The 72,089-nt window shown below is 46.1% G+C and overlaps 3 protein-coding genes and 1 pseudogene across 3 annotated transcripts; 1 reads left to right on the top strand and 3 right to left on the bottom strand.

Moving 5' to 3' along the window:
- Positions 1-8,920: 8,920 nt before the first annotated feature.
- LOC125547656 (expansin-A24-like) lies at positions 8,921-10,710 on the bottom strand. The gene is made up of 3 exons (XM_048711466.1): positions 10,493-10,710; positions 9,641-9,965; positions 8,921-9,542 (listed from the first exon to the last, which is right to left on the bottom strand). The coding sequence occupies exons 1-3, from the start codon at positions 10,650-10,652 to the stop codon at positions 9,233-9,235; spliced, it is 795 nt and encodes a 264-aa protein (XP_048567423.1). The 5' UTR covers positions 10,653-10,710; the 3' UTR covers positions 8,921-9,232.
- Positions 10,711-28,723: 18,013 nt separating this feature from the next.
- On the top strand, positions 28,724-30,008 carry LOC125547657 (expansin-A24-like). The gene is made up of 3 exons (XM_048711467.1): positions 28,724-28,968; positions 29,087-29,411; positions 29,485-30,008. The coding sequence occupies exons 1-3, from the start codon at positions 28,809-28,811 to the stop codon at positions 29,792-29,794; spliced, it is 795 nt and encodes a 264-aa protein (XP_048567424.1). The 5' UTR covers positions 28,724-28,808; the 3' UTR covers positions 29,795-30,008.
- Positions 30,009-43,639: 13,631 nt separating this feature from the next.
- Positions 43,640-44,674, bottom strand: LOC125546500 (annotated as a pseudogene).
- A 2,079-nt stretch (positions 44,675-46,753) lies between these two features.
- LOC125547658 (expansin-A24-like) lies at positions 46,754-48,042 on the bottom strand. Its single transcript, XM_048711468.1, has 3 exons — positions 47,776-48,042; positions 47,348-47,672; positions 46,754-47,252 (listed from the first exon to the last, which is right to left on the bottom strand). The coding sequence occupies exons 1-3, from the start codon at positions 47,933-47,935 to the stop codon at positions 46,943-46,945; spliced, it is 795 nt and encodes a 264-aa protein (XP_048567425.1). The 5' UTR covers positions 47,936-48,042; the 3' UTR covers positions 46,754-46,942.
- Between the last annotated feature and the right edge of the window lie 24,047 nt (positions 48,043-72,089).

Genomic DNA, 72,089 nt, shown 5'->3' on the forward strand with positions numbered 1-72,089 from the left:
GTGTCCATCGCCCGCGCCGCAGGAACCGCGAGTGTCCTAGATTCTTCTGTAGTATTTGATCTTTATTAGCTACCTAGCCAGTGATGTATTCGATATATAATATTCGAGACGATGTATTCGAGATTATATATTATTCGAGACGATGTATTCGAGATTATATCTATTATTCGAGACGATGTATTCGAGATTATATCTATTATTCGAGACGATGTAATTTGAATACTAAATTGTTTTATATTTCTTTTGGATTAGTTAAATAAAAGCTATGGCGGACAATACCGGCAGAGAGGGAGAACAGGCCCTGTTCGATATGATACGCCATCCTCGCGGGCCAGATGATGATCAGAATGAAGAAGATTATGACGGCTCCAAATTTCTAAACAACATCGGGGAGGGTGGTATGATATTCGATCGCGACGACCGAATTGATGAAGTCATGAACTATGATTATGATGATGATGAAGAAAATGTTGATCTTGAAACAACAAAGACCGGCGAGGTATATATATTTATATAAGGAGGCATCTGGTGATCATCACATGTTTTAAATGACTTGAAGATATATTAACGAATCGATCTTTCTTCTTTCAGCCATCCGGATCGAGCAAATCTTCGGACAACAGGACGAAACGAGGCCCGAACAAAAAGTTGAAGGAGGGCGTAAAGTACAATATCAAGGCAATCAGACCTAATGGCGAACCATTAGCACCTAAGAAGATTGCGGACAAGTTCGTTCGTCAGTGCGGAGTTCTTGTGAAGGACCAACTCCCGATCTCCCTTCAAGAATGGAGAGAGCCAGCAAAGCCACGTCCAGATCTTACTTCTGTCGACGACAGACAAAAAGGTCTGCTTTGGGATACTCTCATGGAACATTTCATCCTACCAGATCATTTCACATAAGCAGATGTGCAGAAAGTCAAGGACGCTGCTCTTAGGAAGATGGCGGTTGCATTCAAGAACCACAAGAATCGTGAATGGGACAAGTACGTCAAGGGAGGAAGGAATACTCCAGTATTCAAGGGAACACTAGAGAAGCAAAGTGCTCATTGGGACGATTTCATGAAATTCAAGGATTCGGAATTAGCTAAGGAATGGTCGAGAATAAACAAGAAGAATGCCGAAAAAAAGGATAAGTTCCATAAGCTGGGGCCAGGTGGCTACGCGGTGGCAATGCCTAAGTGGGATAAGTTTGAGAAAGAGATGGAGGATGCAGGTGTCACTCTGGTTACTAGGAGCTGGCCCCCCAGGTGCAGGACTTGGTTCTATGCGCATGGGGGGGAGTTGGACCCGAAGACAGGCAAAGTTTCGACGAAGGCATGTCTGAACGGAGCCGATGATGCGATACTTGTTGCAATAGAAGAGGCTCGATCGGGGGTGTTCCAGCCCAACAGAGAAAACGACGAGCTTACGAGTGCCCTGGGAAATCCTGAACACCCGGGAAGAACATGAGGCAAGGGCGCTATTCCGTGGTATGAGGGGTTTTCGGACTGGAATGCCAACTACAGAACCCGTGCGAGAAGGAAGATTGTGGAGGAGAAGAAGAGGAAGATGGAGGAGGAGCAGAGGAAGCTGGACTATGAACGCCTTCAAGGCCTAGAATCAAAGCATGCGGACTTGGCAGTCAAATTCCAGCGGCAGCAGGAGCAGATCGACTCACTTAGCCATTAAAGGGGGTCTCAGCAGCTGCAGCTGATACCGGATGATCCAGCATTGGATAGCACCGCCCCATCCATGCCGAGAAGCAGCGTGGGTTCCGCCCCGGGTGACGCAATGCTGAATAGATACCCCGTGGATTACATCATGGAGAACACTAACTGCGAGCTACACTTCAAAATGAAGAACATATTCATGAAGGTGGCGGACGCCGTTGCTTTTACAAATCCCCCCGAGGCAACCTTCTATTGCAACCCGATTCCAGCAGGCTATGCTCGTGTTTTGGTTGATGAGGTGGTGGACCAATATTCGGGGCTAGAGCTTGACATTCCTGGAGGTAACAAGGAGCACACACTCGGCAAGGCCAAACATCGTACCATCCTATGGAGAAAGGATTGCATCATCTTTCGAAGGCCACCGACACCGCGTCAGCCGACTCCTCGTCGAAGTCCGCCACCGAGTCAGCAGACTCCCGCTCCTGCAAGTCCACCAACGCGCCAGGCCACTCCTCCTCCTCCAAGTCCGGCAAAACGTCAGGCCACTCCTACTCCAAGTCCGACACAGCGTCAGACGTCCACTCCTCCTCCAAGTCCGGCACAACTTCAGGCCACTCCTCCTCCAAGTCCGGCACAGCTTCAGGCCACTCCTCCTTGTCCAACTCAGCCCCGTCAGCCGTCTCCGCCGCCTCAGCAATCGCAGAAGAGACACCCCGCAGCTATGGTGTGTAGCGGTACGAGTCGAGGTAGTACAGGAAGTACAGGCGGAGGCAAGCGATATAAATATGGTCCAAGCAGCCTCGCGCCTCTTCCTCAGAGGGCTTACGACAGGACCGAGGAGCAAACCAATGCCATAGTGCGGGCAGAAGTGGACGCCCATTTTGGACCGAAACCGGCAACGCCGCCGAGGGAGAAAGTGCCTGAGGAAAAGATTGACCACTTCATTCGTATGGCTGCACCACTAGCTCCCAAGCCTGTTGACACAGACTATGAGCGCCACATCAGGAAGTTAAATCGAGCACGTCTACAGAGAGAGGCGAGCTCGAACTCGAGCAAACAACAAGCAGCTGTCAAAAAATGCGGGAAAACCGTTCCCCAGCTGGGAGAACAGGTGGCGCAATCGATCCCCTCGCTTGTTGTGCCAACAACACGTGAGAGTACGCGCGTCCAATATTACTGTGGGCAAACAGTTTACGTTCCGGAGGTGGGCAATGTGGTAATAACCGAGGAGCATATAACGCAGGCTGAAATTCTCAACATCACTGTTGGACAACTCCTCGAGATCGAGCCCATGCCTGTGCTTAGAGAGGAGGAAATAAAACGGAAATATGTTCGGGGCGAACCTTTGGTCAAGCCAGACGAGGTCAAGAAGCTCCCAACGAGAATGTATGAATTGCATCAATGGTACATGGACATTATCAAGATTTCCAATCGAGAGTCCCTCATGGTGGAAGTTAAGAAGGATCATTACTACCATCAGAAAGCTGTGGCCGTTGAGTATAATGAACTGTTACAGTTATACAATCAAGACGCACTCGACAAATCTATCGTCAGTTGCTATTGTCTGTAAGTGATTTCTTTCTGTAATTTAAGTCTCAAGCTAGCTGTAGTGATCCTTTTGATCAATCATTACCTGTAATTATCCTCACTATATTCTTTTCTGTGGTATTATGCAGGATGAAGATGTATGAAATGAAAAAAGGTGGACGCTATGGCATTGGGTTCATTGACCCAAACACCGTTAATGAATACACATGGAAAATAGATGCATATCATGAAAAGCATGTAGAGGACGGCATGCTATAGTTCTTGAAGCGCCTCAAATACAATGAAGATATACTACTTCCTTACAACTTCCAGTGAGTCACACTGTCTTGTACTACAAATTCTTTGTTTTTGCCTACTAGCTAGCTACATGTTTTTCCTTACATATGCCCGCTTAATTAAGACATGCAAACGTGTGTGCATGCAGATTTCACTGGATCTTGTGTATCATTAAAGTTGACGCCGGAACAATTGAACTACTGGACTCACTACTTAAAAAACAAAGTGACTACACCATCTTGTTTGGGATAGTCAACAGGTAATTTCAATCATTATTAACTATATATCTCGGCCTATTTAGTAATTTGTCATTTCCTGATATGAACTATTTAATAACTCATTTATTCATTTTCTTTGTCGGCGGGCAGGGCTTGGGCAAGGTTCATCAGCGTCACTCCAGGCGAATGGAAAGAAAGACTGAAATGGTTTCGACCCAAGGTAAATAATTAAGTAGTACTAGCTAGCTAGCTAGCTGCCTTCTCTTTAACTATCATGCTTGATTAATTATTATCTGATCAAATTCCATTCTCGTAAAGGCCCTGAAGCAGGCGCCGGGGACTGATCTGTGTGCATACTGCGTTTGCAAGAACATTTGCATGATGGCGTCTGAAAGGAGCAGATCTCAAAGACAGGAATGGGTACGTTTGTCAGAACACTATTCATAATTTTTACACCATTATCGATATGTAGTCACACAACTAATACACATGCATATTGATCTCCTTCTTAACAGTTCACAGAGGTGCGGGAGAAGCTCCTACCAACGGAGCAAGTACAAGCACTTCAAGAGGAAATAGCGGGATTTTTGCTCGACCAGGTCATAGATCCGAAGGGAGAATACCATTACCCGCTACCGCCTCCATGAACCACTTCCAATTGTCATCGTGCTTCGAAGGCACCAATTAGGCTAATGCCACTGGCTCCGAAGGCAACATTGTAGGAGAAATTGTATATATATAGTATGTATGTGTGAATTAATATGGTGGTTTGTGAGACATTTGATGATATATATATATATATGATCGGTTCTATACTAGAAATTCTATTTATATATATGCATAACGTGTACAATGTGTAGTATCGTAAAATACCAGCAAACAAAAAAGAATAAAATGGAAAACACAAAATTAAATGAAAAAGAAATCATAAACCCAAACCCCCCCAACCTTTTAATACCGGTTCGTTTCACCAACCGGTACTAAAGGGCTCCCTGCCCCCGGAGCTGGCTCATGCCACGTGGTCTCCCTTTAGCACCGGTTCGTGCTGAACCGATACTAAAGGGGGGGCCTTTAGTGCCCACACTTTAGTGCCGGTGCTATTGCCCGGTTCTGCACTAGTGTGAACACCCTGGTTAATGTATAAAATTCAGTAAAGTTTTCCCTCACAAGAAAGTAGACTTGTTAGACATGCTTCCTTCCCTAACTATCCTTAGGGAGAGAGGGGCATAGTTAAAATCAGGGGGAGGGAGATTAGTGGGGCAGAGGACATGTCAATCTCTTGCAAAACAACCCTTACAAAACAACCCGTAAGAGCACGTCTAACTGATCCCCTATAATTTAGAGGAGGAAACGGATCTAAGAGCATCTCCAGCCGTTCGCCCCTCTAGGGGCTAGAAAAAAGTGCCGCTTGGGGGCGAACCGGCAATATTTTCGGCGTGGGGGCGATCAGATTTCCAGCCGCCGCCCCCAGGTCGCCCCCAGACGCACTTTTTGTAAATATTTTAAAAAGACATTCGGCCAAAATTGGCAAACACGACATAGATTTGGCGATGTTTAGGCGTTCCATAGTTTTTTACATATGAAAAACATAAAATCTACTAAAAACAAAAACAAAGGCCTGTCGCGCCTACAAGTCGAAGAACTTCGCCCACGCCTCATAGTCGTCGTCGTCGTCGTCGCCATCGTCGTCCTGCTTCTTCACACGGCTGTCGCTGTTGGACCCCTACCCGGGGTCTCCCTGGCGGACTGGTTTGGCCGGCGGCGGCGCCTCGTCGTCGCTGTCCTCGAAGACGACGACGCCTGCCTCATCGTGGCAATGACGCCATGCGACGATCTCCTCCAGGGCGCGGCGCTGCCGCGCCCAATCCTCCTGCGGCCACTTCATGGCGGCCTCGTCAGCATGCTCGCTCTTCACGGGGGCGAGCCCCGGCTCCGTCTTCGTCTTGACGAGGCGGGACGTAGGAGCCGAGAAGGCGCGGCCGCCCTCGTTAATGACGAGGGCGGCGTCGCGGGTGCACTATCCGAGCGGCGTTTCCATGGGCTTGGCCTTGACGCGGCCAGCGCCGGCGACCCGGAGGAGTGGGAGGAGGATCAGGAGGAGGAGGAGGACCCGCCCAACATTCTCCTCGGCAGCCACGGGCCGCCACTCCGGCGGGGGGCCAGGGCCGCCGGGTACTCGAGCGGAGGATCGTTGCCGCCCTCGAGGTACTTGAGGATGGCGTGGAGCGAGCGGCCGGGGCGCCCCACCACAGGAGGCAGCCTTCGCTGTTGTTACGCCCCTTTACCACTAACGCGTTGTTGATGGAGGCGAGCCGCTCCGCCTGCCAGCGTTCGAAATACGCCGCCCACGCCTCATGGTTGCCGACGTCGTACTTCGGGAGGGCCCGCTCCTCCTCGGGCAGAGAGGCCTGCACACGCTCGATCTCGGCGTGGAAGTAGCCAGGGTGTTCGACGTCGGGCAGCGGGGGGACTGGGACGCCCCCGGCGCTGAGCCTCCACCGCCCCGACGCACGCATGTCGGGGGGCACCAGGTAGTTCGCCCGGTGGAGGAGGTGGCCTTCCCACTCGTGCAGAGAGCGGTGGCCGAAGCCGTTGGCCGCCAACACGTCGCCGGGGAACCATTCACCCATCGTGCACGCGGTGGCTAGACGGGGACGGAGGGAAAGAGGGCGTCGGCGGCGAGAGAGGGGGATTGGGGGCGGGGGCAGGTGCGTTCATCGACGAGGGAGGGGGCGCCTTTTATAGCGGCGGGGGGGGGGGGCAACGTGTGTACGCGTGGCGGGAGGGGGCGCGTCCCTGCACGCGCCACCCGTGAGGAATCAATGGAAGGCTGACCGGCGGCAGCCTTGGCATTGATTCCCCGCGAGAAACCGAGGCGATGAGGACGACGAGGCGCGGGGGTCGCTGACTCAGCGGGCCCGCCATTCTTTCGCGCCAAAAGCGATTGCCCCGGCGCCCACGGACGCCACCCAGAGCGCCGGCTTCGGCCTGGGTCCGCCGGTGCTAGTTTCGGGCCTAACCGGCAAAAATTGGGCTCACGGGGGCACGACTGGGCTGTTTTTTCGGCGTCAGCGTGAAAAAAGTGGCCCTGGGGCCTATTGTGGGCGCGGCTGGAGATGCTCTAAAAAGATGTCGCTTTAACCGAAGTCCTAGACTGAACTCCTTATATAATTGGACACAAATTCGGTTCAAATTAGATTCAATCAACTACATCGAACTCAATTCAACTGGTTGCATAAACTATTTTTATAATTTAAAAGAAATTTAAATTAGTTTGAATGAAAACTTAAAAAACTACTCATTAGAGCTCTCATTCATCAACCTCTCCTAGTTCGATTAGGTCATGGCATTCTCGCGCGCTCCGTCGGCACCGCCCTGATCCCTCTGCCGGCCCGGCCCTGACCCCTCCGTCGGCACTGCCCTGACCCACTACGTTGCCACCAACACCGCCATCACCATCTACATCACTGTCGCTAGAGCAAAGTTCTATGACCGCTGCTGCCTAGGACTTGTATAGCTCGTATAACTAGCGCTCTTGCCTGATGCGCTACTGGTATAGGTGGCGGACCTCCGCCATGGACGCCTTCCCAACTTGCTACGCCTCAAGGTGCTGCCAGGCCTCTTGGTCATCCCACATCTTCCGTGCGGTGGCCACCCGAGGGTCGACAGGCTTCAACTGTAGCTGGCCATTGGGGCGGTTGCGTTGGGCGTTGGCGCCGTGGAGGCGCATCAATCTTATGTCGTGTTCCTGTGCTACCTGCACCGCCGATTGTAACTCTGAGGGTGGGCGGCCAGGTATATTTAAGATTCGCGGTCACGCGTAGTGTTATAAGGGTTCAGTCAGGTGCACGTTACAAGACAAAACATGAATTTATCCTCGTCAAACTTATTATATGGAATCGGTTAGAGATCCTCTAAGTCTAGTATAACGTCTACGTTGTTCTCACCTCTTGAAACATTTTCCACCCGTCTTCCAGAGTAAGGGGAGAACTTGCTGAGAGCTACTCACGAACCACATTTGATGTGTCTAGTGCCACTGATCCTCGTGTAGGTTGAGGTCGAGGTCCAGCGTTGAATTCCCGGGAAGGATCCATGCATGCACAAACAACTAATGATCTCAAATATCTCCTATCAACGTCTCTGCATATAGAGGCTCTTGTTTTTTTACATGATGTTTGTTATTCTTGACGACTCGGCTGGCTCATCCTGTTATTATAGTAGCATGCATGTTGCTTCTAGCTCGATCGGTTGGTAATAAAGGGAAATCCTGGTAATAAGGGCTGGGCCCATCAGGTTAGTATAGTACTCTTTGAAGACGGTCTTCAGAAGCAAGTAGTAGACATTCAGTGGGCCGGCCGACCCAGACTAGATGGCTGAGGCCGGGCTAGGAGTAGAACGATGTTCTTCTATTTTTAACGGTGTATACCATATAAACATACCAACACATTGACAATTTTTTTCTACTAAATGCATCATATAATTCATATTTTAATAATACTCAAAAGGTTGAATGAATTTGATCTTACATACACCATACGAATTACACAATGAGTATCAAGAAATTCTCACATAAAATAGGACCAGTGCTACAAGCACTGTCCCACTAAGCATCACAATTTCCATTTTACGCAATGCATAGTTATCAGGAAACTGTCCCTAGCCCCGGTAGATTAATTGGTCCACACACATTGTTCATTTGAAATAAGAGTTTCTAGGAAATGTTTGCCCAAAGTGCCACCCCGGCACAACACTGTTGTAGATAAAGCGTTTGACCATCAATGTTGGTTAGTCTAAAGGAAAGCATCATGCAAGTGAAGTTCGGGAACGAGTGCCAGCCGGCGCCCAGGAATCAGAGCTCTTGACACCCGTTCACTTCTTTGGGCGTTGAGTCGGCTGGTCTATCAGGTTAGTATAGTAGCAGCCACCTTGTAGACCTATCGGTCGGTAATAAGAACTGATAATTACCTTTGAATTGAGGTGGAGGGGTGAGCTAGAATTACAAAAAGAAATACTTATTGTTACAAGGTCTTCTATAAAGCTTCAACTTATAAAATAGGTCCAGAAAGGACTTGAAGGATAAAGTTTTGCATCAACAATTTGCATTATTCAAACCATACTAATTAACAGTCAAAGACAAGCGATTATTTTATTTTTTCCTCAGCTCTTGTTTGCATGTCTGGACAAAATAACTGTATATGTCATGTAGCAGTACATAATTTCTGGTTTATACATGGATTATTTTATGTTCTCCTATGCAAATGGCGTACCACTATGTAGACAGCAAGACAATGACATAATGTGTTTACAGAATGCATCACATGATTGATTTTGAAGAATATGAAATCAATAAATTTAATTGGATCTATATACAGCTTACCAATTACACAAATGAGTATGAACAAATTGAATGGTAACATTAGACCAGTGCTATAAGTAGCATACACATTAACCACCATAACTTGCATTTCATCGCAATGCAGTGTAATGATCACAAATCGGTCACTTGCCCTGGTAAGTTAATTGGTCGGCAGACATTGCTCACTAGAATTGCAACTTGCTAGCAAATGATTGCCCAAAGTTCCATCCCTTCGGCACAACGTTGTTGAACACAAGCGTGTGTCCATCAGTGTTGGTTAGTCTAAAGGAGAGCATCTTGCCGGTGAGGTTTGCCAGCGAGTGCCAGTTAGCGCCCCAATTGCGTGCCATGGGCATCCAGTCGTTGGAATCAGAGCTCTTGATATCCATGGACTTGATCGAGCCTGCTGCACCAACGTTGCTCACAAGCACAAGATTGAAGTAATCATGACCATTGATTCTGAACCTGACGCCACCCCGCTTAACACATGGAACTCTGCATGTGTATGGCAGTGGCATGGAGAAAAGTTAAAGTTATATGTTGCTACGATGACTTTGGACTAAATTTTAAACTTATAAGAGGCGCATGTATACCTCTGGTACATGACGGGGATGATGCCACCTCTATAAACACCGATCTTCTCCCATGCCGGCTGGGCCATGTCGAAGTGTGGCCGTGGCGGGTTGCACCAGCCTCCGTTGTCATTGGGGAGGGCGTCGTTGGGTGGGCAAAAGTTCGTGGCAGTGACAGTCACCGTCACGCCGGGCTTGCAAAACAACGGGTCCGCTCGCTTCCGGTCGCATGCGATCTTGTAGCACTGCCCGCACGCGGCGCCGTCATTGAACAACACAGTGCTCAGAGCCGCCGTGCGCGTCCCGTAGCCTTCAGAGAAGAGGTTGCCGTACCCGCACGCGCCCCCTGCAATACATAGAACACATCGCAAGTGTTAGTGCAGAGAAGAACAAGATGAACCGGGCATGCACGCACTAGATTGATGTAGAGGCGTGAGTGCTGGAATTTTGTCTATTTTGGGCCTAGCCCAATAGTAGTTTCAGAAATTGCTAATAAATTCTAGAGGTTCACACAACCCATTTGTGCAAGGCAAGAGGTGAAACAAAAATTTAGTCCCACATTGCTAGTTGAGTGGGAGTTGGACCTCCTTATAAGGGAGGTTCTCTCCCCACTTGTACGAGCATGAGAACAAGAGGGATATCCACGCGCGCTCTTGTTAAAGGTTCTGCCACAGTTCCTTGTTCTAATCCTTGTCCTACACATGTTAGGTTCTACTTCATATATGCAGAGGCTATTTACCTTCTCTCTGTCAGAGCGCATGACTTGTTTTATCTCTTCTATATTAGTCATGCTTTATCTAGTATTTCTGTTAATAAAATCATTTGGTAAATTGCTCATATATCCAACAGTGAGTTGAATGATTAGTTGATTACCCATTGTATCGGAGGCGTCAGCACCGCCGTAGAACGTCGCATGCGCCTTCTGCCAGACGAAGGGTTGCGGGGATGTCGTGCTCGGATTGTCCGCGGCCACAGAGAGCACACAGCCGATCGCCGCCAGCAGCACCCCTGCAGCAACTCGAGCTAGAGCCATATCTGCCGCTAGCTGCGTCTGGCTTGAAGTATCTATGGATGCGTTTGCTCGTGTGTGATTTATTGCTGACGGTTGTGAGTGATCTGACGATCGTTTGTGTATATATAGTCCTCCCATGCGGTCGATTTGTGCGTACGTCGCTAGAGGATTCAGCAAGGCCACCCTGATTGGATGAATGAAGCATGTAGCGTGCAAAGGTGCCTGGCCGTGCAGCGGAGCCAATGCTTGCATGCCAATCAAGAGATATATGTATAGTATGCACGTAGGCGCAGACCCGTCCCTTGAATCGTACGACGAGTGTTCATGTCCTGCATCTGGTCCTCAACGTCGGCGGCGCACATAGGGTGTGATGATTAGGTCGTGAAGAAATCTTGAGTTGTCAGTAAGGCACATCGATAGATGCTTTCAATCCGTCCATTTTCATGCATGGTCATGAAGTAATGTTCGTCGGCTTGATCATGCGATCATTCTTTGGCCGTTAAACCAGGCTAATCCTCAAGTTGCCCAAACGTGTACGTGGGCAACGTTTTCCGTTAGCAATTTATCGGTTTCACCATATCTTTTCGTGTTTGTTTGTTTCTCACTTTCCACTTTTTCTTCTGGTTTCCTTCTTGGAGTTTTGTTTCTATTCCTAGGGAGCAACAAACCAACGCTTATGCTTTGGGGCTCCCGCAAGGATCTTTTTTTTTTGTCCTCAGAGCACGTGAAGTGGTGCGTCCAGTCGCAGTAATTTATCGCGTGTTGGGCACTCTTTCCGAGTTTTTTTTACCTGTGTCTCCCAGGGGCGGATCCAGAACAAAATGTCCCGGTGTCCACATGTATACAAGGATAGATACCAAACAATAGTATGCACTCCATTCCTTTATATATGAGTTTTTAGAAAAATATATCAATATCCACATTACGAAATTCATATCATTTGATCCTTCAAGAAGATAGTTTCGTATTTTATCTATTAGGTTTTGTAGATGTTGTTATTTTATTTTATAATTTTGGTCAATCATTTAAATGGTTGGCTTGCACGGAAATCAATACACCTTATATTCAGGAACGAAGAATAACACACCCAACAACACAAATTATATGGCAGTGAGATTTCTTACAAAAATGAACTGGTTCATGTGATGGGCAAGCTATATCATCTTGTGCTGAGGACATTATTTTTTTAAGAAACATTTCCATAAATTCTCATGTTAATAATTATTATTGTGTTAACAAAAATGTATGAGTTACATTATTTGTGTTTGCATATGCAAGAATAGAAACAATAAACAAAACATATTTTTTTGGTCAGAAATAAACAGAACATATTGATTGAACAATACGATTAGGGAGTTAAACTTACTCAACATTGTGATTTGCCGTTCTTGCTGAAATAATCCTCCCATGGTTAGATGTGAATCGCAGCGAGTTGTTCTCAATTATAATACCTTTAAATTTTAAAACCCTAGCCATACAATTAAAAAAGAGAAATTTGAGAAATTAAAATTCCTACACACAGTTGAGATTTCAGATTTGAGAGAGATCGGCAATTACCAAGTGCAGAGTTGAGAGGTACCTGGAATTTCCAACAATCTCTCGGTGGGCGATGTAGAGGCAGCCGGCTAGCGATGCTTGAACGTTTCAATGGACAACCAAGACGAACCAGCGACTGGCCGCGCGACTGGCAGCGCGGCGGCGGAGAAGGGCCGAGGACGGAGAAGCCGAACGGATGAGCAACAGAATAGGCGCACGCATAGACGTATTGGGGATTAATTAATTAGATTGATAGCTTTTTCTCAACAGGCGCACGTACAGGGATCGATTAATCAATCGATCTGGAGTGGGCATTTACCTAGATGGGCTGCTATGCCTGGTTTGCGTTCGTGTATCGGTGGGCTGGCCGGTGTCCAGGTCAAAAAGTTACCGGTGTCCAGCCCAAAAATCTGTACCATGCATAAGGTGAATACGAGTTTTACCCGGTGCCAATGACACCGGAAGAGACAACGTGCCTCCGCCCCTGGTGTCTCCGCAAGAAACACATATTTGCTTTCACGGGAAGCACAACTAATGCTTCCATCAAAAGCAAGCACAACTGTGCTTCTTGAAAGGGAAAAGCACAACCTATGCTTGTACGAGAAATATAGTGCTTCCGTGAGAACCACAGCATGTGGTTCCCTGGGAAAAGAGAAAATCACATGTGCTTCTAGAAAAAAAGTGAAAACCACAACCGTGCTTTTGGGCTCCCTTTTTTCTTTTAGTTTTCTTGGCATTCTTTTTTTCGGTTGCCAGTTTTTTCTGGTTTTTGTGTTTGGATTTTTTTGGTATTCGTTTCTTCCTATTTCCAAATTTTTTTCTTCTAGTTTCTTGGGTTTTCGTGAAAAAAAATTCATTGAAATCTATTAACATGCGATTTAGTTTCAACCATCTCCGTGTAATATGCAATGCTGGAAATGATTTGGTATAAATGCATGATTAAAAAGATAAAACATTTTGAATAAATGAATCAACAAAAAAGAAGAACTCTCAGGTTGTGACAAGTGGCACATGCAATGCATCCACTTGCCAGCACCTAAAGAGGTGGGGAATGACCTTTGAAAAGGGTAACCCTTAACTAGTGATTTCGTTTTTTCTAACGATATTAAAAATATACATTTTCAAAGATATTATAAGTAAAAAATTAATGTTATTTGGCCAGATTGGGACGGCCCATATAGGGGAAGGTGTGTGTGTGGAGGTTTGCCCAACAGCACTTATTTGAAGCACAAATGGTCGAGCAAACGCATAGAGCGCTCGCTCCCTGGGCTGGCCCAATTCAGTGCATCCTGAAGCACTTCGTCCTGAGTGATTGTCTTTCCTCAGTTTAATATTTTATGGCTTTATAATTGGTTTTTCATACATTTTTTTATTTATCTTAAGATTTAATTGCTAAACTAGTTTTATCAATATTTAAAATATTTTTCAAAGATTATATTATTGTGCCACTTTGGGGCGGCCCATATAAGGAGCTGTAAACATTTGTTCACCTATATGTCCAACTATTAAGGGTTGTGCGCGCAGGCGAACAAGCCAGCGCGCCACTTTGGACTGGCCCATTTGCAGAGCTCGACGCGCCCTGTTTTTTTCTTTATTTTTCTTTTTTATTTTAATCTTATTTCAAATACTTATGGATTAAGAAAACGTTCAAAAATTCCAAAAATGTGAATTTTGAAAAACATGTTAAAGAAATCATAAAATGTTCACGTATAAAAAAATGTGCTTTTCCAAAAAAATGTTCATATACTTCTAGTAAACTTTATGAGTTTCAAAAAAACTGGGAATTAGAAAAATGTTCACCAAGTTTTTAAAAATGCTCGCGCTTTCATAAAAGATCACAATCTGATAAAAATATTCACGAAAACAGAAAAACAATTGTGTGTTCAGAACATGTTCACAATTTTTCAAAACTTGTTCAAAAATGTTTCCTGATCAAATTTATTTTTCCAATTTTAAAAATTGTTTGAAAATCTCAAAAAATATTAACTGATTAAATTTTTTTGCTGTAAAACATATTCATGGGTTTCAATAAGATGTTAAATTTTTTAAAAAAATGCTGCGAATTTAATAAAAATATTCATGATTTCAAAAAAAATCCATGGATTTAAAATATGTTTATGATATCCAAAAAATTTCACTATTTATGGAAATGTTCAAAAAAATTAAGTTTTTTCGCAAAATATAAAAAATGGGAAATTAAAAAATTAAAGAAAAAGAAACGAATAAAGAAAATGAAAAAGGAAAGAAAAAGGAAAAAAGAAAAAAGGAAAATGAAAAAGGAGAAAAAACCGAATGAAAAGGCAAGAAAATAACCCGGTTTGGGACGGTTCTAGAACTTTCCCAAACTGGAAACGAGCTATGTTGGGTTGGCCCAAATGTAGGTAGCGTGGGGTGCGCGCGCGGTCGCTAACCAGTGACTAGCGCGCCAAATACGATCCCCGCGGGAGCACCTATCTGGTGCTGATATGGTCGAGCAAATGTATAGATGGGTCGCTCCCTGGCAAGCCTAATTCGGTGCATCTTGGAGCGCTTCATCCTGAGTAATTTTCATTCACCAGATTACTATTGTAACTTCTTCCAGTTGGTTTTTAACCGATTATGGGATTTATTTTGATTGATTTAAAAATATAATAATCTAAGATTCAAAACGAATAGGTTTACATATTTTTTTTTAAAATGTTTAGGAATATTAAAAAAATCATATATTACAAGAGATGTTCACGAATTATAGCATATTAACATATTTTCAAATTTAAAATTTTATTAATTTATAAAAATGGTTGTGATTGGTACATGACTTAAGACCCCCGCCCATTTCTTCCCATCTTGTTTGAATGGGCGAAAAATTCATCGCAAATGTTTGTGCAAGAGAGACCCAAATCTTCGTTACCGTTCGAGCAGCCATGGCCCATGTCCTTCTCTACTCAATCGCTGGCCAATCTCACTCCGAGATTAAGAATCCATTGCCTCCCTTCCAATCTTTGAACCTAGTGTTTACGTATTTTTATGAATTAGCAATTGTATGCAATGGGTCGTTGAAGTAGTTTTGGGGCAAAGGATAGGGGGAGACTCGTCGAAGGGGTTTAGGGATAAGGGATAGGGGCAGAAGACTCGTTGAAGGAGTTTAGGGGCAAGTGATAGGGGGAGAAGACTCGTCGAAGGGGTTTAATTTAGGGTTAGGGTGAAATGGTGTAGAGTTGTCGAAGACGAGCCTTCTTTGTTAGGGGTTTAGGGGCCATAGGTCTACATCACTATTCGATATGTGTGTTCCTTTTGTAAGAGATGTTCTAGGAGGAAGGATCATGCCTGTTGTCATTGGAAGTTATCCTTGTTCTTGTCCTCCTCTGAGACCTTGGTAAAGCAGGGAGGAAGTGGAAGCACAACCATCACCCACGGTGGCTAATAACAATGAGTGATCAATGTCCATCATATATACAACAACTAGAGAGATGGGAGATATTCTAAGATGAAGGATGCCGACTGTTGTCATAGGGGGAGTCACTGCTCCTCGTCTCATTGTTTGAGACTTTGGTAATGCAAGAAGGGGGGAGTAACGACCATCATCGATAGTCGAAATGCTAAAGAGGGAGCGCCCACCATATATAACACCGCTTGAGAGATGAGAGTTATTCAAGGGAGCCTCGGCGGACTGAAATTAAACCCACATGCTGAACAAGCGAGCCTTCTAGGTTAGGAGTTTAGGGCAAGGATGAGCGACCTTTTTTTTATGACAATCAAACAGAAGAAAATTATGCTTTATTGTTCGATACCTATGTTATATTTCCTTCGGACACAATTTTTGTAAATGACTTCTTAGGTGTTAGCATAGACCACGAGGACATGGCATTGCTTGATGCTTCCCTTCACTTTAGAGTTGATTCCCTGGCCGAGGAGGCGGATCACATGGCGCATGTCATGGACCAACATATGTCAGTGAGGACTACTTGGCCATGCTAGTTCAAGCAAACCCACAACTCCTTGTTGAGCACCATGCAGTCTACGAGTTCCTCAAGGACGAGCGGAAGACCGAGGGAATTTGCCAGATTCTGGTTTGCCTCTATGCCGAGCAGCAAAAGTTTTTCGACAAGCTCGACAAGAAAGAAGCGCCTTCTAAGGTTAGCAATGATCCGATCCCGTCAAGTTCGCCGATTATCCACTGGGGAGATGCCCACCTAGTCTGACTCCAGGATCATCGGCTTAACTGACTGCCAGTGTGAGTGGATCTCCATTCTTGGAGTAGCCTGGCTAGACAGTTTGATGTGGATGTAGTGAATGTAGCTACTATGTTGAATTAGAGTTGAACTTGAGTAGACCTTGTGATGCTTATGGGTATATGAATCATTGATGCGTACGTTGCTTATGTTCCATGTGTTCTTCTACCCTTTGTGTTGCTTCTCCTGCTTATCAAATCTTGTCCTTCCGTCCTGGTGAAGTGATGTATAGTGTACATTGGGAGGTGCACAAGACTGTATGATTCGTGACAGACATGTTAAGAACAGGTGTCCGAACATCTCATTTCAAGGGTTTAAGACTAGGCAGGAGGGAGATGATGCTTACTCCAAGACCATGCTCAGAGCAAAGAGTAATGTTGGAGTAGGCAAGGGTGCTGGTCAGATCGGGTTTGGTGGGTTAAAAACTTGATAATCTTCATCCAATTTGTCGTCATTGTGGTGTTGATGTTATCATTTCCACGGTTAGTACATCTGGGCGAATATTACTTCTTCTCTATAAGACATGACCAACAACATGATCTGATGAAATTCTTTGTTGTGATTCTTTGTAGATGCTCCGGCAAATATGAACAATATGAGGAGGTATATCTAGAGCTCATGTCCACGGAGACCATTTTCTACTCCAAGAGTGTGTGGTGCTTGTTGTTTATGAACTTCGTCTCTTACTTATTCTTATTTCTGAACTTGGAACTCATGCTTGCTTGTGAACATTTGCTAGTATATGGACCTGTATGGTTGTTTATCATGAAATTGGAACTCGTGGTTGGTTGTGACTCATGCGTTTAGTTGTGAACTTGTTATATATTGCTAAGTCCTAAGCGGTGCTATATGTACATGTTGCTTATATTGCTTGCTGGACATTTACTATTGGATATGTATATGTGATGTATGAATTGCAGGGTTGTCCCAATAGAAAAACAATTATGGGATATAAGGCAGTATCGAACTCGGTTTACACATTTAAACCAAGCATACCTCTCGGCTTACTAGACACGTGTTAGTTCCTGACTAAACAGAATTGCCAGTGCATGTAGAAGACGAGAGGGCACCTCGGCTTACATGTAACCTACTCCCTCCGTCCGCCAAAGAGTGTGCATCTGGCACTTTGGAGACAAATTAAGCATTTTTGCATAAAACCCCTTACTCTCCTCATTTAAGTAGCTGGCAGCGGCTGTGTTGCTTTGATTATAGTGTGCAGTTAATGTAAACAAGCAAAAAGGAATCCAAATACTAGAAATGGCTTCCTGCCAGCAAGTGTACTCCAACTTTCACTGTTCCCTCCAACGGCTATAGTACTAGTAAAACAACAAAGGTACTTGGCGCCACAAAAATTAGAAGGGAGACCAATGGTCTAATCCCAGCTACAAAGCCAGCTTACATGGACCAAATAGTAGACCACACACACACTAGCCATGGCCATCGACTTGAACTTAGCAGCACCAGATGAGCGAGAGGAAGAAGATGGCAGGTTGCGTGATCTCAATTGGCAACCTGTACAGGAAGAAGATGAAGCTGCCTTGGATGAGCAAGCTGTACAAGAAGAAGATGGACTTTGGGTTAAAATTATTTATCCAACTGTTTATTTAGTATGCACAAAATTGATCTTTTCATATCCAACATCTAGCATCTGTAACTTCAAAGACCGGGACTTATTGTTCGTTCGTCAACATCATACAAATTATGCAACCGAAAATTGTAACGACACTGTCATCTACCAACCATAGTACGAATCGAAGATTGCATCAGCCAACCTACTTGATAAGATTGCAATGATATGCAGCCACACTTAGATTGCATCCAGCCAACTACTTTTCATACTTGACAAGATTAAACTGATTTGCATCTGGCCAGACTAAAGCTGGACTAATTGACAAGATAACCGTTGTATTGCAACGGATCATGCAAGCCTCAACGTTAGAGACCAAGACTTGATTATTCATTCACGGAGTACAGCTTGCATCGCAAACTTACAGAGCTACTGGTACTCACGGATTAGTAGAATTGCTTGTCTTCTCCACGACGTCCTGGTCAGCCCCAAGACCAGCTTGCCCGGCATCTGCCGGTGCGCCGTTTTGCCCAGCACTTGCCGCCGGGCCGTCCTGCCTAGCCGCATGAGCCGCTCCACCGCAGGGTACAGTGCCTACGTGCCCGACACCGGCTTCACCGCCAACCCCTGCTCCATCTACCAGCTCTAGGTACCTGAAAATTTTTGCTCCGACGCCGCTCCGCCGAACCCGATTGGTCTTCGAGGGCGGACGGGGACGGAACCTGGCTGCCAGAGCACGGCGAGGGCCTCCAGATCCAGATCCGCCGCGGTCGCGTGTTCCGCCGCCAGCCGTCGCGACGGCCTTGACTTGCTGGCCATCGCCGGCTTCTTCTCCTCCGCCGCCTTCCATGGATGCGGTTTGATGCACACCCTACCGGCAGCTTATATGGACCGGCTGCCATTAATCTCTGCATCACCAGCAATGGCGTTGGATTGGATGATTGACTCTCTGTGATTGTATAAGGGTTAGATATAAGCCGTGCTCGTGTACTAACACACTCATCTTATAGATGGGCACGCGGTTGCTTCGGGTGGGAAATAAAGCCGAGCAGGGCACGACCTACTTTTAAGCCATGCATGGACGCAGGTTCTCAGCTTATCCTGAAATACCGGTATGATGTAAGCCGAACATATTAAGTCGTGTGCCACACTTAGCTTAGTAGCCCAGGTTAAAACTGCCTTCACTGAACTCGGCTTATTAGTATTTTCTCTCTAGAGATTGGACTAGAGGAGACCTGGGTAATTTTGCAACTTGAACACCGGAATTGCTTCACACACGATACAGCATGAACGATCTGCAAAGATGCGTTCTCTATGCATCAGCTAAAAAAAAACCAATCGCCTCCTGCGTGCACGGACTCGGTGGAGCTGCCACATGGGATAATCCATGAGTCGGCTGCTGGGTTGTCGTGTGTGTAGCAACGCTGTAATTAAAAACTGGACACTATATAATAGATATGTGTGCATGGTCAGTGTGATTCCTACACCAGTTTTTTAGCACAATTTTGCACACTGGCTATCTTTTCATAGTATCACAGCCATTCTGCCAGTATATAGAATAGGCTCGAAAATAGATATACATGAGATAGAATTCGCAGAATAAGCTGCATGAATCTTCCACTCAGCAAAGTTATCACCTCATAACCAGATACCACTTAGACTTTCCAAGTTCAACAACTCAAAAGACGAAGAAGCAAAGAGCAACCACTAAGCAATTAACTACTACTACTTGAATTACACATTATCAAACATTTCAGGGTGGGAATTACTTCTTTTCTTCGCATGTTTGGCTAAGGTAATTCGCATCTAATATAACGATCTCTGATACTTTTATTGCTACCCTGCTGATATCCGCAACCTCGGAAGCAAAAAGGCCTTCTCATGACCAAACTGCAGTTGCATGCTGCTACCCATGCAAACAAAATTTATTACAAGAATGTTCACCACTCAGAAATGAACTAGCAAAATACCATCCAGCAGCACTAACCCAGCATTTTCCTATTACATCAGCAACAGCTAGAGGCACTGTGGCAGGAACTCAAACACCAAAACAGAAGGAACTTCACTGAAACAACTATCTTACCAGAAAGTCTGATATCTTGAGACTCGACATGTATATCCTGGAACCAAAACAGTGAAACCAGCCAAAAATCGACAAGGCGACAGTATCCAGAACAGGGTCTTTCCTCCTCACCATCCTCGTCCCCGTCCTTGCCATGGCCCTCGTCCTCGTCCTACTTCTCCTCTTCCTCCTCTTCCTCCTCGTCGAGACGTATCAGCAGCAGCAACGTTAGCAGGGGCAACAGGAGCAGCAGTAGCTGGGGCAACAGAAGCAGCAGGAGAGGTGGCAACAGCAGCAGCAGCAATAGCGGGGGCAACAGAAGCAGCAATAGTGGTGGTAACAGCAGCAGCAGTAGAGGTGGCAACAGCAGCAGCAATAGAATTTTTAGTACAAGGTGTTCCTTGAAGATCAGCAGTCATGAGGCCCTTCCCTTGAAGACAGGATCTGCTGAGAATGGTGGCTCTGAGCATGATACCGTTTCCATCATCAGAAATCTTTCCCTTGGGAATTATTAAATCGTACACTGCGGGCAGTCCATCAGAGAGAGAAGAGCTTCTTATGAGGCAATTTGTACTTTCACAAGAGCTGGTGGTTAAGCAGTCGTATTCCATATTACATTTGAACTTGGGTTCCATAACTATTGGAGGTTGGACGCAGAGGACTGAGATGGCATGTCCAAAAGGCTCTGATGCCATGCTGAGCAAGAAAAAGTAGCCGGTGCATCGCAGAACATGTAAGCCTGGTTGTAGGCGAAGAGACACCGTGCGGGAGTCTGGGAGAGTTGTTGACGAACACTTGTGTTGGGTAATGAAATGGTCCAGGAGCACCTTTGTTGATCCAGCGAAGCCACAACCAGACTGTGGGCAGAAGCATGGGACATACCGGCACGCCTTCTTGTGTTCTTCTTTCTTGTAGTAGGTGACCACCTCCGCACATCCATACTTGTCATTGGAGCAAGCAACTTTGGCTTCTTGGACGACATGTTCCATCCCAAAGCAGCGCTTGAAGGAAGTTTTGATAGAGCACACCGGACATTTCTTGTCCAGCTTCACACAGCAAGGCGAGCATATAAAATGCCCCACCGGAGCACTGTGGAAAAGAAAGGATCCTCGTCAGAACAAATCTTGCCAGGAAGAAAGAACTGAAACACTACACGACAACATGATAGGTTAGTACCACACATTTCTATGTCAGTTACCATAGCTATCATGTAACATAACAAACACATTTTGTCAAGTAGCACCCATCCAATGATTGATTTATCAAAGCTCTTCTTTTATCTTGAGCAGTATCGTAAGTGAAATAGAAGTTCAAGTTTAAAGACAAGTCAACATGTACATTCATAGCTATGGTGAATTTACCTGGAATATCGGAGGCCTGAGGGGCTCATAGCAGATGGGGCAGTCAAGGGTCTCCACCCCCATGGTGACCTTCAGCTTCTTTGTGCTGCTCTCTCCCTCTCGCTTCGCTTCAACTTTTCTATTGCTAGCATTAGTATTACTACCATCCATCGCCAACAACATTCCAAGGTACCCTCACTAGCTTGCGAACTCAACCAAGATACGAAACGTTTGCCTGTTCACAAGATACATAGATAAAAGTCATGCAACTGACAAAGTGATAGGCGTTAAGCTAGAAAGGCAAATTATTTTGGGCAGAATAGCAAAGGAAAAGCAGCAGAACAAGTAAACATTTACAAACAGACTAATAAACCAAAGGGTTCAGGACTACAATTTAACACATTTGTTGGTTTTTCCTGTTTTCAGAGAAAATAGTACTTGAGCTGATTTTCCCTAACAGGTCAACAATGCATATGCAAGTAATCTGACAGAGAAGCAGTAAAAGAAGAAATTTATTCCGGTTAAAAGTTTCCGTTGGCATAGCATAGCAGTGTGACTCTGGCGATGGAGGCATGTCCCTCATCGAGAGGGATACAGCCGTACCTGAACTACCTGGTTGCCTCGGGGCCTATCAACTACAAGACCTAGTCACCATGGCCAGCCTCGAGGTAGTCGTTTCACAACTTCAAACATCAGAATTCAAATTCAAATGTATTTTTTCGAACATAGAAATGGCATATCCGCTGTTCACATTGTTGCTTAAGTTAAGCAACACCGGGCATCGCCTTCCCCTATGAACTGAATTAGTACAATAAGAAGAAGGAATGCAATGCATAGTTTCATCAGTGCATCTTTTGTAATTATGAAACTACATAATTTCTATGTTTCGTAAACATTTATTTGGGCAGAACAGCAAAGGAAACAAGCTAGAAAGGCAGTTATTTTGGGCAGAATAACAAAGGGAGCAAGCTAGAAAGGCAATTATTTTGGGCAGAGTAGCAAAGGAAAAGTAGCAGAACAAGTAAACATTTACAAACAGCCAAATAAACCAATGGGTTCAGGACTACAATTTAACACATTTGTTGGTTTTTCTTGTTTTCAGAGAAAATAGTACTTGAGCAGATTATCCTTAACAGGTCAACAATGCATATGCAGGTAATCCGACAGAGAAGCAGTAAAAGAAGAAATTTATTCCGGTTAAAAGTTTGCATTGGCATGGCGTAGCAGTGTGACTCCGGCGATGGAGGCATGTCCCGCATCGAGAGGGATACAGCCGTACCTGAGGTACCTGGTCTCTTCGGGGCCTATCCACTACAAGCAGGGGCGTACCCACGTTAGGCCAAGGGGTGTCACAGGACACCGGGTAGAAAAATGTTTAACCTTTACATACATAGCCCATATACGGCTGGGACACCCCGTAGTTTCATTACCTGGACACCGGTACAACAAGCCGGCCCATTCAACAACTACGGGCGGCGCGATGCAGCAGCCAGGGCGGCAGCTAAATCGATCAACCACCTCTAAAAAAAGAGCTAAATCGATCGACCAGGCTCTCATCTAATTATTTCTCAGAAAAAGGCTCTCATGTACTAATTCTTAAAAAAAGGCTCTCATCTAAAACAAACAATTTATCAACAAAAAAAAATGTAAACCAACAAAAAATGTCAAACGCCTCTCCATGTCACTCTAAATAAAATCAATCCATCGTTGGCTCGGCACTCAGGTCGCCTTACTCACTTTGAAGCTGCCGTCCCCAGATCGTGTCGATTGGCCGAAGCAGCGGATGAAATATAAGGTCAAATCATAAGAAGTATGGACCCCAATGCGCCGTGTTTCTTCTAGATTGTAATTCTTATTCGTAAAAATGCAAGAGCGGTCAATATATGATGAAAATGTTCATCGATTTTAAATATAATGTTCTAGAATCATATGCATTAATATACACTTTTATTTAATATGGTATGCCTGTTCTATTGTACATGGGACACCGGGTAATTTTTGCCCTGCATCCGCCCCTGACTACAAGACCTAGTCACCACTCACCATGGCCGTCTCGAGGTCATCGTCTCACAATTTCAAACACCAGAATTCAAATTCACATATATTTTTCAAACATATAAATGGCATGTCCGCTGTTCACATTGTTGCTTAAGTTAAGCAACACTGGGCATGGCCTTCGCCTATGAACTGAATTAGTGCAATACAAGAAGAAGGGGATGCAATGCACATTTTCTTCAGTGCATCTTTTGTGTACTGTTATAAAACTATAGAAATTAAATGCAGCAGAGTATGGTGGCAGATATTTTGATTGTTTTGCAGGGTGTCGGTGCTGCCCAAAGCAGATGAGATCTAACTGCCAAGGCCATGCTGGATGAACAATACTCTGCTGGAGTAGTAGTAGTGCTGTAACAGACAAGAAATAGGCGACTGGGCGCCGAAGGCCTCTGGTGGTAGGCGAATGGGATCCGGTGGCCAGAGTGCTAGGTCAGGGGGAGGCGATCTGCAACGGGCGGCGGGGGAGCTCTGGCTTCCGTGCGCGGGGGTGGCAGGTGCTGGCGGAGACGGCAGGCTCCCGTGCGCGGTGGAAAGCAGAGGCAGGCGGAGGTGCTTCAGCGTCCGGTGAAGCAGGGGATAGCGGCGGGAGGAGGGCGGAGGCGGCCGGCGCCGCGCCGAGGGAGGGGGTGTTGAGGGGCGGGAGCGGCGAAATTTCCCATGTGTGGAGGACCCGTGGAAAGGGGTGATTTTTAGGGCAACCTTAACTGATCCTTTAAAAAAGTTTAATTCCTTAGAAATGTTTATTTTGAGAAGTTAATCACCTCTAGCCGATCTCGTAGTCGAGTTTTTTTTAACACATTACAGACGCAAGCGCTCATATAAACGTGCATACACTCATCCCTATGAACGCACACATGCACACCCTACCCCTATGAGCACTTCCGAGAGACTGGGCCGACATATCATCTTAAGATTTTACGAAGTCACCGTAGACGCCTCGTAGTCGACGGGGGCATCTTCTCCCGCTGAAAGCGTATTGTCGAAATCCTGAAATAAATTCACTATCCACCTAATCATTCCAACCAAGTATTTTAACTACTTAAAATTCTGAGGAGTTAAACTTAAAAAATTTGGGCCACTTTCTCATTTTTAACAAGACGCCACAAGTTTTCATGAAGAAAAATCATTTCCTCTGCCCGTATGACGCCTCCTCTTCGCGTCTGCCGTTGTTAGACCCATGCCACAGGCCACCCTCGTCCTGGTGACCGAGAAAATAGAAACTCCCCCTCCCAACCACCCCGCACCTTCGGCCACCCTCATTGGCACTGGAATCCTGGTGATGGCGACGAATTTTGTGACCTTCTCGGAGCGGCACAGGCGACAATGGAGATTGGCGAGCTCACGCTCGAGGGTTTCAATGTGTTGCCCCATGGCCTCCATGGATGTGCAGATGTGTGTGTACTGGCGCAACATTGCATCTTGTTGGAGGATGTCGATGAGCGTCATGCTAGGGGGCATGCCCTGCAGTCAAGGGGATGTTCAGGTCAGGGCCTAAGCTGTCCACCATCGCAGGTCAGACCGGGGAGGTAGTTGAGGCCTCTGGGACGCGATGTGAGGCCAACTCCAACGGGCCAATCCAAACGGACGGATTTTTTTTTGCATTTTGTCTGTTTGGTTAGCGAAACGGAGGCATCCGACCACATAGCTGCCCTCCCGGGGTCGCAGCACCCAACAGGACGGCCCATTTGGCCTGCCCCATCTATTTTTTCTTCTTCCAATAATCAATATTTGACATCTTATCATCAAACATAGCATATATATTTAGCAAAATATAGCACCTTTTGCATAGTATTATATGCCATGCCTGCATACAACATTGCGCCAAAAGAATCCCATGAGTCTCACGCGTGCCCATAGTTCATGAAAAACAAACAATATAATCAAGCATCTCGCTCCGTCATGAGCTTTTGCTTCCCCTCAAACCAAGCTCTTTCTGGGGTCATCTTGTTCAAGCCAACCCCCATGATCTCCACTTCCTTGGTGTCCGTGGCGGTCAACGTTGTTGACATGTGCGGCGATTCCAGTAGCCTGGGCAAGCAGGCCACCGACGAACCCGTGCGGGTTGCAATAGCAGCGGTGGCGAGAAGGACCGGTTCATGGTACCCTGGCATGAGTAGGGGTGGGTGTTTGGTTTATATGGTTAATTCATTTGGCTTAGTAGGGTTTCTAGAGATTTGGTTTATGTAAAATAACAACCGAAATAATCACACTAAAAATTGCCACCGAACCTTATTAAACGAAATTTATTGGTTCAGTTTGTTTGGTTAACCGCAAAACCGAAATATGTGTGCACCATCAAAAGCAGCGTATCATCTAACGTTTTGTTAAACTCTGTACAGGCATAGCCACCAATCCATCTAAAAAAATGTAGTTGCCAATTAGTATTTGCATGCAATCGAGATCCTATAAATCGTGCTTGTGCTTGCTTGAATCTATGTACAATTGCACACTAGCTAGCTAGAGACTTAGACTAATCAGCTAGCCTGTTGTGCTTGCGCAGGAGAGAAATGAGAGTACCAGACTCACAATTCGGTTACTTCAGTACGGTTTTTGTCAACTGAAAATCAACTTTGAAAAGAACAACAAATTGTGTCTATTTTTTAAACCGAACTGAATAACCAAAAACCGATTAAGCCTATATTTCGGTTAACGGTTCAATTCGGTTTTGGTTTGAAAGTGCTCACTCCTAAGCATGAGGAGTGTGCACTAGTAGAAAAAGAGTCATTTGTCCCGGTTCATAAGGCCCATCTGTCCCGGTTAGGGAACTGGGACTAAAGGGTCGTTACTAATGGCTAGGCCTTTAGTCTCGGTTCTTACACGAACCGGGACAGATGGGCCTCCACGTGGCCGGTAATGCGAGCCCAGGCAGGTGGCCCTTTAGTTCTGGTTGGTGGCACCAACCGGGACCAATAGGCATCCACGCGTCAGCTGTTAAGGGGTTAGGATTTTTGTTCTTTTTTCTGAAAGGGGGGTAGATTTGGGGTTTTTGTATGGTTAATTAAGGTGTTTCATATATTGTGTTAGGTAGCTAATTAATTAATAAAGAGAAGTGTCCTCTCTTATCTCCGTGCTTGGTGGACGCTACATACTGTATGTATAGAGAGGTCCTTGACACGCTAGCTAGTAAGAAAATGAAGGAAACCATTAAGTACAGAAGTTCGTCATGCATACCGAGAGAAGTGATCGACCCCTCCTTCTCCGAGAAATTGGTCGAACAACAAGTTCTCGTATTATCTATCGGACGCTACTGGCTACATACATGTACAATATATAAGATCTCTTACAATCACCTAGCATCTGAAATCAAGTTCCACATGGTATTCTCCGGCTTTATGGATGACGTGGTCAAGAAAGAATCTCACTAATTCCTCTTGAATGCTTTCGTGCAATCTTCTGGTAGGAATTCGCCCTATAGTGAGTCGTATTACAATTCACTGGCCGTCGTTTTACAACGTCGTGACTGGGAAAACCCTGGCGTTACCCAACTTAATCGCCTTGCAGCACATCCCCCTTTCGCCAGCTGGCGTAGCTTATCTTTGCAAGTCGCGTTGTAGATGAACTCGCACACGTAGTGTCCATAGTAATCATTCCCTTGTTCATGTCACAAGCACTTTACGAGAAATAGATGTCAATCAAACTGATAATGAAGCATTATAAATGGCTTTGCTTTCACCGGATCTACCTTCTCCTCCGGAGGTGGATGTCTCTTTGCTTTCATCCCTTCAAAGAAGTCCTTCAATTCTTTTTCCACGATCTTCTTGTTTTCTTCCACGGTCCTCGCGGAAGCACTATGTTTCTCGTACACGCATAGGTTGTGTTTTTCCCTTTAAGAAGCACAATTGTGATTCTCGTGGAAGCACAAACTGTGCTTCTGACGGAAGCATTGGTTGTGCTTGTCGTGGAAGTAAACATGTGCTTCTTCCGGAGACACTGGCTGTGCTTCTTGCAGAAGCAAATTTGTGCTTCCACGAGAAACATAATGGTACCTACCTTTTGTTACTACGACACCCTGTAGATGGATGTCAATAAAGTTGTTCTTCCAAAAGATGGATCGACACGTGCCCCAACAGCCTCTACCTAACCGCCTACGCGCCTGCCACCTGTTGGTAGACTCCTGAGAAGCAGGTGCGGCGAAGCAGTGGAGGGATCTTGGGCTTGCCGGCCTTGAGCTTGCTAGCGACGTGGAGAAACACAATGCCAGGAAAGGTAGCTTCCTGGCAGCCTGGGTCTTGATCTTGAGATGATCTTCTCTGCCCGGAGATCTTCTTTACAGTATTATTTACCATGACTTGTGCATCTTGGGATAGATCTACCTTCTGCCATGTCCTTCCCGGCACAGAAGCTGCATCTTGCCGGTGCGTAGTCAGGGGTATGAACACGCATTGTTCAGTACACCGATAAGGAGCTCTTTTTTTAAAGAAGCATGGCTATGTTTTGTCAAAAATGAAACAAATTTTTCTCCAAAACCAAGGAGAACCAGGCAAAAACTGAAATGCCAAAAACCCCCATCTAAAATCCAAAAACGCATGCAAAAAACTCAGAGGGGGCACCCAGCACATGATACGTGATGGCGTCCGGATGCATTATTTGACGCGCTCTAAGGCCAAAAAAAATTGATTCTTAGGGGAGCCCCAAAGGATGACCTTTGGTTAGTTGCTCCTTAGAAACAGAAACCAAACTCGAATGGGGAAACCATAACAAAAATTGAAAAGGGAGAAACAACAAACATGAAAAGGTATGGTGAAACAGATAATTGCTAACCGGAAACGTGCCCCCTACACGTTTGGGCAACTTGCATAATATAGGATTAGCCTGGTTTAATGTCCACAGAATGATCCACCCAGCAACTTGCAAAATATAGGATTAGCCTGGTTTAACGTCCACAGAATGATCCACCGGCACCAAAGCAACGTCAAGTTACTTCGCAAGACCAAACCGACGAAGATTTCTTCACGACCGTGCATAAGAATGGACGGATACGGATTGAAAGCATCTGTCGATGTGCCTTACTGACAACTCAAGGTTTCTTCACGACCTAATTATCACACGCCGACGTTGAGGACCAGATGCAGGACATGAACACTTGTCGTACGATTCAAGGGACGGGTCTGCGCCTACATGCATACTATACATATATCTCTTGATTGCCACACAAGCCATGGCTTGGCTGCACGGCCAGGCACTTTTGCACGCTAGGTGCTTCATTGAACCAATCAGGGTGGCCTTGCTTAATCCTCTAGCGACGTACGTACGAATTGACCGCAGTGAAGACTATATAAACAAACGATCGTCAGATCACCACAGCAGCTCACAACCGTCAGCAACAGATCAATATAGACACACTGAACAAACGCTTCCATTAATTTAGGCCACAAGTTCATCAAACTTCAAGAGCTAGCGGCCGATATGGCTCCAGCTCGATTTGTTGCAGGCATGCTGCTGGCGGCGATCGGCTGTGTGCTCTCTGTGGCCGCGGACAACCCGACCACGCCATCCCCGCAACCCTTCGTCTGGCAGAAGGCGCATGCAACGTTCTACGGCGGCGCTGACGCCTCTGACACAATGGGTAATCAACTAATCATTCAACTCACGCCTGTACATCTATCTACTGCGTGCATGCCCGGTCGATCTTGTTCTTCTGTGTATTAACACTTGCGATGGGTTCTATATATTGCATATTGCAGGTGGCGCATGCGGGTATGGTAACCTCTTCTCTGAAGGGTACGGGACACGCACGGCGGCTCTGAGCACCGTGTTGTTCAATGACGGCGCCGCATGCGGGCAGTGCTACAAGATCGCATGCGACCGAAAGCGCGCGGATCCCTTGTTTTGCAAGCCTGGTGTGACGGTCACCGTCACGGCCACAAACTTCTGCCCGCCCAACGATGCCCTCCCCAATGACAACGGCGGCTGGTGCAACCCACCGCGGCCGCATTTCGACATGGCCCAGCCGGCCTGGGAGAAGATTGGTGTTTATAAAGGTGGCATCATCCCCATCATGTACCAGAGGTATATATGCTTCTTACAAGTTCAAAAGTTAGTTCAGAGTCATCATAGCCACATAACTGCCATACACATGCAGAGTTCCGTGCATGAAGCGGGGTGGCGTGAGGTTCGTAATCAATGGTCACGAGTACTTCAATCTTGTGCTTGTGAGCAATGTTGCTGCAGCTGGCTCGATCAAGTCCATGGATGTCAAGACCTCTGATTCCGACGAGTGGATGCCTATGGCACGCAATTGGGGTGCTAACTGGCACTCGCTTGCGAACCTCACCGGCAAGATGCTCTCCTTCAGACTAACCAACAGTGATGGACACACACTTGTGTTCAATGATGTTGTGCCAAAGGGATGGAACTTTGGGCAATCATTTGCTAGCAAATTGCAATTCTAGTGAGAAATGTCTGCCAAGTGATGGATTTGTGGTAATTATGCTGCGTAAAATGCAAGTTGTGTAATTTTGTGTTGCTTGTATCACTGATTTAATTTTACAATTCAATTTGTTCATACTCACTGTGTAATTCGTCTGGTGTATCTAAGATCATGTTCATTCCATCAATTGTGTATTCTTCAAATTAACTTCTATGATGCATTCTGTGAATAGATTATGTCATTCTAGTGCTATGCATAGTAACTCACGCTTATAAGAAAGAAACACTATTCGAATCGAAACTCAAGTTTGTGTTGTTGAATGGTCGCAAGTTGGGCAAAACTGCACAACTGAAAATTCTAAGAAATGAGTTGTTGATTCTAGTGCCAACAATGTGTTCTAAGGGCGTCTGGTTATGAATAACATGACTATGAACACGATTAATACGGTAGACATCAGTACGGCATGGCTCATCCAAAAACTTGAGAGGCATAGATGCATGGGATAGAAGGGAGAGGCCAACCTCCATGAGTCCATGGCGTCAGCGAGGCAATGCTCGATGGACTCTTGCACACATGCGGTAGCCGACTCGGCGTGTTTCCCCTTCTCTCGCGCGCTAGTGTGCACCTCAAGTAACTAGCTTCCACTCCGCTTCCTTTTTCAAAATCCTTTCTAGCTGCCGCCCGGGAAGCGTTACGCTTGGGCCTGACACTCTGGCCACTCGTCGTACACTACTGGAACCCTCCCTATGTACAGGGCATAGCACTTCTTCGCCATCGATGGTCTATGTCTCTCTCAGAGATGCATCATCATCAGGCGAATTCAAAGAGAATATGCAACATAATATACTTGAGCAACACCAAGAGAAAGTGTTAGTAAATAGAAGCAACAAATAGTAAACACAATTAACAATATTCATTGCACCCAAACTAATTAATTAGAGCGCTACGCCGGTTGAGGAGGACCGTTTAAACTTGAAAGTTTTGTCATATAGAAATTCAAAGTTTTGTCGATTACATAAAGTACATGTTCAACCGACACATCATCATTGTCATCGTCAATCACTAGAATTTCCATCCTACCATATCTGGGAGTATACACCATAGCGTCATGAAAGGTGTCATGTCCAGACGTTGTAGGCCTGTGCGACTTCAGACGTCGGCCCGCAATACAAGGCCATTGTGGAACATCCCATTTTCTTCGACGACGCCTTTCATGATGATTGTTGCAATGTCCTGCTGGATGCAAAATCTTCTAACTTGGTGATAACAAGTGTACATATTTCAACCTTGAATGCCTTCAGATTAGTTATGCTCTTTCACAACAGCAAGAAGATTGCACATAAAGCAACTACCTGGACGCAAGGGAAGAAAGCAAGGAGAGGAGGAGAGCAATACCTCGGTTGCCGTCAGCAGCCGGGTCCTCGGTGGCAACCGATCAAAATTTCCTCCGGTCCCCATCCTATACCACCAAACCTCTGTCGGCTCCGGATTCGGCGACAGACCATGAACCAAAACCTGCATAGATGTGAGAGCCATGGGACTAAACCCACCATGAAGGAGGATCAAGAAGCATCCATCGTAGATCTCGAGGCGCCGAATCTAACGACCCGGGGTAGTCAGCGACGGCCGGCGGCGTTCAAGCACAAGACCCAGAATAGGATCCGATTTGAACCCGACAGCACCCGCGACCACTGATCTTCCCCACCACGCCGCGAGCAGGCAGCCACAGCCGCACCGCGCACGACGTCGCCAAAAAACCCGCCCGCCGCGCCGCCCGACCCCATGCTAGCTAGGCGCCCCGCCTGATAGGGCTTCCCCGCGCCAACCGTGACGAACAAGGGGGAGAGACGCCCCGCCGCCGCCCAGCCGCCCAAGCTTTTCCCGGCAGCGCTACGGACGACGGTGAGGAGAGGTGGAGGTGGAGGAGGGCCGAAATGACGTCGGCTAGGGTTCCCCCTGGTCGCCACGGGGGAGACACAAGGGGGACGAGGGGCCCGAAACATGGGGAGATGCGACGGGAGTAGAGCACTTGCGTGGAGCTGGGCTGAAATCACTAGCTTCTCGATTACACTTATATTAGGTAAACGAAGGTACACATCAACTCGCCAGCTTCTCTACACGCATCGACACTGGCGGGAGGCAGCAGGACGGATCGTCAATAAGGTTATTGAGTTTGGTTGGAAGTATAAACATACATGTGGATGCGCTCTTGGGGGGGGGGGGGGGGGGGGGGGGGGGGGGCAGTTGGCGTTGGTCAGCGTTAGCGTCAGCCACTTGGCATTCGGGAATCACCTTCTTCTTCTGCTCCAGGCTGCCACACAAACACGGGAGAGTATCCTGTGATACCAGGACAACGGTGTTCCTATGATACGGGCTTCCGGGCCGTTGGATCCAAGATCCAACGGTATTTAAGGACCTGTCGTAGCTGATGTACTTGTGCGCATTTTTTGGACTTCCTGAGGACATTTTGCAAAAATGTTCATTATCTCATGGGAGCCCTTGGATCTGAGATTCAACGAGCGGGCTCGTACGGGAGCACCTGAGCTTAGGTGCTCCCGGAGCACCAGATATTTTCCCGCACACACACTCAATGAAGTTACATCACCAGCAAAAGCGCCAAAGCGAAAAGAAATTTAAACATCAAGACAAGATGAAATCTAAGTGGTCACAAAGTTCAAGAAAAATATATAACCTGCCATCATCCTGCAAACCATCAGTCTCACCATAAATTGCAATCTTTCCCTCCAATTTAACAAGCGATGTAGTCAGTCAGGTATAAGACATTGTCTAGACTCTGGACAGTGTGAAATTCCAATCTTTCACTACACATATACTTGCTTGGTGTTCGTCAGCGTCAGGTATAAAAAACAATTCCAGTGCACAAGACATTGGACTAAGGTAAAACAAATCAAGCAAGACCTCCCGACGTGCCGAGACCCCAATAGGAGCCGCGCGTATCTCGTTATCAGACTACGGTTGGATAAGTCAGCCTATGAGTAAAATCAGTCTTCGAGTTGCCCCGCGGTGAACCCGTAGTTTGCCCGTTTTAAACCAACACCATCAGCATTGGCCCACCTGCTTATGTGAAATTAAGAATCCGCACGGACGTGACATCCTATGCTAATTATTTATTTATTAGTATTATTATGTTGGCAAATTGTAGAACCAAAGAAGTAGCATTGTTATTATGATTAAAGAAGAAGAAAATGAAATAAGTACCAATTCAAATTAATGAACTTTTCTAAAAAAATAAATTAGTTGTTTTGGTATTACCCTTTAAGAAAAAAAGAAAAGTGAAAAAAGGTAAAACAAGATCAAAATAAGAAGGTTTTCTACGGAAGAATGATCAGTGGCATTGGTATTACTCTTTAAGAAGAAATAAAATGAAAAACAAATTCTAAAATAAGCAATGATAAAATTTCCACACAATATACACAAAAATATGCTCTTTAAAAAATATGCAAGAATAAGCATATAACAATGGTTTTTTTGCAAAAAAAATGTTACTAAGGATGAATGAATTATTGGCATTGGCATTAGCTTTCAAGAAGAAAGGAAATAAAATAATAACTAGATAAAATATCAAAACAATGAAGTTTTATAAGGAACAATGAATTAGTGGCATGTTATTTTACTTTAAAAAAAATAAGTAATAATAAAAGCACATGACTTTTTCACTGAAATTATATTTTATATAGTATGCAAAGATTAATCACATAGCAGTGCAATTTTCACATATATTTTGTATTATTTGCGAATATACATTTACACTCACCCAACATCCCCAAAATACCCACACAAGCGGACTAATAAAGGAAAAGAATGAACAAAAGCAAAAACACACAAAAACATTAAAAATAATCGGATAGAGGGGAGGGCTGAGTCACAGTGGTAATGGGCTTTAGCCCATTAATGAATTGACTGACCCAAATATATACCCAGTAAAAAGAACGAGCCCCAAAACAGGAAGGAAAAAGGAAGTACGAATCTGAAAGCAGAAATGAACGGACAAAAAATGACTGACAAAAAAAAAATCTCTTTTCAAGCACCTGGCATATAGCTAAATTGTTTCGACTATTATCCGAAAATAACTTCTTTGTTTTCGATTGACACAACAACGTTGCATTCCCACAGTTTGCTTTTCACTCAAACTTTTAAATAACTAGCAAGATGCCCGTGCGTTGCACAGAACATCGTATACGAGTAGTTTATCTTGTGAGAGAAAAGGATGAACAGATTAATGCCACTACATGCCGTATAGACAGATATGAGTATCTTTTTGCCAAATTGACATAGTTTTCTTCCTATCCGTCAGATATAAATCGGACGGCCTATATTGCAGGATGGCAAGCATACCATCATCACCAACTCTGTTTTTTTATAAAAGTAGAGATGTACAGATTGGTGCCACTACATGCTGTATAGACAAAAGTTTGCAGGGCCGGCCCTAAGCCATGGCGAGGAGTGCAGCCGCCTAGGGCCCAGCATGTCCAGGGGCCCACCATACTCTCTGTGCACATGTATTGATACATTTGAAGGGAAAAAATAAACTAAGGTAGCACTCGCAGCCCATTAAGGACGGTGGAGCCAGCCATGAGAATTAATCCTAATTGTTTCGTTTTGTGTGAGACAGCGCCGCCGGTTTGTTCTTCTTCCCGTCCAATCTTCTCCCTCTCCCAATTAATTGCACCAAGTTCCCAGGAGTTGGGCCCCAAGCGACGCTCATGAATAGATTTTCAGTTATATCATCTCCTTAATTTATTTTCCAGTGAGTTTTATACTAGTAGTAGATCGAATAGTAGATAGGTTCTTCTGTAAGTACCCACGGCGACAAGGCCCTCGTGGTGACCTCCTTGGCACCGGCGACGAGCTGAAGATGCACCACATTCGGCTTGCCGCTAAGGCGTTGACACCAGCACCGGTCCACAGGTAAATTGTTCATCCTATGGATTGTCCTTCTTTTCTTGTTTATTGCGAATTATGTGATGATTCTCTTGCATGAAATTCTCACACAAGTAATTGTTTCATGTTAAAGATGATCGACCATCACCACATTACCACATGACGATGACGATTAGATGTTGCTAGGATTTATCTTGTGACATTTCTCTACTGTTCTTGTATGGAAGGTGTTTGTGTTTTTGTTCGAATTTCAAATTGCTACTTCTAGATAGATCATAAAATATTTGTTTAAAATTACTGTTGTGTCATACGGATAGTTTGAACGGACTTGCGGCTACGACGTGCATCAGCGAAGCGAACATGAAGACGTAAGGTGTGACCGTAGGGCCCATTGTACCATCTTTGCACTAGGGCCTCCGAGATGCTAGGGCCGGCCCTGGAAGTTTGCAAGGAGTGCCTAAGAAAATATCAGGTGATACCAATCTTCAAATGCTACCATGCTACCAACCTACAAAATTGAAATGTAAACGTTTCAAATGCTACCATGCTACCAACCTACAAAATTGAAATGTAAACGTTTCAAATGCTACCATTCTGAATTTTTTAGCGGTTGTCGACATATGTGTTGTAAACAGCCATGATTTGTTTTCAGAATATTTTTACATGTTTAAATTTGAATTTTGTAAGTTGGCCCGGAGTACTTGTACTACGAAAGTTCACTGCTTGCAGTAGATGCCGGATATCAAACTTGATGATAAATGTGATTTTCTCGAAAAGGAGCAAGGCGCCTCGCCGACTGTGAGCTGCATGCCATTAGTGCATTGCGGTATGCATGTATGGGTTGGTGGCTTGGTACAACCTGCAACAAGAAGCTGGAGCCTATATATATGTGCTCCATCTTCCCATGTGACCTGCCACCCAGAGCCATACCCCAGTCTTGTATCGCCAGATGGAGAAGACAATCGCCGAACCGGAGCAGCAGCTTCACGGCGGCAGCAGCTCTGCCGCCCCCAAGGTGATCGTCGTCGACTGTCGACTCGGAGGCTCTCGATTGCCCCGGATGCCTTCGCCCCCTCGTATCTCCGGTGTTCCAGGTACTAACTAGTCCATGCTACAAGTGGACTAATAATGTTAGTCTCAAGAAAGATCTCTTGTTTGAATCTATAACGTGCGGCCGGTGCAGTGCGCAGCTGGGCATGTCTTGTGCTCGACGTGCCACGACAGCCTCTCGGACAAGGACAAATGCGCTTCGTGCTTCATCAAAACCGGCTACACCCGCTGCTCCATTCCCACGCGGTACAGCCGCTGCTTGCCCCTCGAGCGCGTCCTGCGATCCGTCCGTGTTGCCTGCCCCAACGCTTTCTATGTGTGCACTGCCGGGAAGATGCTCTACCACGAGTAGGATGAACACGAGAAGACGTGCCCCATCAGCATAACTGACTCCGGCATCCTCCCACGAGGGATTGTGAAGATAGGCCCTTTCGGCGGCTGCGGTGGCAACGAGAAAGACATGGACGTGCGCGGCGTTTGCCATATCGTTAAGCTGGTTGTGTGGCACCGTAGCGATGTGTTGGACGCCATGTCGGTGTCGTACGACCGGGACGGCCGGGAGGAGGAGACCGAGCAGTGGGGTTCCCCTGCAGGAGAACCCTCAGAGGTATATATCCTACAGTACATTTTTTTGTCGTCTTTTTTCAGATAATCTTATATTTGTAACAGCTGGTAAACTTGCACGTACGCAATAATGAAGATGATTCATCTTGTTGTTTTGTATGCCTACTAGATTTGTTTGGAGGCGGACGAGTACCTCACCGGCGTGGAAGGGCACGTAGACTATTCCGGTCACGGGCTCATTGTGAAATCACTCACTTTTGTCGGCAACCGGCGCACTTTTGGACCTTATGGGGAGAAGCAGGGTGCTGCCTTCGAGCTCCTTGCAGCGGGCGGAAAGATAATCGGCTTCCATGGGCGTTCAAATTCATATGTTAACGCACTTGGCACCTACGTCAAGATGTACTCATAATCATTGCTCTAGCCTCTCGATCCTTCTGCATGAACAAATTAGGACGAGAGTCGTGACCAAACTTTGTATGCACCGTTGTATTTGAACAATCTGTACGCATCGGCCAGACATCTGGTTCTTCTCTTGGTGATTTCATCATCTATTTTAACTGGCAAACTGTTGCGGGGGCACCATACTATTTTAATCATGTACTACTAGTACTATCAAACAACTCTTAATGACATGCAAAATATGTGATATATTTTCCTCTATTTTCCTCAACCTCCCCTGTATGCTCAATCATCGCAAGGATGGAATGGCCACAGCCGAATAGCGCTAGGATGGCTGCAATGTGCGAGTCGGACAAGGGGCGCACGAACAACTCCATGTAGGCCTGCACGATTTCGCCCGAAATAACCTCGCCTTCATGTGCCAGGCACAACTTGCGGATTAACACCGCCTGCTGCTTTGATGCTGCTGATCCCCGTCCCGTGCCCTTGGCCAGGCGAGAGCTACGCCTTGGGTTGGTAACCAGGACTCTTATTTGGCGCGTTCGCTTTTTCTGTGCATGAGGGGTCTGTCGCTTCGATCTAGATAAAACTGCTGCTAGCCCCTGGTTGACTCCATCGCAAAACTCTTGCATATGTGAGCAGCACTGCACATTGGGCTTTCCTGAAACCATGGAGGAGGTTTGGAATGGAGTGCCGGCGGAGGGTACCCGTACGTCGTGCAAGATGCCAAACCAAGGGCAGCGGCAAAGAGGCTACAAAGTTGGAGTGATCCGTGGATAGGTAATATCAAAATGCAAATAGCGATTGCTATGAAGGTCATAGGCTACTTGACTTGGCCATGGGCCAGCATTCAGCGGAGAGCCCACTCCATGCCAAAAGGCCGGACTGAAAGGTGGAGGCATACTCTTCCTTATAAGCTGGTCTTGGCCTCCTCGTGTAGTCGAGGTGTGACTAAAACGAGCCAGCCTCCACCCGTGGACAGCAGCCCTAACATGCATGCAACCATTTTATTAATTATTCATAAAGACCTTACAAAGTAATACTCCTGAAGCCACCATTCAGTCAACACCTGTTGCTACTCCTATCCCTTTGATGAAGGGGTGCCGAATGTCTGAGCCTAATACCAAATAGACATCGCACCAAAGCCTAACATCTAACATCGAATGCCCCAGCCTAGCCACATACCGGGACTAGGTACACACCGGTCCGGCGCACTCACAACGGGCACCACATGCGCACCTTGCAAGGCTTGACACCACCGTCTTCCATCGATCCATCTTTAGAGCGGAAACTGATGCATCGACCGTGTCAGGCCTCTCTCCCATCGACGCCACCACGACGCCAGACAGCGTCGTCCTCCTGCGCAAGTCCATCCCCGCACACCGGACGCCAAATCTGCACTGCGCCACACCGTCGAGATCCGTCATCATCAATGTGTAGGATGAAACACCGCTCCACCAAAGTTGCGGTTCAATCGTCCCTCGAGCCTGTGCACACCTCCAAGAACGACGCCCCTAGAGGGAAACGACACAAGAGCGCCGCCATTTTCCAATCTAATGATCTAGGGTTTCCCTCGGATGTAGCAGATGTTGGCTAGAACTTCTCCACGGCGATGCCTCCAAGAATGGAGCGACACTGAAGAGCGCCACCATCGCCAGTCCTGGCATCTAGCTGAGAGCAGGTTTTCACCCAGATCTGTTCGAAAAACTCCATCCAGTTTTTTGTGCATGGATCGCCACCTTCTACGCCAGGGACCGGACCAAAAGGACCCAGCCACCGCCTGACTGGCCACGGCACCACCATGGTGCCAGCACAGCAGCACTGTGGTGCCACAACAGTCGGTTACGTCAGGCCCATCGCGCCAGCCTGCCGCCGTGCACTAGATCCGTCTACCCGCCTAAGCCCATCTGGGGCCGGCGAGATCCGAGGTTCAGGCCACCGCCACAGGTGCGCCTCCGCCGTGGGAGGCCGCGCTGCCGTTGTCCTGCTGCCGCCACATCCGCCACCGGGATCCCGCCGCACCGCGCCGCCGTATCGCTGGAGTGTCCATGTCGCCGATGCCAGATGGAGACACCACCACGAGCGAGGGACAAGACACCGCCGCCTCCTTCACAACCCACTGCCCGGGCTTCGCCGGCGTAAACTCGGGCGGCGGCGGGAGGGAGAGATCGGGCAAGGAGGCCTAGGGCGCGGCTGCATGATTTCCCATGTGTCGCCAGGGGCTGTCAATGCAGGGGTCGACCCACCTAAGCCCATTTGGGCCCAGCGATATCCGAGGTTCAGGCCACCGCCACAGGGGCGCCTCTGCCGCGGGAGGCCATGCTGCCGCTTTCACCGCCGCCACATCCGCCGCCGGGATCCCGCCGCACCGCGGCGCCGAATCACCGGAGTGACCATGTCGCCGATGCCAGATGGAGACACCATCGCGAGCGAGGGAGAAGTCCCCGCCGCCGCAGTCACAACCCATAGCCCGGGCTTCGCCGACGTGAACTCGGGCGGCGGCGGGAAGGAGAGATCGGGGCAAGGTGGCCTAGGGCGCGGCGACACGATCTCCCCCGTGTCGCCAAGGGCTTGCGACGCAGGGGTCGGGTTAAAAATGGGGTCAAAATGCCGGTAGTATTGTTTATGCGGTGATGCTAACACGAAGTTCTTCCATAGCCACGCCAAGCACCGCTATAGGAAGAATACACTGACCACTTTGCAGCATGAGGGGAGCATCCTCTCAAGCCAGGAAAAAATTGAGGAGGCAGTGGACACATACTATGATAACATATTTGGCTTGGCTCCGGAACATGCGCACACAATCAACATGGAGGCGCTTGGGATTCTTACGTTCAATCTTGCGCATCTAGATGCACCGTTCTCAGTGGACGAGGTGGAGAAGGGGATCAAGGACATGCCCAAAGATAAAGCGACGGGACCGGATGGCTTTACCGGCAGATTCTATGCCGTTTGCTGGCATATAATCAAAGTGGACTTCATGCATGCTTTCAAGCTATTTTACCATTGACATATGGCAGATGCCGACAATCAATAGAGCAATCATCTCTTTGCTGCCTAAGAAGGATGGGGCGGTCGAGTTCCGGGATTTTAGGCCTGTGAGCCTAGTGCATGGCGCGATCAAAATATTTGACATGGTCCTATCAACAAGGTTGGCGGAAGAGCTCCCAAGGGTTGTGGGGATCCACGAGAATGCGTCTGTGAAGGGACGGTCACTGCATGATAATTTCATGCTCGTCCAATGCATGGCACGACGATTCACGCGATGAAGGAGATAGCCTTTCTACTTAAGCTAGATATTACAAAGGCCTTCGACTCCGTATAATGGCCATTCCTCCTTGAAGTTCTTCATCGTTTGGGCTTTGGAAGTAAGTGGGGGTCGTGGATTTGTGGGCTGCCAGCAAGATCGTCAACTCTGATCATGGTTAATGCAGGGCCGGCCCTGGGGAGGGGCAGGGGGGGGCGGCCGCCCCGGGCCCCCAAAATCCAGGGGGGCCCCGATAGTTGGCTATAGGCCTATGGCTCATACTAGGCAGACGCGCTCCAGGGAGCGGCAGCTCGATCTTCCGATCCCAGCGATTGAGTGTTTGATAGCGAGCGATCAGCGGAATTTCCTTTCACATAAAAAAAAGAGCGATCAATTAGCTGCATGGGCGATTTCCTTCCTATTCTGTTCAACAATTCCATCAGGCAGAGTCACGCAACGATTCCAGGTCCCAGCCTAGCTGCTGGCAGCCGACGCCGCCATGCATGCACGCACGCACTCCCGCCTGGGCGCCTCGCCGCCCCCAACCCTCTGGTAATTTCCTTCCTAATTTGTGTATATTCGCCGCTGATTTCAATTCCGGGCCCTGTTTGGCATTTGCTCAACTATTTTCTTCTCAATCTTATGCAGACTCTAGGCGCTGTGCAGACCCCTGTGTATTGTATACGCACATGCACTGAAGTTTGATCATCACTCCGTCAGGTATTGAGGTATATTCATATAATATTGATACAAAAAAAATCCTTTGATGCATAGCCGGCACTGTTCAATAATTGATAGAACAAATGGTTTTGTTTTCAGCATTGTGTGTGTTATTATGACGTCCTCCGGTAAGAGGAAATATTTTAACGTTTTGATTGATATATATGGAGATCACTTATTTGAATGATAGATTCAGATAACTCATGGTGTTTAAAGATATATTCGGATTTTTATTGAGCTCGGGCACCCTGATGTCATTAAGTGACAATGAACTTGAAGAATGTTGCAGCAGAAACTTTCTCTGTTAATGGTTCATTTGATGTTTTTTTTGCGGGAATGGTTCATTTGATGTTGAGGTATACAATCTTATTTCTGAATTGATGATTATGAGATTCACTTTGCCAGATGACGTAATGTCTGCTATGGAGATTTTCAGGTATGTCAGAGAACTTGATTGGTATCCTAATATCTTCATTGTCTATCACATCTTATTTGCTGTGCTTGTGACGGTCGCATGGCCCGAAAGAATCTTTTCGAAGTTGAATTATTGAAGAATTATTTGAGGTCAACAATGACTCAAGAGAGGTTAAATGGTTTGGCTACATTATGCATCGAGGAGAAATTATTGGATGGGATTGACATCGACCTCATCATATGTGACTTTGCATCGAGGAATGTTAGAAGAATTTAAGGTAATATGCATAAATTATTTGATACACATATTAATTTTGGATGCATTTAAGTGTTACTGGTAATAATTTATATATACATTTTTTGAGAAAAATATATATACATGGATATACGTATATTACAATGAGTGTATATATATTAAGGGCCCCCAATTTTTAGTTTGCCCCGGGCCCCTGAAATCTCAGGACCGACCCTGGGTTAATGGAGCACCAGGAAAGAAGAATCTCAACTGCCGCGGACTGAGACACAGAGATCCCCTGTCCCCGACACTGTTCATTCTTTGCATGGAACCTCTTAAGCGGCTATTCGACCTAGCTACATCCCACGGACTACTATCTCCATTGGCACGCTCAGGACCGAAGCAATGGGTGTCCATGTTTGCGGACGACATAATGGTTTTCCTCAAGTCATTAGAAGTGGAACTGCACACATGTGCACAAGTATTGGATCCATACGGCATGGCATCTGAACTTCAATTAAATGCGTACAAAAGCTTGGCCTTTCCCATTCGCTACTGCTCTGAGGATGCAATGGCAATGGTGACAACTATTCTGCACTGTCCCATTAGAAGCTTCCCGTGTAGATACCTTGGGCTACCGTTGACATTAAGGAAGCAGCTCGCAGCAGTGTTTCAGCATCTGGTGGACCAACTGTCGTCTTCCTTACCCAATTGGCGGGCTGCAACTCTGCCCAAAATTGTACAGCTAATTCTCACCCAGCCAGTGCTGTGTGCGATCCTGACTCATGTGATGCTAGCTCTCGATCTGCCACCAAAAACGATTGCGGCTATGATGAAGATATGCAGGGGCTTTCTGTGGTGTGGAAAGACACAAACAAATGGAGGCAACTCTGCAGCGGCCTGGGATACGGTTTGGGCATCCCCGGCCTGCATTGGCTCTTCAAACTTGGATGCAATTTTTGTTACTTCTATTTTTCTTTGTGCTGTCATGACAGATGATGAATAGAACGGAAGTTTTTGCTGCAAAAAATAAATGAAAAATTATCAGACCGTCTAAGTTCATCCATCACCTCATTTATTTATGTGTAAATTTCGCCATCAAGTGCAAAATCAGGGTTCGTTAAAAAATATAGACGATTATTTGCTATGATAACCCAACCTAACCAGTCTCATGTATTTACACAGTACACACCTCCCACGTCCCTTTATTTATTTCTGGAATCGAGGAGGAAAACAAATCACAGCGGCCTCTTTGGTGGAAATGCTGCTGCCAATGTCCATGCAGCACTAATGTCGCACGTGGAAGACGAAAGAAGCAAGAGCCTCTCATCTTCAACCCACATCACCATAACTACATATTCGATTGGCCTCCCCTAACCTTCATCCCATCAACTCTCTCGCACGCAAAGCACGGTGGCCACTCCACTGCAAGATCGAAACAGGCATATCATGGAAAAGAACGCCACATCCGAGACGATGATCGTCAAAGCAGAGATGCCGGGCCGCGCACCGCGGTGATCACTGTGGACGTCGATCCGGTGACTCTGAATTGCCCCAAATGTCTTCGTCCCCTCGAACCTCCTGTGTTCCAGGTATGTAATGTACCTCTGCTTGCAGCAAATTGTCGGTGCCTATCATTCATAGCTAGAAGATCTCTCTAACTCGCACAATTGGCCACGTCCGCACAGTGCGCGGCAGGCCACGTCGTTTGCTCGACCTGCCACAGCGACCTCCCGGACAAGGACAAGTGCGTGTCGTGCTTCGTCAACTCGGGCTTCAGCCGCTGCTTCATCCCGACGAGCTACGGCCGCTGCTTGGCCCTAGAGCGCATCCTGCAATCCATCCGTGTCTCCTGCCCACACGGCTGCGCCGCCGCCAAGATGCTCTACCACGAGAAGGCGGAGCACCAGAAGACGTGCGCTGGATCATCAACAGCCGTGGAGCCGCAGGCCGTGCTCCTGCAGCAAGGTCCCCCGGGTGACTGCAGCTACGAGCTTGTTTTGCCCAAGGTTCTGCCGTCCTCGCGGGCCAGCGTCACCGTCACCATCGCCGGTGATCACGTCGGGAAGAAGAAGATCCCCGGTAGTGGCAAGGGATCAATGGTAAGACGCGCGCCAAAAGCGTGGGGAATTCGATCTGGGTGATTCTAGTAACCGTACGTACGCATGCATGCAGGGATCGTTGGTGAGGATGGGTCCTTGCGGCGGCATCGGTGGCAACGTCAGTGCTACAAGCAGCAGACACACATTAAGCACCATAACTTGCACTTTATGCAACTAATTATTACAAATCAATCACTTGCCGTGGTAAATTAATTGTTCGGCAGACATTGCTTGCTAGAAATGCAATTTGCTAACAAGTGATTGCCCAAAGGTCCACTCCTTTGGCACAATGTCGTTCCACACAAGCGTGTGTCCATCAGTGTTGGTTAGTCTGGAGGAGAGCATCTTTCCGCTAAGGTTCGCCAACGAGTGCCAGTTAGCACCCCAATTTCGTGCCATAGGAATACAGTCTTCAGAATCATTGCTCTTTGACATCCATGTTCTTGATCGAGCCTGCTGCAGCAACATTGCTCACAAGCACAAGATTGAAGTAATCATGACCATTGATTTTAAACCTCACGCCGCCCTGCTTCACGCACGGAACCCTGCATGTTTATGGCAGTGGCATAGCAAGAGTTAATTTTATGTGACTCCCGTGACACTGGACTAGTTTATGAACTTATAAGAGGGGGCGGCTGGGATGATGCCACCTTTAACACCGATTTTCCCCGAGGCCGGCTGGGCCATGTCGAAGTGCGGCCTTGGCGTGTTGCACCAGCCTCCATTATCATTGGGGAGGGCGTCGTTCGGTGGGCAGATGTTAGTGGCCGTCACGGTCACCGTCATGCCGGGCTTACAAAACAACGGGTCCGCGCGCTTGCGATCACATGCAATCTTGTAGCACTGCCCGCACGCGGCGCCGGTGGTTGAATAGCACGGTGCTCAAAGCCACCGTGCGTGTCCCGTATCCTTGAGAGAAGAGGTTGCCATACACGCACGCGCCGCCTGCAATATATAATATACATCGCAAGGTTTAATAGACAGAAGAACAAGATGAAGCGGGCATGCACACACAATATATATGTAGTTGTGTGGCTGTTGAATGATTACCCATTGTGTCGGAGGCGTCAGTGCCGCCGTAGAGAACGTCGCTTGCGCCTTCTGCCAGACAAATATGGTTGTGGGGACGGCATATTTGTGGTGTCCACAGCCATGGCTTGAGGGCCAATCCAGAGATATACTGTATGTATGTACGCGCAGACACGTTCCTTGAATCATACTACGAGTGATCATGTACTTCACCTGGTCCTGAACGTCGGCGGCGCACATCGATCGGTGGCATTTGAGGACCAGGTCGTGAAGAAACCTTGACTTGTCAGTAAGGTACATCCATGCATAGAATCTTTGAATCCGTCCATTTTAATTTATGGTTGTCAAGAAATATTCAGTTTGATGGATTGTTATCGAGGCTAAACCAGGTAATGTTCAAGAATTTTTAAGATATCTGTACATTTGAAAAATGTGCAAGGATTTAAAGAGATGCTCTGAAGATAAAAAAAAATGTGCATGTATTACAAAAATTTTGTTCGATTTTTTCTAAAAAAACTCAGAATTTAAGAAATGTTAATGAATTTAAAAAAAACTAATAAATATTTCAAAGTCAAAAGGAATTAATAAACTATGTGCATAAATGTTTAAAAAGTATAACAAGGAATTTCAAAGAACCAATGGAAGGCACCGCTCGCTTGATTGCATGCTACTTAGTGTTAAGAATACGGTTTTGCTAAAGCACATCGGCATGTGCCCTAATTATTGCTCATCTAAGTCATATATCGTTGATTTTACTTGGAGATTCGTGAATGTATTTTTTTCTTTCCTTTTTTCTGTTCATATTTGATTGAGTCATTTAGATGTGCAATAACTAGGGCACATCTAGATATGCCCTAGACAGACCCGAATATGTACAAATTAATGTTGGCAAATGGGTCCTGTTTAGAGTCAGCTTTGTGCATGAAAAAACAGGAAGGGAGAAGTAATCATGATTCAGATAAATTAGCCAAGTATGCTCTAGAACTTAGTGTTGCAAGCCATGTTCGGCTTGATTGATATGTAAGTTGTCCTATGAACATCGCAGTTAATGTATAAAACTCACAAGAGTTTTCCCTCACCAAAAAGTAGACTCTTGTGTTGGACATCCTTCATTCGGTAGCTATATATCCTTATGGAGAGAGGGGGACAATGAAGATCAATGGGAGGGAAATTAGTGGGAAAGAGAACACGCCAGTCCCTGACAAAACAACCTGTAAGTCTAGTATAACAGCTCTGTTGTCCTCAGCTCTTGGAACATTTTTCGCCCGTCTTCCATATTCAGGAGAGAACTGTACTGAGAATGGCTCATTAACCACGTTTGACGCGTCTAGTGCCACTGATCCTCATGTAGGTTGAGGTCGAGCCGTCGACGTCCAACGCCGAATTCCCAAGTACACCTTTTGGTCGTGTGGGTGGCAAGGGGTGTAGCGGCGCATGGTTCGGGCTAGCGCTCTGCTTTGGTAGTGTCGTCGTTCAGAACCGGATCTGGAGCTTGTGCCTGTCGCGGTGGTCCTTTCTAACGCGTGGTGTCACCAGTAAGCTGTCGGGTGAAAGCTCATTGCTTTGGTGCCGACGGTGGTGATGCCCGCGGGTGCCACTCTCCTCTTGAGGACGACGTTGTGGTTCTGCTCTCCCTGTCACGATTCCGGGTGAAGACCCTCGTCCGTCTCATACTCAGCAGCTCGTGGAGCTTCGGTCTCTTAGGGTGTTGTGGTGTTGTATGCTGGCCTACCGGTGTTATTTTTCAGCAACGTAGTCACGTGCCTTTATGTTATCTAGTTATCTCAGAATCTGCTTTGTAAGGGGCCACCCCACTACCTTGTGTTGTTTGGCCATGTACTTTGGTTTTGTTTTTTCTATAAAGTGGGGTGTGAGCCTCTTTGGAGAGTAGTAGGCAATTAGCTCGATCGGTCTATTATATAAACTGAATTTTTTCTGCATATGATACTGACAAAGTTCTTCTGTTGGAAATGGAGGGTTGGATTAGAATTATAATCAAATAGGTTCAAAACAGGAGATGACAGGAGGACTTTTACATCAATACTTTGCATATTCAACTTTTACTTCTCTTAAACTGTCCAAGATAAGCGACCACTTTCTCTCTCCTCATGACTTCTGTTCCAATCTATTCCCCTTGAAATAGTTATATAGTGCATCAAAGATCTATATATACATTCAAAAGGAATACATAATTTCTGTTTTCTGCATGGATATTTTATATGCTTATATGTTAGCGTTTTACCATACATAGGAACAGAATGAAAGAATCTATTTACATAATGCATCATATAAGTGAATTTAAAGAATACGCAATCGATCTAATGAACTGGAACTTGTATATATACACCATAGGAATTGCACCGTGAGTATGAACAAATTGAATGGTAAAATTAGATCAGTGCTACAGTCAGCACAAACATTAAGCGCCATAACTTGCATTTTATGCAACATAATTATTACAAATCCATCACTTGCCCTGGTAAATAATTGGTCGACAGACATTGCTCGCTAGAATTGCAATTTGCTAACAAATGATTGCCCAAAGGTCCATCCCTTTGGCACAACGTTATTGAACACAAGCGTATGTCCATCTGTGTTGGTTAGTCTGAAGGAGAGCATCTTTCCGGTGAGGTTCGCCAGCGAGTGCCAGTTAGCACCCCAATTGCGTGCCATTGGCATCCAGTCTTCAGAGTCAGAGCTCTTGACATCCATGGATTTGATCGAGCCTGCTGCAGCAACATTGCTCACAAGCACAAGATTGAAGTAATCGTGACCATTGATTCTGAACCTCACACCACCCCGCTTCACGCACGGAACTCTGCATGTGTATGGCAGTGGTATAGAAAAAGTTAATGTCATGTGCCTCCGGTGACTCTAGACTAATTTTTAAACTAATAAGAAGCGCATATATACCTTTGGTACATGACGGGGATGATGCCACCTTTATAAACACCAATCTTCTCCCAGGCCGGCTGGGCCATGTCGAAGTGCGGCCTTGGCGTGTTGCACCAGCCGCCGTTGTCATTGGGGAGGGCATCGTTGGGCGGGCAAAAGTTCGTGGCCGTGACGGTGACCGTCACACCGGGCTTGCAAAACAATGGGTCCGCGCGCTTGCGGTCGCATGCTATCTTGTAGCACTGCCCGCACGCGGCGCCGTCATTGAACAACACGGTGCTCAGAGCCGCCGTACGCGTCCCGTAACCTTCAGCGAAGAGGTTGCCGTACCCGCATGCGCCACCTGCAATATATAATACACATTGCAACTGTTAATAGACAGAAGAAAAAGATGAAGCAGGCATGCACGCACTAGATAGATATAGTGGCGTGACTTGACTGATTACCCATTGTGTCAGAGGCATCAGCACCACCATAGAACGTTGCATGCGCCTTCTGCCAGACGAACGGTTGCGGGGATGGCGCAGTTGCGGTGTCCGCAGCCGCAGACAGCAGCAAACTGCCGACCGCCAGCAGCACCACTGCAACAACTCGAGCTCGAGCCATATCTATGGTTGCCCTCGAAACTTCACAACTTATGATATATGTAGCTGATCCGAAAACTGGAGCGCGCAAGCTGATGAGTACGGTCTATATTGATTTGTCGCTGATGGTTGTGTGGTGATGTGGTGCTCATAATCTCACGATCGTTTGTTTATATAGTCTTCACATGCGGTTGATTCTTTCGTACGTTGCAAGGCCACCCTGATTGGTGAATGAAGCAGCTAGCGTGCAAATGTGCCTGGCCGTGCAGCCGTGCCATGGCTTGAGGGCCTATATTTACGTATGCGCAGACACATTCCTTGAATCATACTACGAGTAATCGTGTGCTGCACCTGGTCCTTAACGTCGGCGCGGCTGCGGTATCTGATGATTAGGTCGTGAAGAAACCTTGAGTTGTCAGTAAGGTACATCCATATGCATAGATCCTTTGAATCCATCCATTTTTAATGTATGGTCGACAAGAAATTGAATATTCATCGGTTTGTTCATGTGGATCGTAAATTCGTAATGGATGCCAAACCAGGCAACGTTCAAGAATTTGTAAAATATCGGTAAAATCAGAAAATGTGCACAGATTTAAAGAGATGTTCTCAAGATTTAAAATGTACATGTATTACAAAAAATGTTGTCGGATTTTATTTTTAAATCTTGGATATTAAAAAATGTCCGTGATTTAAAAAAATCATAAATATTTAAAATGTAAAAAGGAACTAAAAAACTATGTGCATAATATTTTGAAAAGTACAAAGGAATTTGAAAAAACCGATGGAAGGCACCACTCGCTTGATTGTATGCTACTTAATGTTAAGAATAATCTTAATTAGTGTTTGCAAATTATTCCGCTTTAGAGTCAGCTTTCTGCATTAAAGAACAGGAGATACCCATGCGATTTCAGTATTATATTGGAGATCACAGAGCAAGCTAAAGTGTAATTTACCTTTGTGCATGAAGAGAGGAGAAGTAATCATGATTCTGTTAGATTAGCTTCTTTTTTTTTGAGCGAGTTAGATTAGCTAAATATGCTCTAGAACTTAGTATTGTAAGCTATCCTATGACACTAGTAGAAAAAGGGTCAAATGTGAAGCACATTAGTGCCGGTTTGAATTTGAGCCGGCACTAATGTGTCCATTAGTGCCGGTTCCAACAGCTAGCCGGGCCGCTCTCATTAGTACCGGTTCATGGCGAACCTTTAGCACCGGTTCGTGCCACGAACCGGTACTAATGAGAGTGGTGGCAGGATGTTGCCAGTCTGGGGCCCCTCCAGCACCTTTAGTACCGGTTCGTGTCACGAACCGGTACTAAAGGTCGTCCTACATAAACCCTTCGTCCACCCGAGCTCGCTCTGTTCTTCCCCTTTCCCCTCCCTCTCTGTTCTTCCCCTCTTCCTCTCGAGCTCATCACACATTTTGCCCAAAATTTGTCAAGATTTGAAGGTCCCCATCGATTCAAATGATCACAAAGGTTAGCAACTTTGTCCTTTCATCTCTCATTGCTAGATTAGCTCTTGCAATGCTTTATATAGTGTTTAATTTATGAGTTTAGTAATTTGGGAGGAATTATATGTGGTAGTATTTGATTTATATGCAAATTGAGGTCAAAATAACACTTAGTTTGCATATGTAGGTGTGGTTTACTTAGTGCCTTCAAAATCTCCGCCGTAACCACCGTCGATCGCCCGCACCGTCCCGTCGCCGGCACCACCTTGTGGTGAGCCTCTTGTTCATGAAATTTTATATAAAAATTGATGTTTGTGTGATTTGGATATATAGTTACTCGTATAATTATCTTACCCGTACGTTGTTTGTTATACATAGTGCCATGGTTTTGATATCCGTCCCCGTCGGCTCTCGTCCTTGTTATGATTCGGATGTGGTATATATATTCTCTTTTAAAACTAGTTGCATTTCGTGTTTATGACAAATTATGCCCATCAAGTTGACATAGATATTTTTTCTAGGAGGTATGTGAACCGGAAATTCCAACCGACCCTATTGTCGAGAGGTTAAATTTAGTTGAAAGAGAAAACGAGTATTTGAAAGAAAAATTGAAAAGAATTGAGGGGGAGAAGATGGAATTGGAGTTACATGTTGCCGATGTCTTCGATGATCACAAGATCAAGATGGAGAAAATGCGCTTGAAGATTAGAAAGATTAGAAAATATGCCATCGATAGTGAGGCTTGGTATCATTATGCTGTTGGATCAATTGTTACCTTACTTGCGATCTTGATCGCATTTGTTGTTGCATTTAAATGCTTTAGCTAGAGAGTTATTTGTTTGTTGCATTTAAGTGTTGTATGAACTTTATGTATGAACTTGTATTAATTTGGTGTTTTTGGTGCTGTGTATTGAAGATGATCCGACAATGGATGTACGATGACCGATGCTCTCCCGAGTTCATTAATGGCATGCAAACTTTTCTGCTTGCGGCTGAGGCAAACAAGCGGGCGGATGGTTTTATGCCTTGTCCATGTGCTGTCTGTAAGAATGGTCTAAATTACTCTAAGTCAAGAACCATTCACGTCCACCTGTTTAAGTCCGGTTTCGTGCCCCACTATAATGTTTGGACCAAGCACGGAGAAAGAGGGGTTATGATGGAAGACAATGAAGAAGAAGAGGACGACGACAGCTATCTTGGCCATGGGTTCCCTGAATACGATGATACAACAATGGGGGAAGAAGCTGAGCCGGTAATGCGGGAAGAAGCTGAGCTGGCAATGCGGGAAGAAGCTGAAGAAGAGGCATCAGATGAGCCCGTTGATGATCTAGGTCGGGCCATTGCCGATGCAAAGAGAAACTGCGCAAGTGATTTGGAGAAGAAGAAGTTGCAGCGCATGTTAGAGGATCACAAAAAATTGTTGTACCCGAATTGCGTAGGTGACAAGAAAAAGCTAGGCACCACACTGGAATTGCTGCAATGGAAGGCAGAGAATGGTGTATCTGACAAGGGATTTGGAAAGTTGCTGGTAATGATAGAGGGTATGCTTTCAAAGGACAACGAATTGCCCGAGAGTACGTACGAAGCAAAGAAGGCTGTCTGCCCTCTAGGGTTAGAGGTGCAGAAGATACATGCATGCCCTAATGATTGCATCCTCTACCGCAGTTAGTACGAGGATTTGAACGCTTGCCCGGTATGCGGTGCATTGCGCTATAAGATCAGCCGCGATGACCCTGGTGATGTCGAGGGCGAGCGCCCCAGGAAGAAGATTCCTGCCAAGGTGATGTGGTATGCTCCTATAATACCACGGTTGAAACGTTTGTTCCAAAACAAAGAGCATGCCAAGGCGATGCGATGGCACAGAGAAGACCGTAAGAAAGACGGAAAGTTGAGAGTACCCGCTGACGGGTCGCAGTGGAGAAAAATCGAAAGAAAGTACGGGAAGGAGTTTGCAGATGATGCAAGGAGCGTATGGTTTGGTCTAAGTGCAGATGGCATTAATCCTTTTGGGGAGCAGAGCAGCAACCATAGCACCTGGCCTATGACTCTATGTTTGTATAACCTTCCTCCTTGGTTGTGCATGAAGCGGAAGTTCATTATGATGCCGGTGCTCATCCAAGGCCCTAAGCAACCCGACAACGACATTGATGTATACCTAAGGCCATTAGTTGAAGAACTCTTACAACTGTGGAATGGAACAGGTGTACGTGCGTGGGATGAGCACATGGGGGAAGAATTTGACCTAAAGGCGTTGCTGTTCATCAATGATTGGCCTGCTCTCAGTAACCTTTCAGGACAGACAAACAAGGGATACCGCGCATGCACGCAATGTTTAGACGATACCGACAGTATATATTTGGCTAATTGTAAGAAGAATGTGTACCTGGGACATCGTCGATTACTTCCGAGCAGGCATCCCGTAAGAAAGAAAGGCAATCATTTCAAAGGTGAGGCGGATCACCGGACGAAACCTCGCCACCGTACTGGTGCTGATGTACATGATATGGTCAAGGATTTAAAGTTGGTCTTTGGAAAGGGTCCAGGTGGACAACCTGTTACGAATGATGCTGACTGACGCGCACCCATGTGGAAGAAGAAATCTATATTTTGGGACCTGCCCTATTGGAAAGACCTAGAGGTCCGCTCCGTAATCGACGTGATGCACGTGACGAAGAATCTTTGTGTGACCCTGCTTGGCTTCTTGGGCGTGTATGGGAAGACAAAAGATACACCTGAGGCACGGGAGGACCAGCAACGTATGCGCGGAAAAGACGGCATACATAAGGGTCATGCAAGCTACACTCTTACCAAAGAAGAGAAGAAAATCTTCTTTGAATGCCTGCTCAGTATTAAGGTACCGTGTGGCTTCTCGTCGAATATAAAGGGAATAATAAACATGGCATAGAAAAAGTTTCAGAACCTAGAGTCTCATGACTGCCACGTGATTATGACGCAACTGCTTTCGGTTGCATTGAGGGGGCTTCTACCAGAAAACGTTCGATTAGCCATTGTGAAGCTATGTGCATTTCTCAATGCAATCTCTCAGAAGGTAATCGATCCAGAAATCATACCAAGGTTAGAGAATGATTTGGTGCAATGTCTTGTCAGTTTCGAGTTGGTGTTCCCACCATCCTTCTTCAACATCATGACGCACGTCCTAGTTCACCTATGCGAAGAGATTAACGTTTTGGGTCCTGTATTTCTACACAATATGTTCCCCTTTGAGAGGTTCATGGGAGTCTTAAAGAAATATGTTCATAACCGTGCTAGGCCAGAAGGAAGCATCTCCAAGGGCCATGAAAATGAGGAGGTCATTGAGTTTTGTATTGACTTTATTCCTGACCTTAAGCCGATTGGTGTTCCTGAATCGCGGCATAAGGGCAGACTGGATGGAATAGGCACGCTAGGAGGGGAACAAATAATATGTATGGACGGACATTTTCTCACTGAAGCACACTACACAGTTCTACAGAATTCCGCCTTGGTGGCTCCGTATATGGATGAACACAAGAATTTGCTACGCTCCAAACACCCGGAGCGGTCTGATGACTGGATTACACGTGAACAAACCAGGAGTTTCGCCAGCTGGTTGCAGACACGTACCATGCATGACACCTCTATTGAAGATGACCTGTACTTGCTGTCCTAGTTACCATCTTCGAATATAATGAGTTTCAAAGGGTACGAGATAAATGGTAATACATTTTACACGATCGCCCAAGATAAGAAGAGCACCAACCAAAACAGTGGTGTCCGCTTTGATGCAGAAACCAAGACAGGAAAGGAAACATATTATGGTTATATACAGGACATATGGGAACTTGACTATGGACGTGGTTTGAAGGTCCCTTTGTTTCGGTGCAAATGGGTCAATATGACATGAGGCGGGGTAACGGAAGACCCGCAGTACGGAATGACAACAGTGGATCTCAACAATCTTGCGTATGTAGACGAACCATTCGTCCTAGCCAATGATGTGGCACAGGTTTTCTATGTGAAGGACATGTCTACCAAGCCGAGAAAAAGAAAAGATAAGGAAGCGAATGCATCGTACAATGAGCCAAAGCGGCACATAGTTCTTTCTGGGAAGAGAAACATCATTGGAGTGGATGACAAGACAGACATGTCAGAAGATTATGAAAAGTTTGATGAAATTGCTCCATTCACAGTGAATATTGACCCGAGCATCCCGTTAAATGATGAAGATTTTCCATGGTTACGGCGCAAAGGGACACACGCGAAGAAAAAGTTTCACACCCAAAGATCTGGGATGTGATCGGCTTCACTATCATCACTTTCTTCTGTGTTTCACACCCAGGAGGGAATCTCTGTAATAGTTAGGGTAGTTATGTGTTTTGGCATTTGAAACGCGAAGAAATTTTATGTGCAAACAAATTCTTTCATGTCTTTACTGATTTTTAAAGTTAAGTTATTCACAAACTAGTGATTCACACTAATTTCAAATAATTCAAAATTTAAACTATTCAAATTTGAAAACTACGGGCACTAACAAAAAGTTTGTAATTTTTTGTACCTAAAGCAAAAATATTCACAAAGAAACTCTAAATACACAAAAAAAACAACTCAAAAATAAATAAAGCAAAAAAAAAATTAACAAAAAGCCCGCCCACTGGGCCAGAGCGGCCTGCATACGACTAGAAACCCAACCTGTTGTTAGGCCAGGATGCAGGCCCGCAAAGGCCCAGTAGGCCCATAGGGCAGCACAGAAAATGTAGGCCCAGTAGGCCTGCTTTGGAGAGGAGCTCAAGAGAGCTACCGCACGGGGGTTTATAAACCAGTGCGGACACCCCTCGGCTAGCGAGGTGGGACTAAACTTGCCGCACCGCACCTGCGCCAGCGCACCCCCTTTAGTACCGGTTCGTGGCACCAACCGGTACTAAAGGGGGGCCCCTTTAGTACCGGTTGGAGCCACCACCCGGTACTAAAGGGGGGCCTTCGTGCCGGTTGGTGCCACCACCCGGTACTAAAGGGGGTGCGCTTGGTGGCTCCAACCGGTACTAAAGGTCCATCCTATATAACTAAACGCTTCAAAAATTTCAGTTTTTCATCTGCTTCTTCTCCTCTGCCCTGTCGCCCGCCGCCCCTGTCTCCATATCCCTCGTCGCCGCCCCCGTCACCGCCCCGTCCACGTCGTCGCCGCCCCGTCGTCCCCGTCCCCGTCGTCACCGCCGCCCATCCCGGCCCGTCCCGCTTCGTCCCCGTCCCCGTACGTCGTCGCCGCCCTGTCCCCGTCCCCGTCGTCGCCGCCCCGTCCCTGTCCCCGTCGTCGCCATCCCCGTCGTCGCCGTCCCCGACGCCGCCCCCCGTCGCCTCTCGCCTCGCCGGTGAGCACACACACACATACATTTTTTTAGTTTTTTAGTTATAGAAATAGTTATAAAAAAGTTAGAAATTTTTCTTTTTTTAGTTATAGAAATAGTTAGTTATATAGCATTGTTAGAAATGTTATAGAAATGTTAGAATTGTTAGAAATTTTTCTGTTTTTTAGTTATAGAAATAGTTATAAAAAAGTTAGAATTGTTAGAAATTTTTCTGTTTTTTAGTTATAGAAATAGTTATAAAAAAATTATAAATTTTTCTTTTTTTAGTTATAGAAATATTAGAAATGTTATACAAATGTTAGTTATATAGAAATGTTATAATTTTTTTTTCTGTTTTTCAGTTATAGAAATATTAGAAATGTTATAGAAATGTTAGTTATATAGCATTGTTAGAAATGTTAGTTATATAGAAATGTTACAAATTTTAGTTATCAAAATCCAATCATTAAAAAAATGTTACTTTTTGCGGGCATATAGTTAGTATTTGTTCTCGACGATGCCCGGCCCGCATCCTCGCCGTCGACCCATCCGCGACGACGTCCGGCTGACCCATGTCCGGGACTGGGCTCCGCCGGGCTGGCACTGGGAGGTGCTGCCTGGAGGGGCGCGCCGCTTGATGAGGAACCCGGCCCCGGGTCCCGTCGTCGACCCTGATCTCGTTTGGTGGCGTTCGCGTGGGCCAGTTTTGGTGCGGAGGGAGCCGGCCCCGCCGGAGGTGGTACGTCGCCGTGTCAGGGAGGAGGATGAGCACGTCCATCGCTACATGGTTGCGTTAGAGGGCGGCAGGTTCTCCAATACCTGGCAGTTTCTTTAGGGATCTCACTTCAGCTATTATCCTGTCAGCTATGATCCTGTGAGGGTTCCTTCGCTTTGGGGGTCCACCGCCCGCGCCACAGGAACCACGAGTGTCCTAGATTCTTCTGTAGTATTCGATCTTTATTAATTAGCTACCTAGCTAGCCAGTGATGTATTAGATATATAATATTCGAGACGATGTATTCGAGATTATATATTATTCGAGACGATGTATTCGAGATTATATCTATTATTCGAGACGATGTATTCGAGATTATATCTATTATTCGAGACGATGTAATTTGAATACTAAATTGTTTTATATTTCTTTTGGATTAGTTAAATAAAAGCTATAGCGGACAATACCGGCAGAGAGGGAGAACAGGCCCTGTTCGATATGATACGCCATCCTCGCGGGCCAGATGATGATCAGAATGAAGAAGATTATGACGGCTCCGAATTTCTAAACAACACCGGGGAGGGTGATATGATATTCGATCGCGACGACCGAATTGATGAAGTCATGAACTATGATTATGATGATGACGAAGAAAATGTTGATCTTGAAACAACAAAGACCGGCGAGGTATATATATTTATATAAGCAGGCATCTGGTGATCATCACATGTTTTAAATGACTTGAGATATATTAACGAATCGATCTTTCTTTTCAGCCATCCGGATCGAGCAAATCTTCGGACAACAGGACGAACGAGGCCCGACAAAAAGTTGAAGGAGGCGTAAAGTACAATATCGAGGCATCAGACTAATGGCGAACCATTAGCACCTAAGAAGATTGCGGACAAGTTCGTTCGTGTCAGTGCGGAGTTCTTGTGAAGGACCAACTCCCGATCTCCCTTCAAGAATGGAGAGAGCCAGCAAAGCCACGTCCAGATCTTACTTTTGTCGACGACAGACAAAAAGTCTGCTTTGGGATACTCTCATGGAACATTTCACCCTACCAGATCATTTCACAGAAGCAGATGTGCAGAAAGTCAAGGACGCTGCTCTTAGGAAGATGGCGGTTGCATTCAAGAACCACAAGAATCGTGAATGGGACAAGTACGTCAAGGGAGGAAGGAAGACTCCAGTATTCGAGGGAACACTAGAGAATCAAAGTGCTCATTGGGACGATTTCGTGAAATTCAAGGATTCAGAATTAGCTAAGGAACGGTCGAGAATAAACAAGAAGAATGCCGAAAAAAGGATAAGTTCCATAAGCTGGGGCCAGGTGGCTACGCGGTGGCAATGCCTAAGTGGGATAAGTCTGAGAAAGAGATGGAGGATGCAGGTGTCACTCCGGTTACTAGGAGCTGGCCCCCCAGGTGCAGGACTTGGTTCTATGCGCATGGGGGGGAGTTGGACCCGAAGACAGGCAAAGTTTCGACGAAGGCATGTCTGAACGGAGCCGACGATTGCGATACTTGTTGCAATAGAAAGAGGCTCGATCGGGGGTGTTCCAGCCCAACAGAGAGAACGACGAGCTTACGCGTGCCCTGGGAAATCCTGAACACCCGGGAAGAACACGAGGCAAGGGCGCTATTCCGTGGTATGAGGGGTTTTCGGACTGGAACGCCGACTACAGAACCCGTGCGAGAAAGAAGATTGCGGAGGAGAAGAAGAGGAAGATGGAGGAGGAGCAGAGGAAGCTGGACTATGAACGCCTTCAAGGCCTAGAATCAGCGCACGCGGACTTGGCAGTCAAATTCCAGCGGCAGCAGGAGCAGATCGACTCACTTAGCCAGCAAAGGGGGTCTCAGCAGCTCAGCAGCGATGATCGCATTGGATAGCACCGTCCCATCCATGCCGAGAAGCAGCGTGGGTTCCGCCCCGGGCGACGCATTGCTGGATAGTACTCCTGGATGACATCATGGAGAACACTAACTGCGAGCTACACTTCAAAATGAAGAACATATCCATGAAGGTGGCGGACGCCGTTGCTTTTACAAATCCCCCCGAGGCAACCTTCCATTGCAACCCGATTCCAGCGGGCTATGCTCGTGTCTTGGTTGATGAGGTGGTGGACCAATATTCGGGGCTAGAGCTTGACATTCCTGGAGGTGACGAGGAGCACACACTCGGAGAGGCCAAACATCGTATCATCCTATGGAGAAAGGATTGCATCATCTTTCGAAGGCCACCGACACCGCGTCACCCGACTCCTCGTCGAAGTCCGCCACCGAGTCAGCAGACTCCCGCTCCTCCAAGTCCACCAACGCGTGAGGCCACTCCTCCTCCTCCAAGTCCGGCAAAGTGTCAGGCCACTCCTCCTCCAAGTCCGACACAGCGTCAGACGTCCACTCCTCCTCCAAGTCCGGCACAACCTCAGGCCACTCCTCCTCCAAGTCCGGCACAGCTTCAGGCCACTCCTCCTCGTCCAACTCAGCCCCGTCAGCCGTCTCCGCCGCCTCAGCAATCGCAGAAGAGACACCCCGCAGCTATGGTGCGTAGCGGTACGAGTCGAGGTAGTACAGGAAGTACAGGCGGAGGCAAGCGATATAAATATGGTCCAAACCTCACTTCCTCAGAGGGCTTACGACAGGACCGAGGAGCAAACCAATGCCATAGTGCGGGCAGAAGTGGACGCCCATTTTGGACCGAAACCGCCACCGCCGCCAAGGGAGAAAGTGCCTGAGGAAAAGATTGACCACTTCATTCGTATGGCTCAACCACCAGCTCCCAAGCCTGTTGACACAGACTATGAGCTTAAATCGAGCACGTCTACAGAGAGAGGCGAGCTCGAGCTCGAGTAAACAACAAGCAGCTGTCAAAAAATGCGGGAAAACCGTTCCCCAGCTGGGAGAACAGGTGGCGCAATCGATCCCCTCGCTTGTTGTGCCAACAACACGTGAGAGTATGCGCGCCCAATATTATTGTGGGCAAACAGTTTACGTTTTCGAGGTGGGCAATGTGGTAATAACCGAGGAGCATATAATGCAGGCTAAAATTCTCAACATCACTGTTGGACAACTCCTCAAGATCGAGCCCATGCCTGTGCTTAGAGAGGAGGAAATAAAACGGAAATATGTCCGGAGCGAACCTTTGGTCAAGCCAGACGAGGTCAAGAAGCTCCCAACGAGAATGTATGAATTGCATCAATGGTACATGGACATTACCAAGATTTCCAATCGAGAGTCCCTCATGGTGGAAGTTAAGAAGGATCATTACTACCATCAGAAAGCTGTGGCCGTTGAGTATAATGAACTGTTACAGTTATACAATCAAGACGCACTCGACAAATCTATCGTCAGTTGCTATTGTCTGTAAGTGATTTCTTTCTGTAATTTAAGTCTCAAGCTAGCTGTAGTGATCCTTTTGATCAATCATTACCTGTAATTATCCTCACTATATTCTTTTCTGTGGTATTATGCAGGATGAAGATGTATGAAATGAAAAAAGGTGGACGCTATGGCATTGGGTTCATTGACCCAAACACCGTTAATGAATACACATGGAAAATAGATGCATATCATGAAAAGCATGTAGAGGACGGCATGCTATAGTTCTTGAAGCGCCTCAAATACAATGAAGATATACTACTTCCTTACAACTTCCAGTGAGTCACACTGTCTTGTACTACAAATTCTTTGTTTTTGCCTACTAGCTAGCTACATGTTTTTCCTTACATATGCCCGCTTAATTAAGACATGCAAACGTGTGTGCATGCAGATTTCACTGGATCTTGTGTATCATTAAAGTTGACGCCGGAACAATTGAACTACTGGACTCACTACTTAAAAAACAAAGTGACTACACCATCTTGTTTGGGATAGTCAACAGGTAATTTCAATCATTATTAACTATATATCTCGGCCTATTTAGTAATTTGTCATTTCCTGATATGAACTATTTAATAACTCATTTATTCATTTTCTTTGTCGGCGGGCAGGGCTTGGGCAAGGTTCATCAGCGTCACTCCAGGCGAATGGAAAGAAAGACTGAAATGGTTTCGACCCAAGGTAAGTAATTAAGTAGTACTAGTTAGCTAGCTAGCTGCCTTCTCTTTAACTATCATGCTTGATTAATTATTATCTGATCAAATTCCATTCTCGTAAAGGCCCTGAAGCAGGCGCCGGGGACTGATTTGTGTGCATACTGCGTTTGCGAGAACATTCGCATGATGGCGTCCGAAAGGAGCAGATCTCAAAGACAGGAATGGGTACGTTTGTCAGAACACTATTCATAATTTTTACACCATTATCGATATGTAGTCACACAACTAATACACATGCATATTGATCTCCTTCTTAACAGTTCACAGAGGTGCGGGAGAAACTCCTACCAACGAAGCAAGTACAAGCACTTCAAGAGGAAATAGCGGGATTTTTGCTCGACCAGTTCATAGATTCGAAGGGAGAATACCATTATCCGCTACCGCCTCCATGAACCACTTCCAATTGTCATCGTGCTCCGAAGGCACCAATTAGGCTAATGCCACTGGCTCCGAAGGCAACATTGTAGGAGAAATTGTGTATATATATATATATACACACACACATATATATATATATACATGTATGTATGTGTGAATTAATATGATGGTTTGTGAGACATTTGATGATATATATATATATATATGATCGGTTCTATACTAGAAATTCTATTTATATATATGCATAACGTGTACAATGTGTAGTATCGTAAAATATCAGCAAACAAAAAAGAATTGAATGGAAAACACAAAATTAAATGAAAAAGAAATCATTAACCCAAACCCCCCAACCTTTTAATACCGGTTCGTTTCACCAGCGGTACTAAAGGGCTCCCTGCCCCCAGAGCTGGCTCGTGCCACGTGGTTTCCCTTTAGCACCGGTTCGTGCTAAACCGATACTAAAAGGGGGGGGGGGGGCTTTAGTGCTCACACTTTAGTGCCGGTTGCAGAACCGGCACTAAAGGGCCTTACGAACCGGTGCTATTGCCCGGTTCTGCACTAGAGTGAACAACCCAGTTAATGTATAAAATTCAGTAAAGTTTTCCCTCACAAGAAAGTAGACTTGTTAGACATGCTTCCTTCGGTAACTATCCTTAGGGAGAGAGGGGCATAGTTAAAATCAGGGGGAGGGAGATTAGTGGGGCAGAGGACATGTCAATCTCTTGCAAAACAACCCTTACAAAACAACCAGTAAGAGCATGTCTAACTGATCCCCTATAATTTAGAGGAGGAAACGGATCTAAGAGCATCTTCAGCCGTTCGCCCCTCTAGGGGCTAGAAAAAAGTGCCGCTTGGGGGCGAACCGGCGATATTTTCGGCGTGGGGGCGATCAGATTTCCATCCGCCGCCCCCAGGTCGCCCCCGGACGCACTTTTTGTAAATATTTTAAAAAGACATTCGGCCAAAATTGGCAAACACGACATAGATTCGGCGATGTTTAGGCGTTCCATAATTTTTTACATATGAAAAACATAAAATCTACTAAAAACAAAAACAAAGGCCTGCCGCGCCTACAGGTCGAAGAACTTCGCCCACGCCTCATAGTCGTCGTCGTCGCCGCCATCGTCGTCCTGCTTCTTCACACGGCCGTCGCTGTTGGACCCCTACCCGGGGTCGCCCTGGCGGACTGGTTTGGCCGGCGGCGGCGCCTCGTCGTCGCTGTCCTCGAGGACGACGACGCCTGCCTCATCGTGGCAATGACGCCATGCGACGATCTCCTCCAGGGCGCGGCGTTGCCGCTCCATCTCCAGCCGCGCCCAATCCTCCCGCGGCCACTTCATGGCGGCCTCGTCAACATGCTCGCTCTTCACGGGGGCGAGCCCCGGCTCCGTCTTCGTCTTGACAAGGCGGGACGTAGGAGCCGAGGAGGCGCGGCCGCCCTTGTTAATGACGAGGGCGGCGCCGCGGGTGCGCTGTCCGAGCGGCATTTCCATGGGCTCGGCCTTGACGCGGCTAGCGCCGGCGACCCGAAGGAGTGGGAGGAGGATCAGGAGGAGGAGGACCCGCCCAACATTCTCCTCGGCAGCCACCGGCCGCCACTCCGGCGGGGGGCCAGGGCCGCCGGGTACTCGAGCGGAGGATCGTTGCCGCCCTCGAGGTACTTGAGGATGGCGTGGAGCGAGCGGCCGGGGGCGCCCCACCACAGGAGGCAGCCTTCGCTGTTGTTACGCCCCCTTACCACTAACGCGTTGTTGATGGAGGCGAGCCGCTCCGCCTGCCAGCGTTCGAAATACGCCGCCCACGCCTCATGGTTGCCGACGTCGTACTCCGAGAGGGCCCGCTCCTCCTCAGGCAGAGAGGCCCGCACACGCTCAATCTCGGCATGGAAGTAGCCGGGGTGTTCGACGTCGGGCAGCGGGGGGACTGGGACGCCCCCGGCGCTGAGCCTCCACCGCCCCGACGCACGCATGTCGGGGGGCACCAGGTAGTTTGCCCGGTGGAGGAGGTGGCCTTCCCACTCGTGCAGAGAGCGGTGGCCGAAGCCGTTGGCCGCCGACACGTCGCCGGGGAACCATTCACCCATCGTGCACGCGGTGGCTAGACGGGGACAGAGGGAAAGAGGGCGTCGGCGGCGAGAGAGGGGGATTGTGGGCGGGGGCAGGTGTGTTCATCGACGAGGGAGGGGCGCCTTTTATAGCGGCGGGGGGGGGGGCAACGTCTGTACGCGTGGCGGGAGGGGGCGCGTCGCTGCACTGCGCCGCCCGTGAGGAATCAATGGAAGGCTGACCGGCGGCAGCCTTGGCATTGATTCCCCGCGAGAAACCGAGGCGATGAGGACGACGAGGCGCGGGGGTCGCTGACTCGGCGGGCCCGCCATTCTTTCGCGCCAAAAGCGATTGCCCCGGCGCCCCCGGACGCCACCCAGAGCGCCGGCTTCGGCCTGGATCCGCCGGTGCTAGTTTCGGGCCTAACTGGCAAAAATTGGGCTCATGGGGGCACGACTGGGCTGTTTTTTCGGCGTCAGCGTGAAAAAAGTGGCCCTGGGGCCTATTGGGGGCGCGGCTGGAGATGCTCTAAAAAGGTGTCGCTTCAACCGAAGTCCTAGACTGAACTCCTTATATAATTGGACACAAATTCGGTTCAAATTAGATTCAATCAACTACATCGAACTCGATTCAACTGGTTGCATAAACTATTTTTATAATTTAAAAGAAATTTAAATTAGTTTGAATGAAAACTTAAAAAATTACTCATTAGAGCTCTCATTCATCAACCTCTCCTACTTCGATTAGGTCATGGCATTCTCGCGCGCTCCGTCGGCACCGCCCTGATCCCTCCGTCGGCCCGGCCCTGACCCCTCCGTCGGCACCGCCCTGACCCACTACATTGCCACCAACACCGCCATCACCATCTACATCACTGTCGCTAGAGCAAAGTTATATGACCGCTGCTTCCTAGGACTTGTATAGCTCGTATAACTAGCGCTCTTGCCTGATGCGCTACTGGTATAGGTGGCGGACCTCCGCCATGGACGCCTTCCCAACTTGCTACGCCTCAAGGTGCTGCCAGGCCTCTTGGTCATCCCACATCTTCCGTGCGGTGGCCACCCGAGGGTCGACAGGCTTCAACTGTAGCTGGCCATTGGGGCGGTTGCGTTGGGCGTTGGCGCCGTGGAGGCGCATCAATCTTATGTCGTGTTCCTGTGCTACCTGCACCGCCGATTGTAACTCTGAGGGTGGGCGGCCGGGTATATTTAAGATTCGCGGTCACGCGTAGTGTTATAAGGGTTCAGTCAGGTGCACGTTACAAGACAAAACATGAATTTATCCTCGTCAAACTTATTATATGGAATCGGTTAGAGATCCTCTAAGTCTAGTATAACGTCTACGTTGTTCTCACCTCTTGAAACATTTTCCACCCGTCTTCCAGAATAAGGGGAGAACTTGCTGAGAGCTACTCACGAACCACATTTGATGTGTCTAGTGCCACTGAACCTCGTGTAGGTTGAGGTCGAGGTCCAGCGTTGAATTCCCGGGAAGGATCCATGCATGCACAAACAACTAATGATCTCAAATATCTCCTATCAACGTCTCTGCATATAGAGGCTCTTGTTTTTTTTACATGATGTTTGTTATTCTTGACGACTCGGCTGGCTCATCCTGTTATTATAGTAGCATGCATGTTGCTTCTAGCTCGATCGGTTGGTAATAAAGGGAAATCCTGGTAATAAGGGCTGGGCCCATCAGGTTAGTATAGTACTCTTTGAAGACGGTCTTCAGAAGCAAGTAGTAGACATTCAGTGGGCCGGCCGACCCAGACTAGATGGCTGAGGCCGGGCTAGGAGTAGAACGATGTTCTTCTATTTTTAACGGTGTATACCATATAAACATACCAACACATTGACAATTTTTTTCTACTAAATGCATCATATAATTCATATTTTAATAATACTCAAAAGGTTGAATGAATTTGATCTTACATACACCATACGAATTACACAATGAGTATCAAGAAATTCTCACATAAAATAGGACCAGTGCTACAAGCACTGTCCCACTAAGCATCACAATTTCCATTTTACGCAATGCATAGTTATCAGGAAACTGTCCCTAGCCCCGGTAGATTAATTGGTCCACACACATTGTTCATTTGAAATAAGAGTTTCTAGGAAATGTTTGCCCAAAGTGCCACCCCGGCACAACACTGTTGTAGATAAAGCGTTTGACCATCAATGTTGGTTAGTCTAAAGGAAAGCATCATGCAAGTGAAGTTCGGGAACGAGTGCCAGCCGGCGCCCAGGAATCAGAGCTCTTGACACCCGTTCACTTCTTTGGGCGTTGAGTCGGCTGGTCTATCAGGTTAGTATAGTAGCAGCCACCTTGTAGACCTATCGGTCGGTAATAAGAACTGATAATTACCTTTGAATTGAGGTGGAGGGGTGAGCTAGAATTACAAAAAGAAATACTTATTGTTACAAGGTCTTCTATAAAGCTTCAACTTATAAAATAGGTCCAGAAAGGACTTGAAGGATAAAGTTTTGCATCAACAATTTGCATTATTCAAACCATACTAATTAACAGTCAAAGACAAGCGATTATTTTATTTTTTCCTCAGCTCTTGTTTGCATGTCTCGACAAAATAACTATATATGTCATGTAGCAGTACATAATTTCTGGTTTATACATGGATTATTTTATGTTCTCCTATGCAAATGGCGTACCACTATGTAGACAGCAAGACAATGACATAATGTGTTTACAGAATGCATCACATGATTGATTTTGAAGAATATGAAATCAATAAATTTAATTGGATCTATATACAGCTTACCAATTACACAAATGAGTATGAACAAATTGAATGGTAACATTAGACCAGTGCTATAAGTAGCATACACATTAACCACCATAACTTGCATTTCATCGCAATGCAGTGTAATGATCACAAATCGGTCACTTGCCCTGGTAAGTTAATTGGTCGGCAGACATTGCTCACTAGAATTGCAACTTGCTAGCAAATGATTGCCCAAAGTTCCATCCCTTCGGCACAACGTTGTTGAACACAAGCGTGTGTCCATCAGTGTTGGTTAGTCTAAAGGAGAGCATCTTGCCGGTGAGGTTTTGGTTTTCTTGGCATTCTTTTTTTCGGTTGCCAGTTTTTTCTGGTTTTTGTGTTTGGATTTTTTTGGTATTCGTTTCTTCCTATTTCCAAATTTTTTTCTTCTAGTTTCTTGGGTTTTGGTGAAAAAAAATTCATCGAAATCTATTAACATGCGATTTAGTTTCAACCATCTCGGCGTGTAATATGCAATGCTGGAAATGATTTGGTATAAATGCATGATTAAAAAGATAAAACATTTTGAATAAATGAATCAACAAAAAAGAAGAACTCTCAGGTTGTGACAAGTGGCACATGCAATGCATCCACTTGCCAGCACCTAAAGAGGTGGGGAATGACCTTTGAAAAGGGTAACCCTTAACTAGTGATTTCATTTTTTCTAACGATATTAAAAATATACATTTTCAAAGATATTATAAGTAAAAAATTAATGTTATTTGGCCACATTGGGATGGCCCATATAGGGGAAGGTGTGTGTGTGGAGGTTTGCCCAACAGCACTTATTTGAAGCACAAATGGTCGAGCAAACGCATAGAGCGCTCGCTCCCTGGGCTCGCCCAATTCAGTGCATTTATAATTGGTTTTTCATAGATTGTCTTTCCTCAGTTTAATATTTTATGGCTTTATAATTGGTTTTTCATACATTTTTTTATTTATCTTAAGATTTAATTGCTAAACTAGTTTTATCAATATTTAAAATATTTTTCAAAGATTATATTATTGTGCCACTTTGGGGCGGCCCATATAAGGAGCTGTAAACATTTGTTCACCTATATGTCCAACTATTAAGGGTTGTGCGCGCAGGCGAACAAGCCAGCGCGCACCCTCCTTCCCGCAGCGCGCCACTTTGGACTGGCCCATTTGCAGAGCTCGACGCGCCCTGTTTTTTTTCTTTATTTTTATTTTTTATTTTAATCTTATTTCAAATACTTATGGATTAAGAAAACGTTCAAAAATTCCAAAAATGTGAATTTTGAAAAACATGTTAAAGAAATCATAAAATGTTCACGTATAAAAAAATGTGCTTTTCCAAAAAAATGTTCATATACTTCTAGTAAACTTTATGAGTTTCAAAAAAATTGGGAATTAGAAAAATGTTCACCAAGTTTTTAAAAATGCTCGCGCATTCATAAAAGATCACAATCTGATAAAAAAATATTCACGAAAACAGAAAAACAATTGTGTGTTCAGAACATGTTCACAATTTTTCAAAACTTGTTCAAAAATGTTTCCCGATCAAATTTATTTTTCCAATTTTAAAAATTGTTTGAAAACCTCAAAAAATATTAACTGATTAAATTTTTTTGCTGTAAAACATATTCATGGGTTTCAATAAGATGTTCAATTTTTTTAAAAAATGCTGCGAATTTAATAAAAATATTCATGATTTCAAAAAAAAATCCATGGATTTAAAATATGTTTATGATATCCAAAAAATTTCACTATTTATGGAAATGTTCAAAAATTTTAAGTTTTTTCGCAAAATATAAAAAATGGGAAATTAAAAAATTAAAGAAAAAGAAACGAATAAAGAAAATGAAAAGGGAAAGAAAAAGGAAAAAAGAAAAAAGAAAAAAGGAAAATGAAAAAGGAGAAAAAACCGAATGAAAAGGCAAGAAAATAACCCGGTTTGGGACGGTTCTAGAACTTTCCCAAACTGGAAACGAGCTATGTTGGGTTGGCCCAAATGTAGGTAGCGTGGGGTGCGCGCGCGGTCGCTAACCAGTGACTAGCGCGCCAAATACGATCCCCGCGGGAGCACCTATCTGGTGCTGATATGGTCGAGCAAATGTATAGACGGGTCGCTCCCTGGCAAGCCTAATTCGGTGCATCTTGGAGCGCTTCATCCTGAGTAATTTTCATTCACCAGATTACTATTGTAACTTCTTCCAGTTGGTTTTTAACCGATTATGGGATTTATTTTGATTGATTTAAAAATATAATAATCCACGATTCAAAACGAATAGGTTTACATATTTTTTTTAAAAAAATGTTTAGGAATATTAGAAAAATCATATATTACAAGAGATGTTCACGAATTATAGCATATTAACATATTTTCAAATTTAAAATTTTATTAATTTATAAAAATGGTTGTGATTGGTACATGAATTAAGACCCCCGCCCATTTCTTCCCATCTTGTTTGAATGGGTGAAAAATTCATCGCAAATGTTTGTGCAGGAGAGACCCAAATCTTCGTTACCGTTCGAGCAGCCATGGCCCATGTCCTTCTCTACTCAATCGCCGGCCAATCTCACTCCGAGATTAAGAATCCATTGCCTCCCTTCCAATCTTTGAACCTAGTGTATACGTATTTTTATGAATTAGCAATTGTATGCAATGGGTCGTTGAAGTAGTTTTGGGGCAAAGGATAGGGGGAGACTCGTCGAAGGGGTTTAGGGACAAGGGATAGGGGCAGAAGACTCGTTGAAGGAGTTTAGGGGCAAGTGATAGGGGGAGAAGACTCGTCGAATGGGTTTAATTTAGGGTTAGGGTGAAATGGTGTAGAGTTGTCGAAGACGAGCCTTCTTTGTTAGGGGTTTAGGGGCCATAGGTCTACATCACTATTCGATATGTGTGTTCCTTTTGTAAGAGATGTTCTAGGAGGAAGGATCATGCCTGTTGTCATTGGAAGTTATCCTTGTTCTTGTCCTCCTCTGAGACCTTAGTAAAGCAGGGAGGAAGTGGAAGCACAACCATCACCCACGGTGGCTAATAACAGTGAGTGATCAATGTCCATCATATATACAACAACTAGAGAGATGGGAGATATTCTAAGATGAAGGATGCCGACTGTTGTCATAGGGGGAGTCACTGCTCCTCGTCTCATTGTTTGAGACTTTGGTAATGCAAGAAGGGGGGAGTAACGACCATCATCGATAGTCGAAATGCTAAAGAGGGAGCGCCCACCATATATACCACCGCTTGAGAGATGAGAGTTATTCAAGGGAGCCTCGACGGACTGAAATTAAACCCACATGCTGAATAAGCGAGCCTTCTAGGTTAGGAGTTTAGGGCAAGGATGAGCGACCTTTTTTTATGACAATCAAACAGAAGAAAATTATGCTTTATTGTTCGATACCTATGTTATATTTCCTTCTGACACAATTTTTGTAAATGACTTCTTAGGTGTTAGCATAGACCACGAGGACATGGCATTGCTTGATGCTTCCCTTCACTTTAGAGTTGATTCCCTGGCCGAGGAGGCGGATCACATGGCGCATGTCATGGACCAACATATGTCAGTGAGGACTACTTGGCCATGCTAGTTCAAGCAAACCCACAACTCCTTGTTGAGCACCATGCAGTCTACGAGTTCCTCAAGGACGAGCGGAAGACCGAGGGCATTTGCCAGATTCTGGTTTGCCTCTGTGCCGAGCAGCAAAAGTTTTTCGACAAGCTCGACAAGAAAGAAGCGCCGTCTAAGGTTAGTAATGACCCGATCCCGTCAAGTTCGCCGATTATCCACTGGGGAGATGCCCACCTAGTCTGACTCCAGGATCATCGGCTTAACTGACTGCCAGTGTGAGTGGATCTCCATTCTTGGAGTAGCCTGGCTAGATAGTTTGATGTGGGTGTAGTGAATGTAGCTACTATGTTGAATTAGAGTTGAACTTGAGTAGACCTTGTGATGCTTATGGGTATATGAATCATTGATGCGTACGTTGCTTATGTTCCATGTGTTCTTCTACCCTTTGTGTTGCTTCTCCTACTTATCAAATCTTGTCCTTCCGTCCTGGTGAAGTGATGTATAGTGTACATTGGGAGGTGCACAAGACTGTATGATTCGTGACAGACATGTTAAGAACAGGTGTCCGAACATCTCATTTCAAGGGTTTAAGACTAGGCAGGAGGGAGATGATGCTTACTCCAAGACCATGCTCAGAGCAAAGAGTAATGTTGGAGTAGGCAAGGGTGCTGGTCAGATCGGGTTTGGTGGGTTAAAAACTTGATAATCTTCATCCAATTTGTCGTCATTGTGGTGTTGATGTTATCATTTCCACGGTTAGTACATCTGGGCGAATATTACTTCTTTTCTATAAGACATGACCAACAACATGATCTGATGAAATTCTTTGTTGTGATTCTTTGTAGATGCTCCGGCAAATATGAACAATATGAGGAGGTATATCTAGAGCTCATGTCCACGGAGACCATTTTCTACTCCAAGAGTGTGTGGTGCTTGTTGTTTATGAACTTCGTCTCTTACTTATTCTTATTTCTGAACTTGGAACTCATGCTTGCTTGTGAACATTTGCTAGTATATGGACCTGTATGGTTGTTTATCATGAAATTGGAACTCGTGGTTGGTTGTGACTCATGCGTTTAGTTGTGAACTTGTTATATATTGCTAAGTCCTAAGCGGTGCTATATGTACATGTTGCTTATATTGCTTGCTGGACATTTACTATTGGATATGTATATGTGATGTATGAATTGCAGGGTTGTCCCAATAGAAAAACAATTATGGGATATAAGGCAGTATCGAACTCGGTTTACACATTTAAACCAAGCATACCTCTCGGCTTACTAGACACGTGTTAGTTCCTGACTAAACAGAATTGCCAGTGCATGTAGAAGACGAGAGGGCACCTCGGCTTACATGTAACCTACTCCCTCCGTCCGCCAAAGAGTGTGCATCTGGCACTTTGGAGACAAATTAAGCATTTTTGCATAAAACCCCTTACTCTCCTCATTTAAGTAGCTGGCAGCAGCTGTGTTGCTTCGATTATAATGTGCAGTTAATGTAAACAAGCAAAAAGGAATCCAAATACTAGAAATGGCTTCCCGCCAGCAAGTGTACTCCAACTTTCACTGTTCCCTCCAACGGCTGTAGTACTAGTAAAACAACAAAGGTACTTGGCGCCACAAAAATTAGAAGGGAGACCAATGGTCTAATCCCAGCTACAAAGCCAGCTTACATGGACCAAACAGTAGACCACACACACACACACACTAGCCATGGCCATCGACTTGAACTTAGCAGCACCAGATGAGCGAGAGGAAGAAGATGGCAGGTTGCCTGATCTCAATTGGCAACCTGTACAGGAAGAAGATGAAGCTGCCTTGGATGAGCAAGCTGTACAAGAAGAAGATGGACTTTGGGTTAAAATTATTTATCCAACTGTTTATTTAGTATGCACAAAATTGATCTTTTCATATCCAACATCTGTAACTTCAAAGACCGGGACTTATTGTTCGTTCGTCAACATCATACAAATTATGCAACCGAAAATTGTAACGACACTGTCATCTACCAACCATAGTACGAATCGAAGATTGCATCAGCCAACCTACTTGATAAGATTGCAATGATATGCAGCCACACTTAGATTGCATCCAGCCAACTACTTTTCATACTTGACAAGATTAAACTGATTTGCATCTGGCCAGACTAAAGCCGGACTAATTGACAAGATAACCGTTGTATTGCAACGGATCATGCAAGCCTCAACGTTAGAGACCAAGACTTGATTATTCATTCACGGAGTACAGCTTGCATCGCAAACTTACAGAGCTACTGGTACTCACGGAGTAGTAGAATTGCTTGTCTTCTCCACGACGTCCTGGTCAGCCCCAAGACCAGCTTGCCCGGCATCTGCCGGTGCGCCGTTTTGCCCAGCACTTGCCGCCGGGCCGTCCTGCCTAGCCGCATGAGCCGCTCCACCGCAGGGTACAGTGCCTACGTGCCCGACACCGGCTTCACCGCCAACCCCTGCTCCATCTACCAGCTCTAGGTACCTGAAATTTTTGGCTCCGACGCCGCTCTGCCGAACCTGATTGGTCTTCGAGGGCGGACGAGGACGGAACCTGGCTGCCAGAGCACGGCGAGGGCCTCCAGATCCAGATCCGCCGCGGTCGCGTGTTCCGCCGCCGGCCGTCGCGACGGCCTTGACTTGCTGGCCATCGCCGGCTTCTTCTCCTCCGCCGCCTTCCATGGATGCGGTTTGATGCACACCCTACCGGCAGCTTATATGGACCGGCTGCCATTAATCTCTGCATCACCAGCAATGGCGTTGGATTGGATGATTGACTCTCTGTGATTGTAGAAGGGTTAGATATAAGCCGTGCTCGTGTACTAACACACTCATCTTATAGATGGGCATGCGGTTGCTTCGGGTGGGAAATAAAGCCGAGCAGGGCACGACCTACTTTTAAGCCATGCATGGACGCAGGTTCTCAGCTTATCCTGAAATACCGGTATGATGTAAGCCGAACATACTAAGTCGTGTGCCACACTTAGCTTAGTAGCCCAGGTTAAAAATGCCTTCACTGAACTCGGCTTATTAGTATTTTCTCTCTAGAGATTGGACTAGAGGAGACCTGGGTAATTTTGCAACTTGAACACCGGAATTGCTTCACACACGATACAGCATGAACGATCTGCAAAGATGCGTTCTCTATGCATCAGCTAAAAAAAAAACCAATCGCCTCCTGCGTGCACGGACTCGGTTGGAGCTGCCACATGGGATAATCCATGAGTCGGCTGCTGGGTTGTCGTGTGTGTAGCAACGCTGTAATTAAAAACTGGACACTATATAATAGATATATGTACATGGTCAGTGTGATTCCTACACCAGTTTTTAGCACAATTTTGCACACTGGCTATCTTTTCATAGTATCACAGCCATTCTGCCAGTATATAGAATAGGCTCGACAATAGATATACATGAGACAGAATTCGCAGAATAAGCTGCATGAATCTTCCACTCAGCAAAGTTATCACCTCATAACCAGATACCCACTTAGACTTTCCAAGTTCAACAACTCAAAAGACGAAGAAGCAAAGAGCAACCACTAAGCAATTAACTACTACTACTTGAATTACACATTATCAAACATTTCAGGGTGGGAATTACTTCTTTTCTTCGCATGTTTGGCTAAGGTAATTCGCATCTAATTTAACGATCTCTGATACTTTTATTGCTACCCTGCTGATATCCGCAACCTCGGAAGCAAAAAGGCCTTCTCATGACCAAAGTGCAGTTGCATGCTGCTACCCATGCAAACAAAATTTATTACAAGAATGTTCACCACTCAGAAATGAGCTAGCAAAATACCATCCAGCAGCACTAACCCAGCATTTTCCTA

This window comes from Triticum urartu, chromosome 3, assembly GCF_003073215.2.
Source record: "Triticum urartu cultivar G1812 chromosome 3, Tu2.1, whole genome shotgun sequence".
Classification (NCBI taxonomy): domain Eukaryota; kingdom Viridiplantae; phylum Streptophyta; class Magnoliopsida; order Poales; family Poaceae; genus Triticum; species Triticum urartu.

Bases quoted from the DNA above. Each gene is read 5' to 3' on its own strand.
- LOC125547656 (XM_048711466.1), bottom strand. From the start codon at position 10,652: ATGGCTCTAGCTCGAGTTGCTGCAGGGGTGCTGCTGGCGGCGATCGGC. The intron at 9,966-10,492 runs GTAATCAACTAA...TATGTATTGCAG, and splicing joins TGACGCCTCCGATACAATGG to GGGGCGCGTGCGGGTACGGC. The intron at 9,543-9,640 runs GTATACATGCGC...ATACACATGCAG, and splicing joins ATCCCCGTCATGTACCAGAG to AGTTCCATGTGTTAAGCGGG.
- LOC125547657 (XM_048711467.1), top strand. From the start codon at position 28,809: ATGGCTCCAGCTCGATTTGTTGCAGGCATGCTGCTGGCGGCGATCGGC. The intron at 28,969-29,086 runs GTAATCAACTAA...TGCATATTGCAG, and splicing joins TGACGCCTCTGACACAATGG to GTGGCGCATGCGGGTATGGT. The intron at 29,412-29,484 runs GTATATATGCTT...ATACACATGCAG, and splicing joins ATCCCCATCATGTACCAGAG to AGTTCCGTGCATGAAGCGGG.
- LOC125547658 (XM_048711468.1), bottom strand. From the start codon at position 47,935: ATGGCTCGAGCTCGAGTTGTTGCAGTGGTGCTGCTGGCGGTCGGCAGT. The intron at 47,673-47,775 runs GTAATCAGTCAA...TATATATTGCAG, and splicing joins TGATGCCTCTGACACAATGG to GTGGCGCATGCGGGTACGGC. The intron at 47,253-47,347 runs GTATATATGCGC...ATACACATGCAG, and splicing joins ATCCCCGTCATGTACCAAAG to AGTTCCGTGCGTGAAGCGGG.